At 46.7% G+C, this 58,205-nt stretch overlaps 2 protein-coding genes across 3 annotated transcripts; one reads left to right on the top strand and one right to left on the bottom strand.

Moving 5' to 3' along the window:
• The first annotated feature begins 1,264 nt into the window (after positions 1-1,264).
• On the top strand, positions 1,265-8,348 carry HSPA13 (heat shock protein family A (Hsp70) member 13). Of its 2 annotated transcripts, XM_075263488.1 has the most exons (5): positions 1,265-1,422; positions 3,763-4,103; positions 4,559-4,772; positions 6,162-6,329; positions 7,187-8,348. In XM_075263488.1, exons 1-5 carry the CDS (start codon positions 1,398-1,400, stop codon positions 7,819-7,821), a joined length of 1,383 nt encoding a protein of 460 aa, XP_075119589.1. In that variant the 5' UTR covers positions 1,265-1,397; the 3' UTR covers positions 7,822-8,348. The 2 variants fall into 2 exon arrangements, with proteins under 2 accessions (XP_075119589.1, XP_075119590.1); XM_075263489.1 differs by lacking the exon at positions 6,162-6,329.
• A 9,987-nt stretch (positions 8,349-18,335) lies between these two features.
• LOC142194352 (multidrug resistance-associated protein 1-like) lies at positions 18,336-57,823 on the bottom strand. Its single transcript, XM_075263441.1, has 28 exons — positions 57,689-57,823; positions 55,727-55,788; positions 52,537-52,672; positions 51,609-51,736; positions 49,778-49,955; positions 43,593-43,847; positions 41,721-41,786; positions 40,202-40,339; positions 39,724-39,870; positions 38,013-38,097; positions 37,862-37,928; positions 36,578-36,704; positions 35,292-35,468; positions 33,309-33,476; positions 31,662-31,842; positions 31,321-31,396; positions 30,456-30,507; positions 28,580-28,799; positions 27,632-27,786; positions 25,885-26,040; positions 25,122-25,321; positions 23,608-23,734; positions 20,409-20,510; positions 20,174-20,317; positions 19,868-20,026; positions 19,127-19,293; positions 18,646-18,840; positions 18,336-18,532 (listed from the first exon to the last, which is right to left on the bottom strand). Exons 1-28 carry the CDS (start codon positions 57,746-57,748, stop codon positions 18,415-18,417), a joined length of 3,846 nt encoding a protein of 1,281 aa, XP_075119542.1. The 5' UTR covers positions 57,749-57,823; the 3' UTR covers positions 18,336-18,414.
• Positions 57,824-58,205: the final 382 nt, after the last annotated feature.

The following is a 58,205-nucleotide window of genomic DNA, read 5'->3' as shown; positions in this document are numbered from 1 at the left end:
TATTATGCCCCATAGTGGCCCCTGCACACACTATTATGCCCCATAGTGGCCCCTGCACACAGTATTATCCCCCATAGTGGCCCCTGCACACAGTATTATCCCCCATAGTGGCCCCTGCACACAGTATTACCCCCATAGTGGCCCCTGCACACAGTATTATCCCCCATAGTGGCCCCTGCACACAGTATTATGCCCCATAGTGGCCCCTGCACACAGTATTATGCCCCATAGTCTGCTCGGATTGTGGAGAGGTAAGTAACCAGTGTTTTTTATGTTTCTTACCTCTCCCGGGCCACCAATCATTATACTCGGGGGTCCGAAAAGACCCCGAGTATAATGATAGCAGCGGTAGCAGCTGTTACTGGGCCCCTAATGTCCCGGGCCCTGTGGCAGCTGCCTCTGCTGCTATGGCGGTAGTTACGTCACTGAATGGGACATCTGGGACGTCACCAAGCAGGGCCGAAGCCTTCCGTAGTGTAGGAGAGGTATGTAACAGTGTTTTTTATGTTCCCTCACCTCTCCTAGCCCTCTGATCATTATATTTCCCCCCTCCCCGGTATAATGATAGCGGTGTTTGTGGGGTTCGCGGGTCCACGCCTTACTTATTGATCCTGGCTTCTGCTCACAGTCGCCTCCGCAGAAGGGGAAGCGCCGGCAGCCATGAGCAGGAGCCAGGACTGGTAAGTAAATACTGGCCCCCTAATGTCCCGGGCCTTGTGGCAGCCGCTGCCGCTGTTACACCCCTGATAGTAATCCTTCTGGCTGAACTCACATGGAATAGAAGAGGTTTTCCAGTTTCAAACAAATTTAGAAAGACAAATATTATGGTTTGTATAATAAAAAGTTGTACAATTTTCCAATCTACTTTCTGTACCAAATCCTCACAATTTTCTGCTCTCAGCTTGTTGTCATTGATTGTTTACACCCAGTCCATGGTCATGTGATGGACACACAGTTGCCACCTTGTTATAGTCACATCTCAGCAATACATTTGTGTAAGACTACAACAAAATGGCTACCGACATGTACAGGTGCAGACACCGAAGTCCTGCGTACTTTCATTCACTTTTCCCCCTAGCAAATATTTAAAGCTTCCAATTGCATGGGTTTCCATGGCGACAAGACGCAAGCCTGCAGCATTAGGTAGTCGGCCCCTCCTAGTGGGCGGAGTCTTCCCCTATAACCACGCCCTCCCGGAGACATAGTTACCTTCTCACCGCGTACAGTGTGGACTGCGCATGCGCTTTCCGTACATCATGGACGCGCCGTCCTGCAGTGATCCCGGCATGCACTGCGGCCAGCGGCTATGTAATAAGGTACAGTCATCACTGAGCAATAACGCAGGAAGCGGCTCGTCTTGTAGGAAGTGAACGCTCATATCTGCGTACACCGGGACCATGTCCGGGGAGATGACCATACTGGGTGAGTTACTGACAAGTAGAACTACAAGTCCCAGCGGCAAGGAAGGCGATACGGTATGATGGAACATACCACAGACTGTGACCACAGAGGGGAGGCTTATAAGTTTATATCAACCAATCACTTAGCTGCTTTCATTTTTCAAAGGGTCTCTGAAAGATAAGAGCTGGAATCTGATTGGTTGCCGTGGGCAATTCCACTGCTCGCCCTGATTTGGGGGATTTTGGTCACTTGATGTTATCCCATCGTGTTGGGGATGGATTTTATGTGTCATAGGAAAGTCAAATAAACTCACCAGACATATGGAGGAGACTTTATGTGGGCTCAACATCCAGCTGCTCTCCAGCTGTTGTGGAACTACAAGTTGCTGCATGCCATGACAGACAGTGAGTTCAGGGCATGCTGGGAGTTGTAGTCTGCATTGCCTTCTAATCTAGCCCAGACAGTCTGTGACCGTCTAATGTTGTATTACTACAAATCCCAGCATGGCCTGTCAGCTATAGACTGTTAGGGCATGCTGGGAGTTGTAGTTCTGTCACCGCTGGTTGCTGTATTGACCTTCTAATGTAGCCCAGACATAAGCTGTGTAACTGGCAGGGCATGCTGGGAGTTGTAGTCTTACTACAGCTGGAGTGACTCTGGTTCTTGCATTATAATCTAGTCCTGACAGCTGCTGACGTTCCATATGTTGTAAGCTACAGCTCTCGGTCAGCCCTGCCTGTCCTATTGTCATTGTTGGCGTAGTCACGGGGCGGATTGTTAGGAGCACAATCACATATTTTAGTATGAAACAATGTAACAAACTGGACGGACTGGTTACAGTCAGGATGTTATTTCTGTGTCCACATAGAAAATCTTCAGGGTTTAGGGCAGGGGTAGGGAACGTACGGCTCTCCAGCTGTTGCAAAACTACAACTCCCAGCATGCTCCATTCACTTCCATGGGAGTTCCCAGAACAGCAGAGCCAGTATGCATGCTGGGAGTTGTAGTTTTGCAACAGCTGGAGAGCCAAAGGTTCCCTACCCCTGGTTTAGGGGATAAGTGTCTGATCGCTGCGGCTCTGACCTGTAATACAGGGTCCCTGAGAGCCCTATAGGAATGGAGTGACGCTACCTACCTGTGGCAACCGCTCCAATCACTTCTGTGGTCCCATGGAAGTGACTAGAGCCGTGGTCAAGTGTGCACAGTTATTCTCTATACCATGGGTAGGGAACCTTTGGCTCTCCAGCTGCTGTGAAACTACAACTCCCGACATGCTCCATTCACTTTCATGGGAGTTCCAAGAACAGAAGAGCAAGTATGCATGCTGGGAGTTGTAGTTTTGCAACAGCTGGAGAGCCGTACGTTCCCTACCCCTGCTCTATACACATGGGACATTTGCAGACCCCAGTTCTTCAGATCACCCTCAGTGATCAGATTTCTCCCCTCCGTTTTCTGACCCATTTAAGGCTCAGTCCCCATGTGACGTCCCACCGCACTTTGCACACTGTGCTTCAGTTCTACCTATGGGGAAAGCGCTGGCGTTTAGGTATCATCAACACGTTGCGATATCCAAAACCGCGATGATTCTGAAACTCTCTGTGTCCCCAGTGTGTATTTTACCCCAAATTGGGGATTGGATTCTCTAGAATCGCTTCTACTTTGCTGTGACTGTAAAACACCGCGTCTTTCTCCGCCACGGGCAAACTACGGCATTTACACCACGTGCAGTCCCAGCTTAAAGGGATATTTTGGTCACCATATGTTTCCTCTTGTCCTGCCTTATTGTGTTTGGAATGCCCCTTTAATTCTCAGCAGTGGAGACTTGTCTGAATATTTCTGCCACTTCCCCATTTATGTTTTCCTTGATGATGGCCGCCGGTCTGAAGTGAGTGGGGGGTGTCCAGACTGCACAGCCCCTTCCTATTACTGCAGTAAACAGGTTCTTTCTCTGAGATTGCATCATAAATGACTGTATTAGTCAGGCTGGACGCCGGTCAAGACACACGTCAGACTATTGATCTTGTGAGGAAGTCGACGTAATGGATGCGCATAAAGCTGTCAGGTCACAGACTCTGGTGTCATCTCTAATCCCCAGGACGGGGAACCTTGTAACATAAGCTCTAGAAAAGCTGCGTAGACACTACCGTGCAAGGTATAGCTGTCTATTAGAGCCACAGGGTCGTAGGAAAGCTGGGTGACAAGTCGTATCAGCCCGTTATCTAATAAATCAATAAAGTTTTTAATAGTTTGATGGCTGAAAGCGCCCCCTTATATACCTGGGCTGTATGTTCTATATACTGCGTGATACAGACGCCTCCCCACCTGTCTTATACCTGACCATTTCCGTTCCTTCCCCCGCAGGTTCTGCTATTCTGACTCTCCTCTTGGCGGGTTACCTGGCACAGCAGTATCTACCTATGCCGACTCCCAAGGTGATTGGCATAGATCTTGGCACCACGTACTGCTCCGTTGGCGTATTTCATCCTGGCACAGGAGACGTGAAAGTCATCGCAGATCAGAGCGGACATCAGAGTATACCGAGCACGGTGTCCTTTACTAAAGACGACGTGTACGCGGGGTACGAAGGCCTGGAGCTCGCCGACGCCAATCCGCAGAACACCATATATGACGCCAAGAGGTTTATTGGGAAAATCTTTACCCCTGAGGAGTTGGAGAGGGAAAGTGAGAGGTATCCGTTTAAGGTGAGTGTAGTGTCCTGGAGATTAAAGGGGGACTCTACATCCGTGTATCTCTTTATCAGGCCCTGTTCACATTGGGCAGCAATAATGTGATATGGAACTGCATGAAATACATTGTGGTTTTTTTTTTTAGAATAAATCTACATAATGTGCTGTATTATATACTAAATCTGAGTTACATCCTGGATTATACTCAAGAGCTGCACTCATTCTTCTGATAGTTAAAGGGGTTGTCCAGGATCTGACCTTTTTTGATACCGATGACCTATTCTGTGGATGGATCATTACTATCAAAAAGCTTCAGGTCCTAGAAAACCTCTTTTAACGTAAATGTTACAACCGTGCAGACAGACCCAGTGTGCCGTGGCCTTGACGCAGGGCTCTGTGGTTGCCTGGTTGGCATGTCTCTGTGGTTGTCAGATCCTCCGTGAATAACTCTGCCATGTCTTCCATTCCAGGTTCTCTACAAGGACGGTGAGGCCGTGTATTCTATCAAAACCAATGAGACGATCACGGTCAGCCCGGAGTACATCGGCTCTCAGCTGCTTCTGAAACTGAAGAAGATGGCGGAGGAGTATCTGGGCATTCCTGTCTCTAAGGCCGTCATCTCCGTGCCGGCAGAGTTTGATGAAAGACAACGCAACTACACTGTTCGGGCGGCTAATCTAGCGGGTACGTGCCCTAATACTGCGCTATTACATTCTGCAGGGTGCCGTCCTAGAACACATCCATAATGGCGGCAATAATCACCTATGGGGTTCTAGATCTTACTATGCGGCACTTTGCGGACACGTCTGGGTGCTCCAGTGATGTATTAGCCTGTAGAGGGATTGTCCAGATCAATGACTGTATAGCCAGACCATGACCTATGTGGCCCAATGATCAGGCCCTGGCCTTAGGATAGACCAGAATTATATGATTGATTGGTCCAGGGGCAGACACCCGGCCCCCGTACCAATCAGCTGTGTGGAGCCGTGTCTGTACGGCCGTCCTTCAGCTTCCACTGACTTCACGTGAGGCTCTCGGTCACTGGTAAAGGTTGTGCTAGTGATGTCTTGTCCATTTCTTTGTGTATCCCAATCATTTGATCACATGGCAGTGTCACGTATAATATTATATATTACTAGCTATACCCTCGACTTCGTCCGCGCCCCCCTGACCTTTGCGCGAACCACCTGCAGCGCAGGCCGTGGTCCCCCACGCCCCTTTCCTTGCGCCCAGTGCGGGCCCCTCCCACACCAGCGGGAGCCCCGACTGCTGGCCCCCCTCTTACCCCACTCCTGTGGACTCGGCCAGCTCCCTCTCCAACTCCCCAGCTCCATCTCCATCCACCCCAGCTCCTTCTCAGACACCCTCCCTCCCCCCCCCCCCCCCAGCTCCGTCTACACTTACCATGCCGAGGCTGTGGAGGTGTGCAGCCAACACATTAGCCGGCATGTGTGCGGATTGTTGTGTGTGCTTCCGTCCGCACAGTAGCTGGGTACGTGCGGCTGCCCGGCTTAGGGCTGCCGGCTCTGCTGCTTCATACGCCGGCCAGAGGAGATGTGCGTGCGGCCGCCTTCTTCTGCGCCGCTCGTCACATACGGGCAGGCGCCCTCAGCTCCAGAGTGTGCCGACGCTGCTGCTTGCTGCGTCGGCATGAGTAAATGTGAGGCCGACCGGCTTGTCAGCGGCGGTCGCCACATGCCGGCAGCCGCCATCTTATGCAGACTGTGCGCGGACGCAGGCCACACCCACATCGCACCGCAAGCCTATGGGGCCGCGGTGCTGGCTCTCTATACCGCCCACACACTGGCATGGACCAATTGGAGTGTCGTGTAAGTTACTGCACTGACGTCATGGCAGGGCCGAGAGCAGAGCTGGGGACAACTTTGGACGTGTGCGGTGGCGATTTGGGGTGAGTGACCCACTTTTAAAGTAGCCTATGTATCCTTCCTGGCCAATATGTAGCGGTGGGTGAAATTTCAGAAATAAAACGTCCAGCCGTTTTAGCGTGATTGAGGAACAAACATTAGTAAGGATTATTACTATTCTATTTTATATTGTGTCTCTGGATTACAGGTCTAGATATTCTGAGAATTATCAATGAGCCCACAGCAGCAGCCATGGCCTACGGGTTACACAAGGCTGACGTCTTCTACGTCCTGGTGGTGGATTTGGGAGGAGGAACGTTGGATGTGTCCCTTCTGAATAAGCAAGGAGGAATGTTCCTAACAAGAGCCATGGCAGGTAATGACAGGCTGTGATGTAGCGTTATCCTATTATCAGCTCCTCCCTATTGACCCTATAGGGATCACACAGAATACAGCATTCTTTATGTATTAATGCTCATCATGTGATCACTCTGGGCCAATCAGAAGAGAGAGATCGGCTGTTTCGCATACATTATGTGTATTTTGAGAGCTCCCAAATGCTCTCCAGTGGGTGCTAAGGGAACATTCAACTAGGGCTTAAAGGGTTTTTCGGGAGCTATAGATTGATGACCTATTATTAGGATGGATGATCAGTGGGGGGGTTCGACACCCGGACCCCGACTAATCCTCTAATTAGGCTTAGGGTCTGTACTTGCTATTGCAGCTCAGCCCCATTCACTTTCATGGGACTGAGCTGCTGCTATACCAAGTCCCTGATGAATATGACATCATCGGGACAGCGAAGACAGCATTGTTTGATCTGAATGCTGTGGATCTCCCTACCATTCATTATAAATCAGAATGATCAATGTTTGTTATTTTACTTATAGTATGGCGCCACCTGGTGTTGAATGTGTAAGTACACGTCCATGAATGAACTGATTGCTGGTGGTTGCACATGCCCAGTCACTATTTCCACAGCCAGGCCTCAGCTTGGAGACCCTTGTGCTAGAAATGGCATTCTGCCCTGCTGAGTGTAGGAGCAGAACCTCTGCACTAGGTGGCAGTATATCTGTGAAGTCTCCTTCTGCTGGGACAGTATTGTCAGCTGCCAGAGGGGAAGGAGATTGATTCTGCAGCAGCAGTCAGGGGAGGCTAATGGTATAATTCGCAGGTTAACCCTTTAATATTCATTTTCCCACCGGTTTTACTCCTAATTTGTCTCTTTTTCAGGTAACAATAAACTTGGCGGACAGGACTTCAACCAGAGACTCTTACAGTATTTGTACAACAGCATTTACAGCACCTACGGGTCACTGCCACCCCTCAAAGAAGAAATCCACAGGCTCCGGCAGTCTGTGGAGGCCGTCAAGTTGAACCTCACCTTGTACGATTCCTCCTGGGTCCGTATGCCATTGACCTTGCCCAGGCGACAACCAAGCAAAGCAGAAGAGCAGAGTCAAACGGCGCATCCGAAAGAGGAAGCCACACGACACAGAGAGGAGGACCACCCCAAAATGGAAAAGATCCATTTCCAAGCTGAAATTTCACGCAAGCTCTTTGAGCACCTGAATAAAGATCTTTTCGAGAAGATTCTGGTGCCCATTGAACAAGTGTTAAAGGAGGGACACCTAGCCAAAGACGAAGTGGATGAAATCGTCCTGGTCGGCGGTTCCACCCGAATACCCCGCATACGCCAAGTGATCAGGGACTACTTTAACAAAGAACCGAACACCTCTGTAGACCCGGATTTGGCGGTGGTAACGGGGGTGGCGATACAGGCGGGCATTGTAGGGGGGTCCTGGCCGCTTCAAGTCAGTGCCATAGAAATACCCAACAGACATTTACGGAAAACTAACTTTAACTAACGCCATTTTGTACCGGATCCACTATGTATTTAAGAAGACATCAGAGTCGACACTTAATCTTATTTTCATTCCTGCCCAAAAAAAAGAAAAAAAATTATTTATTTTTATAAAAGATGAGAGACAAGTATGGAGTCCGCCGCCACTTTATTATATGTGGGCGGGGGAGGGGCTCGCTCTGTATATTTATTACACTCTGGTATCTGGGGTGCGGACTTTGTATACAACGAGTCTAAGGCTGTGTTCACATGACAAGGATTTTGGCTGAAATCTGCACCCAGTCCACTTCCCATTGATTAGAATGGGAATCTGCTGTTTATCCGGCGTGGATCCCATGGTGGGATCGTACGGGTGCAGATCTGCGGCCTTGTACAAATCCTAGGGTCGGACTGGGACGTCGTTTTGGACTTTTCTGTCTGAATAACCTCTTGTGTGAACACGGGCTTACGTGAATGTAGTTGTGGCATTCCTTATTTTTACGTTTTGAGCAATGTATAGAAGTCTATGCAGTAATATTATTTAACGTGTACGGAAAGTCTGCGCTCTGACAAATTTAAAGGGAATTAAACTTTTCTGTTTTCTGTATTTTCTTTGTTCTTCTACGGTTGAAATGAGAGGAACGTTAAAGGGGTTGTGCCGTCGTGGACACTTCTCCGCCATCCATAGGACAGGGGAGGTGTCCAAATACCGGGGGGCTCGATGGCCGACTTCACCAACCATAGAATCCAGTTCACACAAAGTTCACACTGAGTTTTTTTGGTCAGGGTTTTGAGGCCGTATTCACCTCAACACCCTGACCGAAAAGATGGCTCCCATTGAAATCAATGGGCGCCGCTCAGGTCTTTTTTTTTCAGGAGCCATTTCTTCCTGGAAGAAGGAAGCGAGATGCTCATTCTTCAGGTCAGGTCACCTCGCAATTCGGCCTGAAGACACTCCCTCCTCCAGACTAGGCTCATTCATTGGGCATAATCCGGGGCAGGGTGCGCAGCTGGATGGCGGTGCAGTGCACCAGCTTTCAGTCGCGGCTACCAGGTTTTTGGACCGGAACCTGAGGTGGCCCCAGGCTCCGATCCAAAAGACCCCATGTGAACTTACCCTAAGTGTCCTTAATGGCGCAACCCCTTGAAGGGGTTGTCCCATGACAAGGATCCTATCTATACTGCTAGTTTAAATACATTGCTTTATCAAAACCGCTTTGTTTGGCCGCTGTCTTAATTTATTCACTTCATTGTTTACACTGCATTTCTATGACCATGCACAGGCTTATCTGCTCAGTCCCGGGGTAACCTTGCTGCCTGCTCTCGGGAGGGGCTGAGTGCTGGGAGCAGCTCTGAGCTGTGTATGTCTCTGCCACAGACAAGTAACTTGAGCTCCTCAAATAGGGGAGGGGGGAGTTGAGAGCTCGATGATTTCTGAGCTCTTATCTCCTGCTCTTCCACTTATCAGTCGGTTTAATTGAATTTGGCTGATAAGGGCTGAGATAGGGTGTCCTGTATGTATTACAAACTGACTCAAATCCAGCTCTGCTACATCAGCTTCATACTGTGGTAATGCATTTACAACCAATCCCTCATTATTGACTGCAAACATAGCAGATAGCAGAGCAAGTGAAACCCCGCCCACCAATGTGCCGAGAAAACCAGGAAGTGAAGAGAGCACAGAGCCCTGCAGGCTGCAGAACAAGAGTTATGGGAATACCCCTTTAAAGGCTCTGTTCACACTGGTGTTATGGTATAAACAGGGATGCATTTTTAGGCACTTTGGTATATTTGGCACATTTTGTCAGATCTTTGAGTCATACCTGATTCTTGCTAACCGTGCCGCATTGTCAAGCAAGGTACAAAAAGTATTAAGAACCTCATCCAATGAATGTGGTGCAAGGCATGAATGGCTGTGTTTTTTTTTTTTTTGTTTGTTTTTTTGTCAAACCCCTCCCCCGTGTGTGCTAGACAAGGGTGGCCTTGTACTAACGTGCTAAAACAAAAAAAATATATAAAATGAAAAGTCATGACTCCTGGAATATGGCAATATAAAAACTCAATGTCTCTTTAAAAAAATCTTTTTATTGCTCGAAAGAAGTAAGGCTTTGTCATTAAGGGGTTAATCAAACTGTAAAATGAAATCCATATTGTTGTGCGCCCTCCTCATTCTAAGAGCTGAACGGTTGTTCTCCCCTATAACTACACAGTGTACTGAGCCTTGGCTTCTAACTTTACAGCACATGATAACAAAAAGTCTGATAAATCAACAAATAGGAAAAGACGTAGATAATATATACCCGGCGCTCCTAAAAGTGACAATCAATGTCCTGCACTAGGCTTGGTGGGTACACACCGGCTGCTGCATCTGCATCAGAATGTTCCACAAAGCACCATTAGCATGGCAATGTATTATTGACTACTAGCCTCTGCCTGCGACTTCGTCTGCGGGTTGTTGGCGTCGACGATTCGCCTATATTCAGCAAATTGCTGCCGTCGATGGTTTGCCTGCTCCGGCATTTCGGCAGCTGCTGCTGAACTTGTTCCTCACGCCGTGCATGTAATTGTTCCGGCATCTCAGCAGCTCGCTGACGTCGATTATCCCCCTCATCTGCGCTTGAGGAGAACTCTGTGACATCTGGCTCCTTCATAGCTGTCGTGGTTTGCGACAAATTAGAGTTTCTTTTTCCAGGCATGTTGAAAATTGGCAAACTGCCAATTTGGATTAAAGGTGTTTTCCCATGTCAGTTTGTCAGCACTGGAGCAGATCAGATAATATGCAAATGTGTGTACACACTGAGGGTTAGCGTGTGTTTACACAGAGAGATAACAGCCCTGGCTGAGATAAGATGCTGCTAAGAGCAGTGTAATCTAGTATGTGAACATAAATTCATAACAGTCGTGAAGCCATGTCATTTACCAGGATAAAAAGTCTATGTTTTAATTGAGGTTACAATCTATCAATGTGCCAAATTTCATTCAAATCTGTTCAGCCGTTTTTGCGTGATTGAGGAACAAACATCCAACTTTCATGTTTATAAATAAAAAAAATAATGATAAAATTGTTTATAATATAAAATAGCATAGCATTTCAGTAAGTAGGACGGGGAATCTGTTGTTCTGCCTCGGATGGGGGAGGGGGGGAGAACTGTTATACATTTCAGCAACATCCGTTCAGCCGTGTCTAACACACAAGCTGCTCAGACACTCTCACACAATACAAGCCTGTATTCTAAATCAGCAGATGTAGCAGAGCTGAGGCAGTGCACCAGCAGTGTGTGTGTATAACACAGGGGCATGTGGTCTTTGGACTGTGCTGAGGGGAGGGGCAAACTGTGTCTAATTTCACCAGCAGCCATTCAGCCGTGTCTAACACAGAATTGCCTGATGTAGCTGAGCTGAGGCAGCGCGGTAGCACAGCTTGCTCTGCTCTCCATACGGATGTGCATACAGCTGGGGCTGCTGCGCATATGCACAGATGTAGCAGAGCCGACACGCGGATGCAGGTGGATCACCGCCAACGAAGGATTATGTAGATAATCTTGTTTCCCTTAGTCCTAACAGCGGCACAATGTGGGGTATTTCGTGCCCCTGTGTGCTGGTAGGACAGGCGGAATTTTAATTAGCCATGTATTAATTTCACATGGCTTGTTCCCTTTAAGAGGGCACAGATACCTCCCCCCTGTGCGTAAATAACAAGTAATAATACATACATTCCAAAATAAACAACAATAGGGGGGGAATCCTTGTGCCGCTGTTAGGACTAAGGGAAACAAGATTATCTACATAATCCTTCGTTCCCTGTCGTCCTTACCAGCGGCACAATGTGGGGAAATAGCAAGTAATCCCCATAAGGGTGGGAGATTAAACACAAGCCGAATGTAATACAGTGCGCCCGAAGGCAGTAGCTTCTGAGCCATACCGATCAAGTCGGTAGTGCTTCACAAAGGTCAACTCTGAAGACCAGGATGCTGCCGCACAAATTTGGTCCAAGGTGAGAGCCTTGACTTCTGCCCAAGAGGTCGAGACTGCCCGCGTCGAGTGGGCCTTTAGGACGGTCGGCGGAGGTAAGTTCTGACTCACAAACGCCAACTTGATTGCTTCCTTTACCCAGCGAGAGATGGTGGCCTTAGAAGCCTTGCGGCCTCTATGGCCACCTACATAATTTATTAACAAGTTCTCAGATCTCCTGAAAGCGCGTGTGCGCTGAAGATAAATCTGCAGGTTCCGGACTAAATCTAGGGTATGCCACTTCTCCTCCTCAGGGGAAGTGGGCATGGGAAAAAAGGTTGGCAAGCAAATGAGCTGACTCACGTTCGCCCTATAAGAAACTTTCGGCCTGAATCCTGGCAGAAATCTCAACTGAACACGGTCCTCAAAGAAGGCAATGTAAGGAGCTTCAGATGAGAGTGCTTGAAGCTCCCCTACTCTTTTTGCCGAGGTGATAGCGAGGAGAAAAGATACCTTATAGGTCAGCCACTTTAGATCCACCTCCTCCAGGGGTTCGAATGGAGCAACACAAAGTGCCGTTAGGACCTTGTTGAGGTCCCATTGGTGGACAGGAGCAGAAACTGCTGGTCTCAGCCTAGTTGCCCCTTTGATAAAGGTGCTCACTAAAGGATCCTGAGACAACCGCCTCCCCAGATAGGCGGACAAAGCGGCTACATGTACCTTCAGGGTAGAAGCTGCAAGCCCTCTGTCTAGGCCGTCCTGAAGGAAAACCAGGATCGCCCTCACAGGGGGATCGGAGGAGTCCACTTCGTGATCCGTGCACCAGGCCTGGAAAATATTACCGATTCTACGGTAATTCTTATTGGTCGAGGTGGCTCTGGCGCTGGCTAAGGTCCTTAGGACGCCTTGAGACAGTCCTCTATTCCTTAATAGGGACTGGTCAACCTCCAGGCTGTCAGATTGAATCTCCTCAGATCGTGGTGTCTCAGCTCTCCTTGTGTCACCAGATCTGGGAGGGGGGGAAGCCTCCAATACCTGCCTTGACTCATCCACATGAGCTGGGCAAACCAAGTCCTTTTCGGCCAGAACGGGATTATGGCAATTCCCGAGACTTGGTCCTGTCTGATTTTCATCAATACCTTGGGTATGATGGAAACTGGAGGGAAAATGTATATCAGCCTGAACCTCCATGGGATGGACAGGGCATCCACTGCCAAGGCATTGTCCTCCTGGTACAGAGAGCAGAAGGTTTCCACCTTGGCGTTGAGTCGGGTTGCCATGAGGTCGACATCCGGAAGGCCCCATGTTTGGACAATCTGATGGAATATGTCTTGATTGAGAGACCATTCTCCTGATACAGGGATACCCCAACTCAACTGATCCGCTACTATGTTCAGGGAGCCCTTGATGTGAACAGCGGATAGGTGGGTCAGATTCTTCTCTGCCCACGTAAAGATCAAGTTCGCCTCTCTCAGTAGGGCTGGGACCTTGGTGCCGCCTTGTTTGTTCAAGTATATTACCGTCGTCATATTGTCTGACCGGACCTTGACTGCCTTCCCTTCGAGAAAAGGGGCGAAGTACTTCAGTGCCAGATAAACTGCTTTTAGCTCCTTCAGGTTGGAGGTTCCTACCTCTGGATTCCTCCACAGACCCTGGACAGTCCTGCCGTCCAGGTGGGCTCCCCATCCCGAATGGGACGCATCTGTTGTCAACAGGGTCCAACGAGGTTGAACCGAGGACCTTCCGTCTTTCAGGTGTCTCCACCATCTGAGGGAAAGACGGGTACCGGGAGAAAGGCAGATCTTCCTGTGCAGTCCCCGTGGAGATCCGTTCCAGGCTCTCAACACTTCCATCTGAAGGGGACGCAAGTGCCATAAAGCCCAAGGGACCGCCTTGGCTGAAGAAGACATCAGGCCTAGGACCCGCATGGCGGTGCGAATGGTGATCCATCGGGACCTGAGAAGGCCCCGAACCGAAGCTTCTATTTTTGCTCGCCTTGGACGAGATAGGACAATCTGCATGCTCTGGGAATCCAGAACAAACCCTAGGAATTTCCTCCGGGTGGATGGCACTATTTCTGACTTCTCCCAATTGATCAGCCAACCTAACTCCTGGAGGAAGGTGATGGCTATCTAGAGGTGGTGATGGAGAATTGAAGTAGACTGAGCTTTTATAAGCCAGTCGTCGAGGTAGGGAACCACGAAGAGGCCTTGAAGTCTGAGAGCGGCGGCAACTGGTGCGACCATCTTGGTGAATACATACGGAGCTGACGATATGCCGAATGGCAGAGCAGTGAATTGTAGGTGCTCTCCGTGACCAGCCATAAGAACGGCTATACGTAGATATTTCCTGTGTGGCGGGAAGATGGGGATATGTAAGTAGGCATCCTTCAGGTCCAGGGTGACCATGACCTCGTCGCGCAATAGGAAACTGGTTACTGAGTCTATGGACTCCATCCTGAAAGGTTTTTTCTTTATGAAGAGGTTGAGGAACCGAAGATCTATAATCATCCGCCACCCTCCTGTGGACCTTGGAACCAAGAACACGGGTGAATAAACTCCTTGTCCCACTTCTGAAGGAGGGACCCTTTCCAGGGCCCCCTTTGAGAGATATTCTGCGACGGAAGCCTCCAGGCAGTCTTGTTGTAGGGCTGGTAAAACCCGCGTAGTGATGAAACGATCCACAGGAGGATGGGAGAACTCTATTGCGTATCTCGCTGAACAACTTGAAGGACCCATGGGTCCAGAATGTGAAGATGCCATGCCACAAGGAAATTTGAAAGGCGCCCTCCTACGGGAGAGCTGGTCACAGAGAGCGGCGTCTCCTCAAAACCCCTTCTTCTTAGGGTCCTCCTTGGGGATCCCCCGACCCGCCCCCTTCGGACGGTATCTGGGGCGTCTCTGGTTACCCTGTTGAGGCCTGTATTGAGACGTGGAGCCTCGACCCCTAGAAGGGGGAGGCCTTCTACCTCTGGTCGCTTGTGGTAGTGATCTGCCTCTACCATCAGCCAGTCCCTCCATCAGGTCGTCCAGCCCCTGGCCGAAAACCTTCCCAGGTTGAAAGGGGAGGGAACACAAAGAAAACTTGGAGGCGACATCAGCCCGCCAAGGTTTGAGCCACAAGGGCCTCCTGGCGGCGGTATTCAGGGCCATGGCCTTGGAAGCCAGCTTCACCTGCTGTCTTGCTGACTCTCTCAGGTAATCCGTAGCGAGACGGATCTCCCCCATGGATGCCAGGATGTCATCCCTGTTGACCCCGGAGTCGATATCCCGTTCCAGGCGGTCCAGCCGGGCTTGAAGCTTATCAGCTACTTCCGTTGAGGCGATGCCCACCGTCACCTGGGCTGAAGCAGACGAATACGCCTTCTTGAGCGTTGAATCCACTCTTCTATCAAGCAAATCCTGAAGGTTTGACCCGTCATCGATGGGCACGACAGTGCGACGGGAAAGCTTAGAGATGGCTAAATCCACCTTGGGTGGCGGACCCCAGCGATCCAGCTGGGAGGGATCAATCGGATACACTGCTTTGAAAGCTCTGGTGGTGACGTAAGCCTTCTCCGGCTGCTTCCACTCTTGTTCCATTAGGCTGGCCATGGAGGCGTCCACTTGGAAAACCCTCCGCTTCCCAGAGGTGGACGCAGAGGCTTCCCCCTCGCCAACCTGGTCCCACGACCGGATGGCCTTCAGCAGCCTATTAGTCTTCTCCCGATGGAAAATTGGTCTGCTGGTACAGGAGGACTGATCGTCTGATGATATGGACACCTCCTCCACCTGGAGGCGCTCCAGGGAGGGCAGTGAAGCAGACCGCCCAGAACCAGCTAGGGATTAAACTAGCAGGCAATGAGGGAAGCAACCTGCCCCCTTTTACAGCCCATACCCGGAAGGGGCGTGGCCTTAGTCAGAAAAAACGAGCTCCGTTCCTTTTGCCCTAATAACACTCTTGCCCTTCAAGGCACGCTCCCCCCCTGAGCCAACTACTTTTGGCACCTACCTTAAGGTTCCTGAGGACCTCTAGCGTCTAACGCTGCTGTTCGCGTGGTCCCGGAGCGGCAAATGCCGAAAACCGGAAGTTGCCGGTGTCACACTACTGAACGACCGGCCGGAACCCTCCTACAGCAGAGGAAAGGTTCCGCGAAACCGGAAGTTCCCCTCATGGAGCCGCGCGTGCACGCCGGGTGGCTGCGCGCGGCTCCCGAAGCCCAGCAGGACTGGATGCCGGAGAACAGGAGGTAGGATTGCGGGAGGGAGGTGGGTAAATAGGTAACCTTAATCTTACCCATTCTCTTTGCAGGACCGACGCAGAGGGTTCCCCCTCACCGAAGTCCAAGGGGCAGAGTGCATCATTGAAGATACTTGAACAGGTAAGTACCTGAAACTTCTTCCTTACTCTTTCTCTTTAGGAGGACACAGAGTCCTCCCCACCTGTCCGATCCTTTACACAGGACAGAAAAAAACGCACAGGGGGGAGGTATCTGTGCCCTCTTAAAGGGAACAAGCCATGTGAAATTAATACATGGCTAATTAAAATTCCGCCTGTCCTACCAGCACACAGGGGCACGAAATACCCCACATTGTGCCGCTGGTAAGGACGACAGGGAACCACATTTGGCTAATTATTAGCGGCTCATCGGCAACAACAACCCGCAGACGAAGTTGCGGGCAGAAGCTAGTTTGTAATAATTGATCCCTGAGACCACAAACATACAGTCAGGATAATAGAAAAATATCACACATTGATCTAAAATAATACGATTTACAATAATAACATACGATTCAGATCAGAATCATGACTATATATATATATATATATATATATATATATATATATATATATATATATATATAGTAACGGAACAATCGTCTTCCACTGATCACGTGACTAGATGGTGTTGCCATATCTGTCCCTGTGCACATTATATACGATCTTTGTGACATAAATACCACTAGGAAGATAAAAAAAACTTACATTATTAAGGCTCTGTTCACACTGTGTGTGCAGCAGCATTTTTACGTTATTTGCTGTTGGATCGAAGGATCCTTTCTGCTAGCACCGCGCTATATATTACCCCTGAGTGTGCGGCACCATTGCTTTCTACACACCTGCATCAGAGACTATTACACTGTCCGTCTCTGTGGACGGATGAAAAAGTTAAAGAAAAACAATGTATCCCCGTCAGACCCCATTATCGCCACTATTTTAACGATATGTTTGTCCATTGCTCTGGTCCTCTGATGGACCAGAACAACCGACACCTTGAAGCAGGTGTGAACATTGGTCTAAGCGAACGCCGTCTATAACAGAAATATTCGGAGCTCCTCCATGTGGGGTATAACATTTCTAATCCAAAATAGAATCTAAAAATGTATAAAAAACAGCTAAAATATTTGTTTCCATGAATAGGGTTGAGCGATCGGGAAAGTTCGGATTCCGATTGGCGATCGAGTAAATGTCACAATCGCGATCGGAATTCCGATCCCGATCTTTTTAGGTGGGATCAAGGACGGAGGTTATTTCCCACAATGCTTTGCTACTGGCCAAGCAATGTTAGCCAGGTCCCATAGGAATGAATGGATGCAGCCGGCACACAGCCTGTGCTGGCGTCCGGCCACTTAATCCCCTGCTCGCCGGCTGCGTCCATTCATTCTAATGGCAGACTAGCTAACAACTCTAGTAGCTTAAAGCTTGGTTCACATATGCTGATGTGTTCCGTTCGCATGAGGAGCCCTACGGACGAAACACAAGTGCAATTGAAAGCGCTGTGCAGTTCAACTTGTGTTCCGTCCGTAGAGGTCCTCATGCGAACTCTTACGGACGGAACACTTACCTGCACAGAAGTGCTGCTGCTGGACTAGTCCCCCTGTTCTCGCTCCTCTTCTCGCCTTGCTGCCTCCACCTTCCAGGTTAGTGTTACAGACCTAGGAAGAAGGCAGGGCTTGTGGCTTAGGAGAATGTGGGGGGTACTGGGAGGGGAGCACTCACGCCTTCTTCCTAGGTCTGTAACACTAACCTGGGAGGCGGGGGCAGTGAGGCGAGAACAGCGGGGACTGGACCAGCGGCAGCGCTTCTGTGCAGGTAAGTGGACACCAGGGGGGGGACTAAGTAGCCAGAGGATTTTTTTTTTAATCACTACACAGCGTGGAGGCTTCAATTTTTAGACTCCATGCTCTGCAGTGAATAGGATCGTTTTTAAAATCTGATCTTCGATTATTAAAAAAAATCCCATTGACTTGCATTGGGATCGGATTCGAATGATAAATGATCGGAAATCGGATTTTAAAAACGATCCTGAAATCTCAAGATCGTCTCGACCCTATACATGAATAATATTGAGATCGGAGGTATTTATAGTAATGTGGTGTTACGAGGTAGCGGTATATGTGATACTGTCTGGCCATAGACATCTAAAGGTGTGATAATACATCTGAGCTGCATATTATTTAAAGGGGTATTACAGGAGTAATGGCGTCAAATCTCAGTCCTGAGCTGAAGGATCTAAACAGTAGTCGAGCAGCAAGATCTAGAACAAATAAATAGCAAACGCTCATCCCCTATAGAGACTGACACCTATATAACTTGTGAGGTCATGACTGGACAGTCGCTTTATCGGTGTCCTAATATAGAACAATCTCCGGTAACCAGTACCGGATCGCTGCCGGATCCCGATGGGTCACTCCGTCCGCTGTATCCCAGACTCTGACACCATCTTTGCGAAGACTCCGTTCTTCTGTATCAGCCTCTGCGGTTCATCAAACTCTACGACCCTGCCAGCCTCAAGAACAAGCACCCTACGTAAAAGAAGACATGGTCAGCCTCCTCCAAGATGACACGGGCACAAGTCCTCAGGAACATGCAGAAAATCCTGCAGGTTGGGACACTAGGTATAATGCAATGTCTGTACCTTTCAGAGTCCAGGACTGTATGTAGCCTGTGAGCAATGGTCAGCACGGTGCAGTCACTGAACGCCTTGCGTATCGTGCTCTGGACAAGGGTGTCGGTCTCCATGTCAATGGAGGCCGTTGCTTCATCCAGAACAAGGATTTTGGTTTTTCGTAGTAAGGCTCGAGCAAGGCAGATGAGTTGTCTCTGCCCAACACTACAGGGAGGCGAAAAATATTCAGAGCGTAAATACAGTGTCAACCTCATGGACCCCAATAAGAGCTGCGGCGCACCCTGCAGGCCGTCTGCTGCAGCACAACACCAGTGTATTAGCAGAAGCAATGCCCTCTTATATTCACTGATGGGGATCCCAATGGTCAGACTGTCACTAAACATCAAGTAATGGCATATTCACATTATAAGGAATATGACAATTTGGATACATTTCTCATTTTCACTGAATATTGACCCATAACTAGTACATGTAGGGCGACGTCACCCACCTTAGGTTCTCTCCTCCTTCTGAAATCTCATGGTAGAGCTTCTTGGGAAGAGTCTGCACAAAGTTCTTTAGATGACACATGTCCAGAGCCTCCCATAGATCAGCATCAGAATGCTTCTCTAAGGGATCCAGATTCATCCGAAGTGTCCCCGAAAATAAAACAGGGTCCTAGAAAAAAAAAAAAAAAAAGACTCACTAGTGCTAAAAGGAAAGGAGATGACATTGTGGCCTGCAGTGGGTGCTGGGTGCAAAACATAGTGTTACTGTACATACTGGCCAATGGCCACCAGGGTTAACTTTCCAGAAGGAGGTGTCCATTGTGGCTCAATATAAGCGGATCTTGAACAAGAAAACTGACTCCACCCTGCCAAGGAGTCGCCCCTTCAACTATTAAAGAGGACCTTTCACGTCCTCATAAAAGTGCACGGTCAGCGTTCCCGGTTTTTATCAGTCTTCAGGACATATCTATGGTCAACGTACAAACTTTCCAATGGGCTGTGACTGGTATAGCAGCTCAGCTTCATTCATCTAAATAAGACTGAACTGCAATACCATAAACAACCTTTGGACAGGAGAGGCGCTGTTTTCTAAGGGAAAAAAAACAAACCTTTTTGTGATTGCTGTGGAATTGCGCCACAGTCTGTATTTTATCACTTTCTTAAACACCAGCTAATCCCCCTAGCACTTTGTCAGCAAGGCCTAATCCCAATCCCAGATAGTCCAATAGTCAGGATGACCTCACCTGTGGAATAATATTCAGTTTACTTCTTAGGTCGTGCACTCCGATGGTTGCTATATCAATCCCATCAATCACGATCCTTCCTCCCGCTCTCTCCACTATGCGGAACAAGCAATTGGTGAGCGTGGATTTACCAGCTCCGGTTCTGCCGACGATCCCGAGCTGTACATATATTTATGGAGAGATTAGATTTGGTTACTGGTGCCGGAACATTCTGTGCCATAGACATCTTACAAGATCCCACAAAACAGGACTGGATCCTGATCACATACTAGGACATAGATAAACTGCCTATAATTTACAATTCACCTTCTCTCTTTCACGTAGTTTGAAAGCGACGTCCCGTAGCGCCAGGTCGTGGTCCTCCCGATAGCGGGCCTGGTAGTTTGTGAATTCAATAACCCCCCGATCCGGCCACTCCGCCGCTGGTCTTCTTGGCAGGATCCAAGGGGCCTGGTAATATGGGTGTACGCGTTTGGTTACAGCACTGTACTGAGATAAGGGGTTAATACATGGGGTATCATTTGGGGAAAGGTGACTCTACCTCTTTCTCCATATCTTCATATTCACAGACCCTTTCTATGGCCACTCCATTCGTCTCGATCTCACAAGCTTTTCGCACCCAAAAATTTAACGTCTGTGTGATCTGGGGAGAAGCGTATAGGGATTAGGATTGGGGTTCATGACGGATAAGAATAACACAGTGGAAACAAAGTATCTAAAACCGTGAATGGAATTCTATAGGATTGCAGTGGTAACATGTCTTAAATAAAATTAAAGGGGTTTTCTAGATGTTAAATACTGAAAACCTGTCTTTAGAATTGGTAATCAATATCTGAACCCCCACAGATCAGCTGCTCCATGGTCATTTGTCGCATGGTCTGTTTGGAGCTCAGTCCTATTCAAGTGAATGGTATGGGTGCTGCACTTGCTAATCAAGAAGAGGCTGCAGTGCTCACCGAGAGCAATGCTCTCTTTAACAGCTGATCTGTGACGGTCCCGGGTATTAAGGATAGGTCATTGATATCAAGAATCCTGAAAAACCCTTTAACCTGGCCCTCAAAAACGCAATGTAACCACGTGTAAGACAGTCAAAACAATCAACAATATCATCTTAGCCACTTCCGGACCGCCCATAGACTGTATACGTCTGGGAAGTGGTTGCCTTGTTCTGACAGGACGTGCCGGTACGAGTTCGTGCAATTGCTGAAACTGGGAGGCGGCTCTAAGTTCAGCCGGAGCTCCCAGAGAGAAGGCAGGGAAGGTTTATTCCCATCCCTGCCTTCTCAATCGCTGTGTATACAAAGTGCAATGAGCTCTGTATACACCGCTATGGGCGTCGCAATGATGTGCCCGCCCTCTGACCCAGCGGTCACGTGATCAGCCAGGATCAGTGTCTTGCATGAGCTGCTGGGTCCTACAGGACCCAGCTCTGTATACTGTGTTAGCCTCCCTAACAAAGAAAAAAAAGTGATCAGATGTCCCCAAAGGTCTCTTATCACCTTATGGGGACACCATCTGAAAAAAAAAAAAATTATATATATATATATATATATATATATATATATATATATATATATATATATATATACAGTCCTATGAAAAAGTTTGGGCACCCCTATTAATCTTAATCATTTTTAGTTCTAAATATTTTGGTATTTGCAACAGCCATTTCAGTTTGATATATCTAATAACTGATGGACACAGTAATATTTCAGGATTGAAATGAGGTTTATTGTACTAACAGAAAATGTGCAATATGCATTAAACCAAAATTTGACCGGTGCAAAAGTATGGGCACCTCAACAGAAAAGTGACATTAATATTTAGTACATCCTCCTTTTGCAAAGATAACAGCCTCTAGTCGCTTCCTGTAGCTTTTAATCAGTTCCTGGATCCTGGATAAAGGTATTTTGGACAAACAATTCAAGTTCAGTTAAGTTAGATGGTCGCCGAGCATGGACAGCCCGCTTCAAATCATCCCACAGATGTTCAATGATATTCAGGTCTGGGGACTGGGATGGCCATTCCAGAACATTGTAATTGTTCCTCTGCATGAATGCCTGAGGATTTGGAGCGGTGTTTTGGATCATTGTCTTGCTGAAATATCTATCCCCGGCGTAACTTCAACTTCGTCACTGATTCTTGAACATTATTCTCAAGAATCTGCTGATACTGAGTGGAATCCATGCGACCCTCAACTTTAACAAGATTCCCGATGCCGGCATTGGCCACACAGCCCCAAAGCATGATGGAACCTCCACCAAATTTTACAGTGGGTAGCATGTGTTTTTCTTGGAATGCTGTTTCTTTTTGGACGCCATGCATAACGCCTTTTTTTATAACCAAACAACTCAATTTTTGTTTCCAAAATGAAGCTGCCTTGTCCAAATGTGCTTTTTCATACCTCAGGCAACTCTATTTGTGGCGTACGTGCAGAAACGGCTTCTTTCTCATCACTCTCCCATACAGCTTCTATTTGTGCAAAGTGCGCTGTATAGTTGACCGATGCACAGTGACACCATCTGCAGCAAGATGATGCTGCAGCTCTTTGGAGGTGGTCTGTGGATTGTCCTTGACTGTTCTCACCATTCTTCTTCTCTGCCTTTCTGATATTTTTCTTGGCCTGCCACTTCTGGGCTTAACAAGAACTGTCCCTGTGCTCTTCCATTTCCTTACTATGTTCCTCACAGTGGAAACTGACAGGTTAAATCTCTGAGACAACTTTTTGTATCCTTCCCCTGAACAACTATGTTGAACAATCTTTGTTTTCAGATCATTTGAGAGCGGGCTGTCCATGCTCGGCGACCATCAAACTGAACTGAACTTGAATTGTTTTGTAGAAAGAAATGGTCCAAAATCCCTTCATCCAGGATCCAGGAACTGATTAAAAGCTACAGGAAGCGACTAGAGGCTGTTATCTCTGCAAAAGGAGGATGTACTAAATATTAATGTCACTTTTCTGTTGAGGTGTCCATATTTTTGCACCGGTCAAATTTTGGTTTAATGCATATTGCGCATTTTCTGTTAGTACAATAAACCTCATTTCAATCCTGAAATATTACTGTGTCCATCAGTTATTAGATAGATCAAACTGAAATGGCTGCTGCAAACACCAAAATATTTAGAACTAAAAATGATTAAGATTAATAGGGGTGCCCAAACTTTTTCATAGGACTGTATATATATATATATATATATATATAAATTAATAAAAAAGGTTTTTTTTTTAAATTTAAATAAAATAATTAAAAAAAAATAAGTAAAATAATACACCAATAAAACGCCGTTATTAAAGGTTATAGCCCCACCCTCGACGACACCATATAAAATAAAAATTACCGTAACGGAGAGGAAAAACTATTTTATAAAGTTTTTCAGTAGCAGACACCAGACACAATTTTCCTCCTATTATGTTTATATTTTCCCGGATATAAAAAAAATAGCGCCACTGTTGTCTACAGGCAGTCTTTGGTATTGCAGCTCACACTCATACAAATAAATGGAGCTAAGGTGCAATACCAGTCACAGCCTGTAGACAAGAGTGGTGCTGTTTCTGAAAAACTGCAGACTATTTTTCTTATTAATATTGCTTCTTGTCCCCGACATCAAGGAAGAGTCAGGTTTCCCCATAAACATTAGATTGCTGGCAGGTTCTGCCAACCTAAATAAGAGTGCAGGGGAGAGCCCCAAATTCCTGGAGCATGGGTCATGTACTGATATTCTGTAGCTCACGTACTTACATTCAATGCATAGGTAATTGATAATCCCACTGTTCCGGAGGTCATCGTGTCACGTGCCTGGACAGCCAGTACTGCAGCAAATAAAACCATCAAATTTCCCAAAAACTCCAGTCTCACTGCCAGCCACCTATAGTAAGATATAATACAGACGGTAAGTCGTGCTCTGGATAACACTACATTGTCTTATGTCGCTTGGCTCCAGGGCTGTGGAGTTGTAGTCGTAGTCATGGGGGTGGAGTCGTCAAAATTGAATGATTATTTTTAATGATAGGATACAATTATTGATATTGTATAATTAATTCGATGAATAGTTTGTTAAATATTTACATTTAGAAGAATTCAATCACCGTTTGTTTTTTTTTAACCGGACACAAAGTTGGACATGCAGGACTTTGTGTCCAGTTAAAAAAAAAACAAAAAAAAAACGGTTTCGCCGCGGAGAGCACAAAACGCTCCCCGGCGCTCACGGCCGGACACTGTCTGTCGGGTTTCCGTTTTCTGTCTGCAGAAGACAGAAACCCGACAGACGGAGATCGGGCGCAGATGTGAACGAGCCCTTAGCTGCATTGTCTATTGGGACTCTAAGGTAGTCTGAAATCTGGCTTCATTCTCATCACTGGTTCAGGTTTCCCTATGCTTAAAGGGATCTTATCACTCAGACATGATTTTTTCTAAGTATCACGTCGGAATAGCCTTAAGAAAGGCTATTCGTCTCCTACCTTTCGTCGTCTTCTCCGCGCCGCAGTTCGCCTACAATCCTGGTTCTTGTCAGTATGCTAATGAGCTCTCTCGCAGCATTTGGGGCGGGCCCCAGTGCTCAGACAGCACTGGGGGCGTCCCCAATGCTACGAGAGAACTCTCTGCGGCACCGCCTCCATCTTCGTCAGCAACGTCCTCTTCAGCCTCTTCTTCCGGCAGTGACTTGTAACTTCTAAGGCCTCAGGCCTTGGGCAGAGCAAACTGCACATGCCCACATGCCACGAGAAAATAGCCGCTTCCAATACTGTGCAAGTGGCCATTTTCTTGTGGCCTGTGGGCATGTGCCGTTTGCTCTGCCCAAGACCCGAGGCTTTAGAAGTTAAAAGCCACCGCCGGAAGAAGAGGCTGAAGATAACGCTGCTGAAGAAGAGGAGGCGGTGCTGGAGAGAGTTCTCTAGCAACATTGGGGCCACCCCCAGTGCTGTCTGAGCACTGGGGCCCGCCCCCAATGCTGCGAGAGAGCTCATTAGCATACCGACAAGAACCGGGATTGTAGGCGAACGGTGGCGCGGAGAAGACGACGAAAGGTAGGAGACGAATAGCCTTTCTTAAGGCTATTCCGACGTGGTACTTAGAAAAAAAATCACGTTTGAGTGATAGGATCTCTTTAAAAAATTATGTTGCTAATAAACACAAGCTGTGGAGGGTCGGGAGACCCCCATACATGATATAGACTGGCCTTTATTGGTGCCTAGCCAAATACTATGAGAAGCTGCCCAGGATAGGGATTCTTCACAGACATATCTCTGCGTTACCTGTTAGAGATGACATTATTGTAGTAACACACTAAATTCTCGTTCATCACATCCTTGTTCTGGCCAATGAACCTCTCTTGATGTCCGTAGGCTCTGATGGTAGATGCTCCATGCAAGGTCTCGCTGAAGTGAGAGATGACCGGAGATCGCGACGCCCCATCCAGCCTCCGGATTTGACGTGAGCTGGCGATATAATATCTCTGTACCAAGGGGAACATCACATTACACATATATGAACTGTATATATGGCTAACACTCTATTCACATCTCCACCAGGTGTCTGTTGTTCTGGTCCGATGAAGGAACCAAACAATGGACACATGGACCAGTAAAATAGCGGACACCATGCTGTTTCTGCAGCTCCCATAGAACTTAACAGAAAGCGTGTACTTGCAGTGCCACGTAGTTCTACTGGCGATATATCAGAATAACAGGGCCTGCTCGGGTCAAGCTAAAGCCTGATACTATGCCATAACAGTCTAAGATGATAAGCAAGGGTTAACAATCACTATAGTATTCACTTGAACTTTTTTATTGACTGTCACTCCCCAGATTAATGTCCAGGAACATAAAACCATCTAGGACTAGCCACACCCCTGAGGAGCAAAGGGGAGGGGCCAGTTATAAGAAGCTGAAATATCTTGGGATTTTGCATAGATCCCAGGGAAAAAGTCCTAACCATAACCATAACTATGATATAGTAAGGAATAATAGGGCACCAGTAGGACAACCTGTATAATAAAGACAGTATATGGCCACTTACCTGGATCAGCAAGTATAAAAATCCAATTGGAACAATAGCTACTAAGAACAGCGGAGTGGCAACCACAATGACCAGAACGGTCCCCAGCACGTCCAGCAGACAGTTCAGCCAGGTGCGCAGGTAGTAATGGAAACGCTCGTCTATGACATAGATGTCCTATGAGAAAACAGGAAAACAGATGGAAATATATATATATATATATATATATATATATATATATATATATATATATATATATACACATATTATAAACACACACTGTTAAATATATTTTATATATATATATATATATATATATATATATATATATATATATTTATTTTTTTTTACTTCTCATAGGAGGTAAATTTAAAGGGAACCTATTTAATGATAAATCTGCAGACTGCAGGTTATAGAGCAGGAGGAGCTGAGCAGATTGATGTATAGCTTTCCAGGAAAAGATTCACTATAACCTGTCATTTATTCTCTGAAATCTCTGCTCATTCTATGGAAGGAGGCGGAGCCGTCAGTGATTGACCGCCTCCCCTCTGTAGCTCCACCTCCTGGAATTTTCAGTAAAGACAGAGAAGAGATTTCACTGAATAAATGGCAAGTTATAATTAGAGATGAGCGAGTAGTGAAATATTCGAGGTCCGATATTCATTTCGAGTAGAGCCTCAATATTCCACTACTCGATCGAATATCGAATCCCATTATAGTCTATGGGAAAAATGCTCGTTTCAGGGGAAACCACTATTCGACTAAAGGAGTCACCAAGTCCACGAGTAGCAGGAGGAGAGTGTTTAGGAGGAGCGCTGTGCAGTTAAAGCGCACGGACCCCATAGACTATAACAGGTCCGTGTGCTTGCAGAACACTGCCCGCACTAATGATTCGCAGCAAGCACACAGACCCCATTATATTCTATGGGGTCCGTGCGCTTTAACTGCACAGCGCTTGCAGTTGCGCTGATATTCCATTCGGGGGGGTCCTCCTGCGGACTCCTTCTGGACGGAAGGCAAGCGCTAATGTGAACCGGCCCTTACTCGTCCTGCAGAACCAGCATTGATTGGCCAAATGCTATACACTGTAAAGCATTCGGCCAATCAACGCTGGTTCTGCAGCAGGCTCGTCCTTGCTAGTCGGGAGAGCTGGCAGCTTGCGGTTATGCGGGAGCTGACTTTTTCTCATAGGAATGCATTGACCAGCGTTGATTGGCCGGATGCTATACAGTGTACAGTATTCGGCCAATCAACGCTGGTTCTGCCGGAGGCTCGTCTGTGAGGAGGTGGAGTCTAAGATCGGACCACAGCAGTCTCCATTGTAATCAACGCTGGTCAATGCATTCCTATGAGAAAAAGTCAGCTCCCGCATAACCGCAAGCTGCCAGCTCTCCCGACTAGCAAAGAAGAGCCTGCTGCAGAACCAGCGTTGATTGGCCGAATGCTGTACACTGTATAGCATTCGCCCAAACAACGCTGGTTCTGAATCGAATTTTTACTGCGAACAGCGATAGAATTCGAATGAGTACATGTATTTCGAATACCATAGTATTCTATTGAATACCTACTCCATCGAATACTACTCGCTCATCTCTAGTTATAATGAATCTTTTCCCATAACACTTTCTATCACTCTGCTCAGCAGTTTCTGCTCTATATCACGCTTTCTGCAGATTATATTGTATTTCCATTTGACTTACATGCACTGTAACTTCTGTATGACATACCCTCGTGTATGAGGCAAACCTAGTATCATACGATGTCTTACCTTAGTAAATCGATTCAGAATTTGGCCCATTGGAGTCGTTTCAAAAAACTGCAGAGGGAGGTGCAATATATTGTCCAGCATCTGGTTGTGTAGTAACCGGGAGGAGCATATGGTACCTCTAGTGATCACATAGGCCCCATAGCAGACGAAAAGGCCTAGAACAGTAGAAAGGACCTTGTATAGTCCATACAGACCGAACATGACTCCTATTGTACACATCGATACAGTACGTGGATACTTATGCGGTGGAAACGTTGCAGTGTATGTGGTCTTATACTAATATATTTGGATATAAACTAATATGATATTTGCTCCTCATTAAAATATAACTCCCTTTTTTTTTCTGTTGTGTCAAGGGAGGAGTTTGGTGACCATTTTTTGTAATATATTTTATTAACCTATCTAACTTCCTTTTTATTATAAAACAGGCAGTGACATTTTCACTAGCTATCTTCTAACTGAGCTGTTGCAAGGGAAAGTCTGTACATAGTTATAGTGTAAAATGTAGAGATGAAGAATTTACCAAAGGGGGATGGTGACGTCAAAGGGCTGTATCTCTGGTTTTATACCACCTAGAAAAATGGTTCAAGCCATAAAAGAATAAGAGATATCACTCGTTAAATACAAAGCCGGGAATTCAATTTACCTGTAGCATGAATGGCAGCCTATGCGTTTTTGACTAGAGGTATCTCAGGTTCTCTTATAGTTAGTACTTACATCTAGCAGTATAAGATGCCAAAACCATTTTTCGAGGTTTTATAAAACTAGAGATACAGCCATGTACATAGGTTCCAATTGTACAGGAAGAATTTTTGCAGTGGATTCTGCCACAAAATACGTTGCTAGTGAACCTACCCTTAAAAGCATGACAGTATTGTAAATCTGTCAACTAACATATCACCTATATAACACAGGGATACAACTAGAGCTATATACGCAATGGATTACCTTGCACGAATCCCAACACTCCATACACTCCCAGTTTATTGTCCCTCATCTGTGTCCACTCTGTTTGGTCTTTCACATTTTTGGCCTCAGTAGTCCACTCGCTGAGCCACACGTTTTGTCCGATGGCCATTGCGTTTTGTCCCACATAGGCCATGATGGTTAAGAAGACCCAAGACCATCTGAAAGCCTGGAGGTACTTCTTCACCACTGACATCTTCATCTGGAAATCAGAAACAAGATTCATTTCATTAAACAATATTAAAAATGTAATGGGGGCCCCCAACACACTACACCCCACATCTCCCCCCCGACTACACCGTGCATCTCACATCTCTCCTCCACTACACCATCCACCCTACATCTCTCCCCCCACTACACCATGCACCCCACATCTCTCCCCCCACTACACCATGCACCCCACATCTCTCCCCCCACTACACCATGCACCCACATCTCTCCCCCCACTACACCATGCACCCCACATCTTTCCCCCCACACACACTACACCCTGCACCCCACATCTCTCCCCCCACTACACCATGCACCCCACATCTTTCCCCACACACACACACTACACCCTACACCTCACATCTCTCCCCCACTACACCCTGAACCCCACATCTCTCCCCCCACTACACCCTGCATCTCTCCCCCCACTACACCCTGCACCCCACATCTCTCCCCCCACTACACCCTGCACCCCACATCTCTCCCCCCACTACACCATGCACCCTACATCTCTCCCCCCACTACACACTACACCCAACATCTCTCCCCCCACTACACCATGCACCCTACATCTCTCCCCCACTACACCCTGCACCCCACATCTCTCCCCCCACTACACCCTGCACCCCACATCTCTCCCCCCACTACACCCTGCACCCCACATCTCTCCCCCCACTACACCCTGCACCCCACATCTCTCCCCCCACTACACCCTGCACCCCACAACTCTCCCCCCACTACACCCTGCACCCCACATCTCTCCCCCCCACTACACCCTGCACCCCACATCTCTCCCCCCACTACACCATGCACCCCACATCTTTCCCCACACACACACACACTACACCCTACACCCCACATCTCTCCCCCCACTACACCCTGCACCCCACATCTCTCCCCCCACTACACCCTGCACCTCTCCCCCCACTACACCCTGCACCCCACATCTCTCCCCCCACTACACCCTGCACCCCACATCTCTCCCCCCACTACACCATGCACCCTACATCTCTCCCCCCACTACACACTACACCCAACATCTCTCCCCCCACTACACCATGCACCCTACATCTCTCCCCCACTACACCCTGCACCCCACATCTCTCCCCCCACTACACCCTGCACCCCACATCTCTCCCCCCACTACACCCTGCACCCCACATCTCTCCCCCCACTACACCCTGCACCCCACATCTCTCCCCCCACTACACCCTGCACCCCACAACTCTCCCCCCACTATACCCTGCACCCCACATCTCTCCCCCCCACTACACCCTGCACCCCACATCTCTCCCCCCACTATACCCTGCACCCCACATCTCTCCCCCCCACTACACCCTGCACCCCACAAATAAAACAAAGTCGGCAATTTTAGTGGTGGTGTAACATGGAGCACTCAGAGGATCGACAATCCCATTCCTTATCACATGGAGCTTGTTTTTTTGCGGGACAGGTTGCATTTTCTAATGGCAATCCAAGAAGTTTCTATAGCAGGGGATCCTTTTGGAGAAAAACTGGCCACGTACATTAAATAAAAGTCTGATGCATGGGGATCGGCCAAGAATCTCGACTATACCCCCACAGCAGATTATGGAAAAAGCATGTTGGACAGTGACTTGTTTCCCTATATTTTTTACTCCACACTTACATTTCCTGTGGCTACTTTCTCTTTATTAATCCGGGGAGCGCTGAATGGTTTCCTGGAGAAGATATGAACCAGAGAATATCAGATATAACCCAGAGAATATCAGATATAACAGACCTTTACATTTATGGATCTAGTGCCCATCCTGTCTTATAGTAAGGGCTCAAGCACAGTCATAATTTGGCACCCACAAGAACCTCTGGGCCCATACTGTCTGCCTTATGCCAACTGTAGCAGGATAAATTATTATACTGCCCCCTAGGTCTCTCCTACAGGTAGTACAGAGGTATTACATGTCATCGAACACCTGTGTCTCTGCACTGTGTGCAGGGCTGTATTATGTATAGGGCAAATGGTGCATATGCACCAGGTCCAATGTTATGGGGGCAATGGGATAGTCCTGCATTTAGATTGCTGTTCCGGGCCACCCCAGTATGTCCTGACTCCAAATGAGTTGACTACAATAGTGAAGTAGGTTATTGTCTGAGGGGCCACGGGGGTGTACAGTTTAATACGTGAGTGGCCACTGGGAGTAGAGGTTAATGTGTGAGGGACCACTAGGGGGTGACATATTGTATGAGGCCATTATGGCGGCATTATACTGAGAGGGTATTATGATTGGTGTGCGTCAGGTATGTGTAAGTGGTGGTGATGGGGAAAAGGGGCATTTATGGGCCTTTGCACTGAGCCCACCTAAGTGTTAAAACGGCCCCGGCCATATACTACTTTATAGCTTCTCCATACATGGTTTTGTCAAATGCATTAGGTCTAAAAAGCTACAAATAAGACGTTCTGACATGTTCTGCCATCTGCCACACATTCGAATATGTAAGATGAGATATACATTACGGTATCATATGGGTCATACCTTTCTTTCTGCACCTTGGCATCTCCAGGATGTCTCTTCGGACTTCTTACATTTCCTGAGTCTTTCAAGGTACTTGCTGCAAATCAATGTATATATTATTAGTAATCATGTACAGGCCACACAATCCTTGTAACATAATCCAGGGCTGACTTTGCAAAGACAGGGCTCTATCACTATAAGATGTTCAGGTGACCATGCATAGTGTCGTAAATCCTGAGAAATTAGGGAAAAAAATAGGTGAAAAGGTAAATAAAACTGCAAAAAAGCAACTGATTGTGATACGAGAATGAATTTACTGTGACATTTTATGGAACGTATCAAAGAATTGGGCAAATCCTTACAGGTTGTCTCTTCAAAACTTTCTTTCTTTGCTCTGGGTTCCACGACCATGTCGGCTAAGTCTTGTCTCTTCGAGATCAATTCCCCATAAGTTCCTATCTGACCTATTCTCCCATCTTCCATGATGATGATGATGTCCACTAGAGGAAGGACAGTGAGGCTGTGCGTCACCAGGATCCTTGTCTGCAGACAGAAGGGAAAGGCAATGAACCCATAATAGAGTGTTAGTGCAGATCCATGACTGCCGCTCCATTCACTTCTATGGGGCTGACAGAGCACTGTACTCTGCTATCTCTATCAGTCTCATAGAAGTGTATGGAAAGGTGATCAGGTCTGCACAGAACCGCTCAAAAGACAGCAGCAAATACTTGAATAGATGGAGAGGGGGCATAGGCTTACCCAGTCTGCTGTCTTATTACAATGCCTTGCATCATCTTACACATTGGAGTCCTAGAGACCCCAGCGTATCCTGACCCTCCATTGAGTTAGCCTTCAATAGGGAGAGGACCTTCCTTTCTGCAAAACTTATTGACCCTTCCCTTGCAGGCCCCCCAGTACCTTCTCGGAAGACGCACGGTCCTAACTGGCACTGCACCCACCAAAATCTACAGAACGTAGAGAATCACCCATCCCCCTAGAGGTGTTAAAGGGATCTGATCATTAAAAGTCATTTTTTTGTCCCTAACACGTAGGACTAGCCCTTAAGAAAGTCTATTCTTCTCCTACCTTTAGATGTCTTCTCCGCACCGCCGTTCCGGTTTTCGTCGGTATGCAAATTAGTTCTCTCACAGCACTGGGGGCGTCCCCAATGCTGTGAGAGAACTCTACAGCGCCGCCTCCATCTTCTTCAGAAACGGCCTCTTCACGCGTCTTCTTGTGGACACAGCAGGTTATGAAGATGGCTACTGATGACGGACAATGTTATGAAGATGGCTACTGATGACGGCTATCACTCCTAATGCTGCTATTCACTACAGCTACATTACACATCACAGGGACAAGTGACGTGTAATGTAGTTGCCCAAAGTTTGGTAGGCGAGTGCGGGGTGGAGCCAAGCCCCGCTGCATGTGCTGCATAGTACTAGAATCCTGGACATACAGCGGGTCCCGGCTCAACCCCGCACTCTGCTCACCTTATCCCGATGAGCAACAATCAAGCGTCAGTGTTGTGGGTCCTGGCTCAACCCCGGGCACTTGCCGGCTCCAGAGCAGCTGCTGACACGCGTACCGCTGCAACATTCCCCGCGGCCCGGGACTGGTCTGCGGACCGGAGGTTGGGGACCCCTGGCATAGAGAACCCCAGAAATCACTCCAAACACTACTAAAGGGATTTGCTCGGAAACCCCTTATAAAATAAATAAATTAGTTTCTATCCTTTTTTTAATATGAACGACACAAAACCCAATATACCGTACTTGTGATTCAGTCTCAAAAAATGCACAAAAACAGGTCCGTTGTCTTAACATTGAAGTCTATGTAAACGGATCGGCGTCTGTTTGTGTCTGTTTTTTGCATCCATTAAATGGATCAGCTAAATGGATGTAACAATGTTGCCGATTTACTTGTGTATAATCTGTAAAGTACTGAAAAATCTATAAATAATACATATACACACTCAGTATTGTATCACACGTACTATATCCTCATACCTTATTCTTCAGCAGTCCGCCAGGTCCAATGACTTTATCAAATAAATGCTTTCCCACATGGACATCAACAGCAGATAAGGGGTCGTCCAGCAGGTAGACGTCTGCGTCACTATACACGGCCCGCGCCAGGCTCACCCGCTGCTTCTGACCTCCACTCAGGTTTACACCCTGTATACAAAAAGGAAATAGGTGGATGGTGCCCACAGGGATAAAAGATGTAATAGAAGACGTGTCCATCTAAGCTGTATCATGTCAGGTTTAGATCTAAATTTCTGCCATTACTTTATTTATATATCTTTTCTAATGGTTTTTCTAAGAAAGGCAACCAAACACCCTGAATAGAAATAGACCCTATATATCACAGAGCTCAGCTTCTCTCCTCTATCATATAACCCTATATATCACAGAGCTCAGCTTCTCCCCTCTATCATATAACCCTATATATCACAGAGCTCAGCTTCTCTCCTATCATATAACCCTATATATATCAGAGAGCTCAGCTTCTCTCCTCTATCATATAACCCTATATATCACAGAGCTCAGCTTCTCTCCTCTATCATATAACCCTATATATCACAGAGCTCAGCTTCTCTCCTCTATCATATAACCTATATATCACAGAGCTCAGCTTCTCTCCTCTATCATATAACCCTATATATCACAGAGCTCAGCTTCTCTCCTCTATCATATAACCCTATATATCACAGAGCTCAGCTTCTCTCCTCTATCATATGACCCTATATATCACAGAGCTCAGCTTCTCTCCTCTATCCTATAACCCTATATATCACAGAGCTCAGCTTCTCTCCTCTATCATATAACCCTATATATCACAGAGCTCAGCTTCTCTCCTCTATCCTATAACCCTATATATCACAGACCTCAGCTTCTCTCCTCTATCCTATAACCCTATATATCACAGAGCTCAGCTTCTCTTCTCTATCATATAACCCTATATATCACAGAGCTCAGCTTCTCTCCTCTATCCTATAACCCTATATATCACAGAGCTCAGCTCCTCTCCTCTATCCTATAACCCTATATATCACAGAGCTCAGCTTCTCTCCTCTATCATATAACCCTATATATCACAGAGCTCAGCTTCTCTCCTCTATCATATAACCCTATATATCACAGAGCTCAGCTTCTCTCCTCTATCATATAACCCTATATATCACAGAGCTCAGCTTCTCTCCTCTATCATATAACCCTATATATCACAGAGCTCAGCTTCTCTCCTCTATCGTATAACCCTATATATGACACAGCTCAGCTTCTCTCCTCTATCCTATAACCCTATATATCACAGAGCTCAGCTTCTCTCCTCTATCCTATAACCCTATATATCACAGAGCTCAGCTTCTCTCCTCTATCATATAACCCTATATATCACAGAGCTCAGCTTCTCTCCTCTATCATATAACCCTATATATCACAGAGCTCAGCTTCTCTCCTCTATCATATAACCCTATATATCACAGAGCTCAGCTTCTCTCCTCTATCATATAATCCTATATATCACAGAGCTTAGCTTCTCTCCTCTATCCTATAACCCTATATATCACAGAGCTCAGCTTCTCTCCTCTATCCTATAACCCTATATATCACAGAGCTCAGCTTCTCTCCTCTATCACATAACCCTATATATCACAGAGCTCAGCTTCTCTCCTCTATCCTATAACCCTATATATCACAGAGCTCAGCTTCTCTCCTCTATCCTATAACCCTATATATCACAGAGCTCAGCTTCTCTCCTCTATCCTATACCCTATATATCACACAGCTCAGCTTCTCTCCTCTATCCTATAAACCATGGTAGGACAATTAAAGCATTATCTTATTTTACCTTAAACCTATACATCACACCTATATATCCTATGCTATATAATTAGAATATTATAATAATGAATTTTATTTATATAGTGCCAACATATTCCGCAGCACTGTACAATCTGTGGCCATAGAATTAGATCCTTCTCTCACCCTTTCACCAATCTCGGTTTGGTCGCCATGTGGTAGGAGCTCCAGGTCTGGCAGTAGGGCACACGCATCTAGAACCCTCTCATAAAATGGCTTATTAAGGAGCTGACCAAAGAGAATGTTGTCTTGGAATAATGCGTTCTGGATCCACGCCTGCTGCGACACGTAAGCGACTGAGCCCTGTTTATATGGTAAAAGAAGATTGAGATTAGTACATGTGAAGGTCGCAACGTCCTGGACACACAGACCTCACATCCAGTGTGAGAAAAGACCAAAACTAAGGTAAAAGAGAAACATTTTGCAATCTGCAACTTTTTAGGTTACATAAAAATCTATTTCTGGACTTTTAGATGCCAGATTAACAGATTCTTGGTACAATATTTGTCAAAAATTGATAAAACTCCAGCATCACAAAAAATATGTAAAATATAACTTTTAATCCATACTCTAAAAAACAAAGAATCCTATCAGTCAGATACAATTATTTGTAGGTACCACATCGGAATAGCCTAAGAAAGGCTATTCGTCTCCTACCTTTCGTCGTCTTCTCCACGCCACCGTTCGCCTACAATCCCGGTTCTTGTTGGTATGCTAATGAGCTCTCTTGCAGCACTGGGGGAGGGCCCCAGCGCTCAGACAGCACTGGGGGTGTCCTCAATGCTGCGAGAGAACTCTCTCCAGCGCCGCCTCTTTTTCTTTAGCAGCGTCATCTTCAGCCTCTTCTTCCGGCAATGGCTTGTAACTTCTAGGCCTCGGGCCTTGGGCAGAGCAGACTGCGCATGCCCACAGGCCACAAGACAATGGCCACTTGCACAATATTGTCAGAAGAAGAGGCTGAAGATGGCGCTACTGAAGAAGGGGAGGCGGCGCTGGAGAGAGCTCTCTCGCAGCATTGGGGCCACCCCTAGTGCTGTCTGAGCGTTGGGGCCCACCCCTAGTGCTGCGAAAGAACTCATTTACATACCAACAAGAACTGGGTTTGTAGGTGAACAGCGGTGCAGAGAAGATAATGAAAGGTAGGAGACGAATAGCTTCTCTTAAGGCTATTCCGACGTGGTATCTACAAAAAATTGACTGATAGGATCCCTTTAAAACATCCATAATATCAAGGATCTAAGAAATAAACGATAAGCCTGCGCGTTTCAGGGTGAAACCATGACTAACCCCTTACTCATAGTTTAACAATATTTGACACATTCAATTTCTATGATAAATTATTTTGTATTCAGGTCATACTACGACTTGTCTCACTCACAATACACAGGGATGTGATGTATCTTAAGTCTTACTTTTCGCTGAACTGTTCCTTCCAGTTTATTCATCTCCCCAAGGATGGCAGATAGTAAGGACGATTTTCCAGATCCAACCTGGCCAACCACAGCGACCAAGGAGCCTTCAGGAATTTTAATGTTTATGCTAAAAAAGTCAGATTCAGTTGTTTTAGCTTTATGAATTTTTAAAGGCATATTACATTTCCAATGAGTAAAGGTGATTCATTGTGTAATGAAAACTGATACAATTTTCCAATATAGTTTCTGTATTGTTTGGTCAGGTGATGGACACACAGGTGCACGGCTTGTTACAGTTACAGTGTGTGTATTAAGAGTCCTGCCTTGTAATGAACAGCTCAGAGCTGAATTCACAGTCCTGCAGCTTCAGTGCTAAACTCTCACAGCGTTCCTAGTTAACTCGACAACTCGTATATTGCTTGGGTTGGTCATTTTTAATCTTGCAATTATAACTTTCTGATAACAGTCAGCAGAATTCTGAATGCAGCTCTGGAGTAGAATATATATTTTTAGGATCTCTATCAGAAAATTGAAGCACAGGCAGTTCTATATACTGCTGGAAAGCCGACAGTGCACTGAATTCAGCGCACTGTCGGCTTTCCTGTTCCGTGCCCTGGGTAAAGAGCTATCGGTCCCGGTACCGTAGCCCTTTACAGTCAGAAGGGCGTTCCTGACAGTCAGTCAGGAACGTCCTTCCCCACAGCAGCGCCTATAGCACTGTACAGCGTGAGCGGGGAGGAACGCCTCCCCTTCCCTCTGCTCACAGTGCTCATCCATAGACAAGTATTATCAGGAGGGGACGGGGCGTTCCTCCCCGTTCCACATTACAGCACGATAGGCGCTGCCGTGAAGAAGGACGTTCCTGACCGACTGGCAGGAACGCCCTTCTGACTGTGAAGAGCTACGGTACCGGGACCGATAGCTCTTCACCCGGGGCACAGATCGGGAAAGCCGGCAGTGCGCTGAATTCAGCGCACTGTCAGCTTTCCAGCAGTATATAGAACTGCCTGTGCCCCAAACCATGAAAGGCTATGTTTAACATAGAAATCTATGGAGAGGGGAAAGGGAAGAGAAGACATACCGCAGCTGCCTATTTCTTTTATACTTATACTTCCCTACTATATCTAGGAAGAATATGCTCTGCTACTGCATAGAATGAAGCAATAAATCAATTACTATCCGACCGCATCCTCCTTCTCCCCCTCCCCTCTCCACAGACTTCTTTGTGTGAGGTTGGATACTGATCAATGTTAGAGGACATGAAAGGTTCTCCTTAAGACTTACTCTTTTAAAATGGAAGATCCCTTTGTTTCCCACTGGAATGACGCACCGAGAAATCCAACTGCGTGATCTATAGACATGATATAACACAGTAAAGTATGTCAGTAAATCCTTATTAAGTAGAAAGCCTCCGTTCTATACAATGTCCACTTACTTCCTTTATAGTTGGTTTCAATATTTTCAGGGGCAAGTTCTTCACCGCAGAGAAAATGCTGTAGTCGATTTAGGGAAACTCTCGTCTAGAAAAGTAACCAGACAACCGGTGGTTTATTCTACTGACTGGTATAAGCGGCTATAACGCCATGTAAAGGGGTTTCTAGTAGAGATGAGCGAGTAGTGAAATATTCGAGATTCGATATTAGTTTCCAGTAGAGCCTCAATATTCGACTACTCGATGGAATATCGAATCCCATTATAGTCTATGGGGAAAAATGCTCGTTTCAGGGGAAACCACTATTCGACTAAAGGAGAGTCACCAAGACCACGAGTAGCAGAGGAGAGTGTTTAGGAGGAGCGCTGTGCAGTTAAAACGTACGGACCCCATTATAGTCTATGGGGTCAGTGCACTTTAACTGCACGGCGCTTGCAGTTGCGCTGATTTTCCATTCGGAGGGGGGTCCTCCTGCGGACTCCTTCCGGACGGGAGTCAAGCACTAATATGAACTGGCCCTTACTCGTCCAATCAGCACTGGTTCTGCAGCAGGCTCATCTTTGCTAGTCGGGAGAGCTGGCAGCTTGCGGTTATGCAGGAGCTGACTTTTTCTCATAGGAATGCATTGACCAGTGTTGATTGGCCGAATGCTATACAGTGTACAGCATTCAGCCAATCATCACTGGTTCTGCCGGAGGCTCTTCTGTGAGGAGGCGGAGTCTAAGATCGGAACACAATGGGGACTGCTGTGGTCCGATCTTAGACTCTGCCTCGTCACAGACGAGCCTCCGGCAGAACCAGCGTTGATTTGTTGAATACGATACACTGTATAACATTCGGCCAATCAACGCTGGTTCTGAATCGAATCCTTACTGTGAATAGCGACTAGTATTCGAACGAGTACGAATATCTCGAATACCGCAGTATTCTATCGAATGCCTACTCGATGGAATACTACTCGCTCATCTCTAGTTTCTAGTTTTATGTAACTCTCTGTATCAATGAAAACTTCTAAGGTTTTAGATAAATGACATTTTTAGAGTAATAAGAGTGAATTGTGCGGTTGCAGAGGGCTCAAGGCTGCGTTTGGGCCTGGCAGTAAGTGATTGCACATTTGTCCCCATTATAATCTGACCCGGTAATCAACTGTATCGGCATCCATGGATGAAGTTGATCACTGTGGTGGGACACAGGAGTCTCCTGGAAGTGAGCATGTGCTGGGTGAACCTCGCGAGATTCGTCCGGCAAGTCCCAACCAACGCTACTATTGTTGTACTCTGGGGTCTGTGCAGTCCTGAGAGCATAATAAGCAATGGCTCAAGGTGAGGAGAGTCAACATAATATCTCCCAACCTCAGTGGGCCTCTTCTAGCCACCCAAATGACATCAAGGACCACTGAGGCCTGTGATTAGGCCACAGCGGTCACATGGGTCGTGACGGCGTAATGACAAAGCATTTTTATGATGGCGTGACACGTGTGACCACTGATACCTAGGCCAGAAGAGGACAAAGACCAGCACCAGAGCCCAGGAGAGGTGAGTAACGTTGGTTGTTATGTGTACGGTTTACTCACCTCCGATTATTGGGCCTCCTATTATTATACTCTGAGGTCTGAAGAGATGACAGACTCCAGATAAAGTAACTTTACATATGTGTCTGAACCCCTTATACAGGTGTATAGTATATATATAATGTATAGTGTAGATATCATTACCTGAACTACTGAGGAGATGACTGTGGGCAGGTCAAACAGTGGAAGACGCAGGATGTTAAATAATGAGATTGTAGTGAAAACCTTGGAAGCCGTCAAGACATTTGTCTCATCAATTAAGAAATAGACTCCAAAGGTAGCAATGGAAACCTTAAAGAAGGAAAGTTATAGAAATGAACAAATAACCTACTAAGGGAATTCTTCGTGAAAAATGAAGGAGCTTTTTGGTTTTCTATGAACGAAAGATGAGACAACAGGTCAGCCTTCTGGTGAGCAGGGCACGTCCTGCATGTCCGGCTAAAGAAAAACGGTTTCCCCCACGGGCAGACACGGGCGGTCACTTTTAGAAACCCATTCAAGTGAATGAACGCTGGGTTTCCGTCCCCTGTCCAGTTTCACCGGGGCTGAAGACAGAAACACACCGGACACCGGGCGCAAGCGTGAACCCCCCAAGTCAGTATTAGTCAGGGCGTCATCTTACCAGGAACGGAATACAGGTTAATGTCAGCATAGAGAACGTGGTCAAGTAACCCGAGGATTTCAGCACTTCCATTTCACTTTCCCGAATATCGACCACTTTCCTCTGATAAGAAGGTTCCCAGGCGTAAAGCTTCAATATCTGCAATAATACACAGATGCGGGTCAGGGAGCTTCATCTGTAACATAACGTGCTTATTTATCTTCTATTTTAGTATCGCTCCACTAGCGATGTCTATATCCTTAGTAGTGTTGAGCAAATAGTATTGGAATCCTAGATTGGAATACCTCTGCTCCCATAGGAATGCATGGGAGCAGCCGATCGCGAAGGGGTTAAGTGCGCCGGCCGGCTTCAATGCATTCCTATGGGAGCGAAGTATTCGAAACTAGGACTCGAATACAATTTGCTCAACACTAATCCTTAACTCTTCAGTGACCGGCCTGGTTTTTGTCATTACATATCAAGCCCTATAACCTTTTTATTTTTCCGTCCATGAGAGATTTTTTTGGCATTATTTTGGGCTAGATACTCCTCATTAATTAACTTGTATTAAAGAGATCCTATCACTCACACACAATTTTTTGTACATACCACGTCGGAATAGCCTTAAGAAAGGCTATTCGTCTCCTACCTTTCGTCGTCTTCTCTGTGCCGCCGTTCGCCTACAATCCCGTTTTTTCTCAGTATGTTAATTAGCTCTCTCGCAGCACTGGAGGCGCTCAAACAGCACTGGGGGCGTCCCCAATGCTGCGAGAGAACTCTCTCCAGCGCCGCCTCCTCTTCTTCAGCAGCATCATCTTCAGCCTCTTCTTCCAGCGGTGGCTTGTAACTTCTAAGGCCTCGGGAAGAGCAGACTGTGCATGTCCACAGGCCACGAGAAAATGGCCACTTACGATACTGTGCAAGCGGCCACTTTCTCATGGCCTGTGGGCATGAACAGTCTGCTCTGCCCAAGGCCGGAAGCCTTAAAAGTGACAAGCCACCGCCGGAAGAAGAGGCTAAAGATGACGCTGCTGAAGAAGAGGAGGCGGCGCTGGAGAGAGCTCTCTCGCAGCATTGGGGACGCCCCCAGTGCTGTCTGAGTGCTGAGGCCCGCCCCCAGTGCTGTGAAAGAGCTAATTGACATACCGAGAAAAAACGATATTGTAGGCGAACGGTGGCGCAGAGAAGACGACGAAAGGTAGGAGAAGAATAGCCTTTCTTAAGGCTATTCCGACGTGGTACCTACAAAAAATTGTGTTTGACTGATAGGATCCCTTTAACTCTCTCTGGGAAGTAAAACAAAAAACAATTTTTCCATTGCCTTTTCATGCTGTAAATTTTGCACCATTCAACGTGTGGTTTAAATATGTTGGTAAATGTATTCAATAGCGGCAGCGGCTCTTCTGTGATAGCGGGACCACCGCTGATACTAGCATTGGTAGTCCCAATATAACCAATTTTTTTATTTATTTATTTTTTACTATCCCTGTGCTGTGACAAGTGATTTGTGGAACACATTGTCCCTATAAATCCTCTATACCTTTATCCCATGTAAGATTTCATTCAGTAACTTGATGCGATGATCTTTACTCTTCAAATGACTTTTCTGTAAAAAGAAGAATACATTATAGTCACTGTTTTATGAACTGATTGGAATAACATAGAGACAGGACGGTCAGATGGATGGATGTTACACATATGATCCATGTTATATGTTATACTACATTCACCATAGATGGAAATATCTCCTGACCAGGGTTGAGCCAATCTTGAAATTTCAGGATCGTTTTTAAAAATCCGATTTCCGATCATTTTCCATCTGAACCCGATCCCAATTCTGATCCTAATGCAAGTCAATGGGATTTTTTTTAATTATCGAAGATCGGATTTTTTTTAAAAAATCCCCCAGCTACTTAGCCCCCCTGGTGTCCACTTACCTGCACAGATCCGCTGCCGCACCCCATTCTTCTCAGTCCGGTCCTCTCTCATTGACATGCCTTCAGAGCGCCGTGTGCACCCCCACCTCCCTAGGCCAGTGTTAGAGATGATAGGAGTAGGCAGGGCTTGTTGTGGCTTAGGAGAGTGTGGGTGGGGAGATGTGAGTGCATCACTCACGCCTCCCCTCCCAGTACCCGCCCACACTCTCCTAAGTCACAAGCCCCGCCTTCTCCCGGTATCTCTAACACTAGTCTAGGGAGGCGGGGGCGCGCAGGGCGCTCTGAAGACACGTCAGTGAGAGAGAAGAGGAGCGAGAAGAACGGGGAGTGGTAGCGGATCTGTGCAGGTAAGTTGAGCGATCGGGATCGCTTCCCAATCTTTTTTTAGGCGGGATCGGAACCCGATCGCAATTGTGAAATTTACTCCATCGCCGATCTGGATAAGATCTTTTCCTATCCCGATCGCTCAACCCTACTCCTGACGTATTTATGACATTGCCCGTTGACTTCCTATGAACGTAAGGAATGAAGGACGCTCTTTCGGCCTATGTTATAAAGTGCCCGCAACGTAGAAATTTGAAACAGATTTTTTTCTGCTTCACAAAAGAGACTCAGATTTTGATGCGCCAGTGGTTATCCCTCCACTGTCAGGGGGCATTGATCCCAGCCCAGCAATGATGCTAGGCTGTAAGGCTCACCCTTCTGACAGTGGAGGGATATCTCTGCCAAAATTAACAGCGCTGATATCTCCGGCACCCGGGCGCATACTGGCAAACCTGACATTGAGTTTACTTGCAGCAGCCATGCGTATGCTAAAACTCAGGTTACACGTTTCCATAAAATGAAAAACAAAAAAGTAGTAAGTGCAACATGCCAGAAAAGAAACTGCACCCATTATCATTGTGTCCATATTCAGCATTAATATCAGCACTTCCCTTCCCATATACTCTGAACATAGTGTTGGAATTTGATGCAAATTTTGATCCAGAATCCACCTCAAATGTCACCTGAAATCTGCCTCCCATTCGTTTCAATGGGAAGCTGTAGTGGATATATCTCTGCTAGCTGATTTTTTTTTTGCAGCGTCCTGCTTTGCTCTTCAGGCAGATTCCACCAGAGAAATCCCACTGAAATTTATGGGAAGCAGAAAATAGATCTTTTCCATCAGGGCAGAATTTGACGCAGAATTTTCCCAAATCCACTTGCAGAATTTGGAATTTGTCCTTGAGTCCTTGACTCCTCACGCCTCTATGATCCCATACTATATACAGTACATGACAGTGGAGCCATGAGGAGGGATGATATCCCACTATGGGATTTGTAGTCTCCGGACCATTTAAGTCTGGGATTGCAGGTAACACATGACCTGGATTTTCTGGACCCTATGTGCCCATAGTCATGGGCCCTATAGCAGCCCCCAAGCCTGCATAATAAATATCTTTATGCAATTTTCGTGAATTTTGCTCATACCATACCTTCAATTGCTTAACTTTGGCAGCGATATAGGCATTTAAAGGTATAACCAAGATAAGTACGGCCACTCCGGCCAGAACCGAAGCTCCAAGCTCCTGCCACAGGAAGACGATAGCCATCAGAATCTGGAATGGCGCAGACCACAGCAGGTTCAGGTTCACGGTCAGGTCCATGAGCTGCTGCGCATCTGATGACATTAGGTTTACCAGTTCACCCGTTGTAAACTTTCTTCGAGTGGAATTGGCCAAATTTAAGGACTAGGAAAAAAAAAAAGTAAATAAATGTATTGTACTTTATCTAATTAAGTAATAGAAGTCATACTATTTTCTGTCTGAAAAACCTCTCTAAAGTGGCTGCCACTAAGTGTCTCCCTTCTAACTAATTTACTATTCACTCCCTGTTACACGGGAAAGTCTGCCCATAGATACCACCAGGCTTAAGACGGGAGCGGAGTGGAGGGGGAGGGTCTGTTCTCTATTTACACGGTGAATGCACACGGGAGGGGCTGTATAGGTCTGCACACTGCTATCACTGCCTGAACAAGGATTTTGGATCTTCTACAATTTAAGGAGACTTTACTACTAGAGTTGAGCGAACACTGTTCGGATCAGCCGTAGAAATGAACGGAAGCACCTGGCACGTACACTTTGCCCGCGGCCGGTCACCGTGCCAGGTGCTTCCATTCATTTCTATGGGAGCGTGCTGTTCGGAACGGCTGATCCGAACAGTGTTCGCTCATCTCTATTTACTACCTCTATATACGTGTGACTAACTTTTTGAGTTATTGCTGATAGGCTGTTAGTCATAGTCAGTAAGCAGCTTTCCTTCTTGTGCTCACATTTCTCTTTTCTTGTGTCGGTTGTCTGTTTAGCTGTATCACCCCTTTATTTGCAGTCCAGTGTTCCTGGATCTCCTATGTTATATTATGCTCACTTTGTCAGCTATTTGTTTACTAATTTACAGTTACTCCTGGCAGAATTACTTGTAGATAGACCAGTAGTAGTAGGAATGGATAGAGGAGGGAGAGACTGCTCATTATTGTACACGCCCCTAGCCTGAGAGCGAAATGTAAAATGTGGTGCAGCCATAATGGGACTATTAATGGCAGAAAAACTCATAAGACATCATGTATGAAGCCAAAAAACAGAGTGCCCAACAAGACCCTGCAGATATTTAAACTTTTGTTAAAAACGTAAGTACAAGAGCAACAACAGAAGTTGGTAGATGAAGTTTCCTTCTGTACTATACTAAAGCAACAGAATATAGAAAACACAAGATACAAGATATTATAAGGAGCAAGGAGAATCATGCAATTCAGTGTAATTAAATGTAGCTTTTTAACATCCCATACACTTGAAGGAATCAGGACTGGACAATCTGGTCTGCACACTGGCCGAATTTCCCACTCGGTCATAGTCCTCTATGATACTAGTAGTCCCTGTCTCACTATACTATATACAGAACAGTATAGCCACAAGGAGGAAGACTCCTAACACAAACGAGATCCAGGCCATGCGGTCTGTATTGTCTGGACTGGATTTGCTTTTGTGCAGGGGGCCTTATATATGGATAGCTGGCATCTCCTAGGCTTTGGACCAATGCCATCCCGCAGGTTCTCAATTACAGACTATTGTAGGAACAAACAAGTATGAATCAGCGGAGTGATGTTAGGGCTTGTGACTGCTTCCTCTCTTTAGGTCTCAGGGTTGTTGGTGAAATCTATCTTGTGGCTATATGATGAAATGCAGAATCAAACAGCAGGGTAACAATAGCGCGGCTCAGCTCCCATTGACTTCAATGCACTATACAGGGCACGGAGCCGCCTGGAGCTGATTCCTGCACCGTGCTATGTATAGTACAGGGTTGGCAGCGGCCCACACTGCTGATCTGTGTGGTGGTTAGCTTTCTGCTGATCTGTAAGTTATAGCCATAAAATATACCTGGACAACCTCTTTAGGCAGAGCCCTCACATTGCCAAAACACAGTACTTTACATGACCTGCAAAGTGAATGGGATTCTGGCTAATTCCATTGCAGAAAAAAAATCTGCAGTGAAAAGCTGTAAAATCGCAGCATGTCAATTATACCTAGAGAAACGCTGGCGGTATCTGTATGGATTTAAAGGGATCCTATCTTTCAAACACATTTTTTTTCTCATTAACACGTTGGAATAGCCTTAAGAAAGTCTATTCTTCTCTTACCTTTCGTTGTCTTCTCTGCGCCGCTGTTTGCCTGAAATCCCGTTTTTTGTCGGTATGCAAATGAGTTCTCTTGCAGCACTGGGGGCGGGCCCTAATGCTCAAACAGCACTGGGGGCATCCCCAATGCTGCCAGAGAACTCTCCAGCGCTGCCTCCATCTTCATCAGCAACGTCCTCTTCAACCAGCGCAGTACTGTAAGCGACCATTTTCTCGTGGCCTGTGGGCATGCGCAGTCTGCTCTAGAAACCAGAAGAAGAGGATGTTGCTGAAGAAGATGGAGGTGGCGCTGGAGAGTTCTCTGGCAGCATTGTGGACGCCCCCAGTGCTGTCTGAGTGCTGGGGCCCGCCCCTCTTTCTGCAAGAGAACTAATTTGCATGCCGACAAAAAACGTGATTTTAGGCGAACAGCGATGCGGAGAAGACAATGAAAGGTAGGAGAATAATAGCCTTTCTTAAGGCTATTCCGAAGTGGTACTCAGAAACAAAAACATTTCTATGATAGGATCCCTTTAATAGGGGCAGAAAGTCTGCAGAGGAAAACTGTGGACTTTCTGTGAAAAGTGATGCAGGAAAAACCGCAATGTATTTCTCCTGCCTCACTAGGTGGAAACTTACAGCTGCTCCGAAATCGAGATATGCAGCTTCAGAAGGATGGATTATTGCACATTACTGAAGGCAGATTTGATGATCAGGATTCTAAAAAAGTTGGGTAAGTTTGTTGGGGTTGTAAGGGTATGTTCACACTAAGGATTTTGGAGCAGATTTTGAAGTGGTCTTTCACCTCAAATATCTGCACTAAAAACACCCCTATGGAACCAACGGGAGAAAGATGAGACTGAGCTTCAGGTTTCTAGAACAGGCAAGTACCGAATCCGTCTCAAAATCCTGACCAAAGAAGACGGCTCCCATTGAAATCAACGGGAGTCGGTCAGTTCTTTTTTTCCGGGAGCCCTTTGTTGCTCCCGGGAAAAAGAAGCGAGATGCTCATTCTTCAGGCGGATTCGCCTCGCACTTCCTCTTCCCGACTAGGCCCATTCATTGGGTCTAATCTGGAGCGGAGTGCAGGACTGGGTGCCAGTGAACTGCCCCGGCATCAAGTTGCAGCTACCCGTTTTTTGGTCTAGAAACTGTGATGGCCTCCATCTCAGTTTCCAGACCAAAAAACCCTGTGTGAACCCGGCCTCAGCCTCACACACTGGGGCAGATCAGTGACACCAGGTGCTGCAGCTTGGTCGTATCCATTGCAACCAATCAAGATAAAAGACTGTCACCACTAAGAAAGTTAGAGAAAATCTTTAAAACTCTGCAGAATTTTTAATTACTTATATTTGCAAAAATGTTTAACTTTTCATTATCTACAAATATATATAGGATTATGTACATGGGAATATCCCTTTAAGGTCCATTCACACGGAGTAAATGCGCGCTCATCTTGGCAAAATACACGTGTAAAAATAAGACTCCCATTGACTTCAATGACATTTTACACGTGTATGTTGACGTGTTTTTTACGTGTTTTTTTAAGGTGCATTCACACGGAGTAATGGGACCTGGCAGGTATACGCCGTGTGAGATTTTGAGCGCCGTATACGCTCCCATTGATTTCAATGGGAGTTAGTCTCATATACGCCGTGGTTTTGCGGCCGCAAAATCACAGCCGCAAAATAAAGCGGCATATACGATCCAGGCTCCCATTGAAATCAATGGGAGAGTATACGGCGCTCAAAATCTCACACGGCGTATACGTGCCAGGTCACGCGGCACATTACTCCGTGTGAATGCACCTTAAAAAAACACGTAAAAAACACGTCAACATACACGTGTAAAATGTCATTGAAGTCAATGGGAGTCTTATTTTTACACGTGTATTTTGCCAAAATGAGCAATGTAAATGGTCCATGTAAATGGACCCTTAGTAGTGATTCGTGATTCTGCTGCAAAAAAACTCATAAAGATTGGGCATGACAGTTCATTGTTCAGCCTGAAAAATAAAAAAAACCAACTCAAAATCTGCTCCTCTGTGTGAACATAACCTTATGATGTCCAATTTGGTTGTTACAATGGATCATGCTGGGGTTTTTTTCTTACTGTATATACTCGAGTATAAGCCGAATTTTTCAGCCCAGCTTTTGTGCCCATCGGCTTATACTCGAGTCAGCAAAAAAAATATTTTTGTTTTTTTGGGTTTTTTTTTGGGGGGGAGGGGGAAGTCTAAGACCAGCCGCAATATCAATGTATAGAATCTCCCATAAAATAGTGGGAAAAAAAGAAGCTTTAAAAAAATTAAAAAAAATAAAAGTTGTAAATCCCTCCTTTCCCTAGAATACATATAAAAGTAGAAAATGACTGTGACACACAAACACATTAGGTATCCCTGTGTCTACTGAATATAGGGGATCTGCAGTGCTCCTGTTCCATCGGGAAGGGGTTAATAGGAGCACTGCAGATCCCCTATATACAGCCAGGCTGACTTCCAAGTGGGGGAAAAAAACCCAGTCCTCAAGCTCAGGGAAGGGGCAGACAGAAAACCAAAACACCCCCTCCCCTTTCCCAGCACCTACTACACCCAAAAACTCCGACCATTTTAATTTTTGATATTTTCCAGCAGCTACTGCATTTCCCCCCCTCGGCTTATACTCCAGTCAATAAGTTTTCCCAGTTTTTTGTGGTAAAATTAGGGGCCTCGGCTTATATTCAGGTCGGCTTATATTCGAGTATATACGGGTATATAGCCAAAGGACATCTAGAACCCCACTGCCTCAGGGTCAGGATGCAACCCAGCTTTCCCAGAAGTGGATATCCCTAAAATCAGCTCAGCAAAGCGGCCTGACAGTAAAGGAGGACTCCGGGAATATTTTTAGGTAACTATTTAATTCTAGGGTTGAATATTTTCTAATCTTTGTAAACGGTAATCACAAATTCCTTGAGCCAAACCCATGGTATTGTGCAAAGCCAAACAATATTAATGATTAATGTGGTCCGTATGAGAGGTGGCGGTGACATCAGCGGGTGTTACGGCTGTACACAGGGTGCACTAGGGTGTGTCACATGGAAACCACAACAGTTCTAGGACACCTGATACAACATCTACCACCAGCATGTCATCTCCTGTTACGGTGGGTTTACAGGGTGCATATCTGCTCTTAAAAAAATGTAAACGTCCATACTGTTTTCTAGAGAAGCCTGCATTTATCTATTTGTGGAGAAAAGCACCATGTACACCCAGCCTAAAACTAAGGCCCCATGTGGCTTGTGTGATTGAGGCCCTAGTCATTTCAGTGGGGCTGCTAGAACTGTAATCTTCCAAAGGCCTCGCAGTCCTACAGAAGTGTATGGAGCGCCAATCACACGAGTGCACTGTTCATTCAGACATTGAAGATGACGCTGCGGACCCAGAAGGAGGCGTTGCTGGAGACACTTCTCTGGCAGCGGTGGGGACGCCCCCATTGCTGTTTGAGCGCTGGGGCCCGCCCCCATCGCTGCGAGAAAACTGATTTGCATACCGGTAAAAACCGGTATTTCTAAGGAACGGCGCAGCGGAAACCACGTCTAAAGGTAAGAGACGAATTACCTTTCTAAAGGCTATTCCGACATCTTATCCATAAAGGTTTTAATGGTAGAATCCCTTTAAGTGGGTTTCGTCCCACACTCCAAAGACATATTGATAGGGAATGTAGATTGTGCGCCTTACTTGGGACGTTGCTGACAATATCTCTATAAAGCGCTGCGGAATACGATGGCGCTATATAAGTAAGCAAAATAAAATACTGGGCAGAACTGCAGGAGAACCCATGAAATAAAAATGGCAATGCATTGTGTAAAACCTGGGAATTTAGCCGAGACATATAAGAGCCTCCTTGTAAAGACACTTTTAGCTTTGGCTCAAAAATTGCAGCAAAATCTGCCATAAAAAATTAATCTCCTCTGCAACATGCAAAGCAAACGGTAAGAAGTGTAACACTCCCCAGACATGTGTCACCTCCTCACCTTCTTATAGATGATGCCATTGATAGCCGTTTTTATCTTGACCGCAGTCAACATGTTGAAACGTTGGTAAAGCTGAAGGAGAATGGTCTGCAGGATGGTGACTAGGAAAAGTGCAAGTGCGAGCAGGTATCCAGAGCCGAGCCCCTCCGAGCGCTCCTCACAGAAGGCTATCATTTTTCTGTGAACAAATAAACACAGATGAGAACCACAGGCTAATATACAGCATATACAAGCAGCGCAGCAGGGTAAAGCACAGTGGAGAGGCAGAGCAGCAGCCTAAACCTCTGATAGGACTTCTAGTACATTTCAGACTCTGTTTAGACAGTGTATCTAAGCTGTAGTCACTAGGGTTGAGTGTTCGTGTTCGGAAAAGATCGGATTCCGATTAGCGATCGAGAAAATTTCACGATCGTGATCGGAATTCCGAACACGATCTTTTTAGGTGGGATCGAGATCGGTGATTATTTCCCACAATGCTTTGCTACTGGTCAAGCATGGTGGGAAAAGCTAACAATGTTAGCCTTCACACTGAGTATACGCTCCTCTCATTCTGAGCGGAGTGTATACTCAGTGTGAAGGCTCCTCTGCGGTTTTTTAGGAATGAATGGAAGCAGCCGGCACACAGCCTTAACCCCTACGCGCCGGCTGCCTCCATTAATTCTAATGGGAGACTAGCTAACATCTCTAGTAGCTACTTACTTGCAGAGATGGCTGGTCCGGTGCCCGGTGTTCTCGTTCTTCTTCACCTCACTGCCCTGCCTCCCAGGTTAGTGTTAAAGAGCTAGGAAGAAGGCGGGGCTTGTAGCTTAGGAGAGTGTGGGCGGGTACAGGGCGGGGAGACGTGACGTCTCCCCTCCCAGTACCCGTCCACACTCTCCTAACCCGCCCACACTCTCCTAACCTGGGAGGCAGGGGGCAGCGAGGCGAAGAAGAACGAGAACACCGGGCACCGGACCAGCCATCTCTGCAGGTAAGTGGACACCAGGGGGGCTAAGTAGCCAGAGGATTAAAAAAAAATCCTCTGGCTACTTAGTGATTAAAAAAATCACTACACAGCGTGGATACTAACAATTAAAGCGTTCAATTGTTAGATTCCATGCTGTATAGTGAATAGGATTGTTTTTAAAATCCGATTTCCGATTAGTAAAAAATTCCCATTGACTTGCATTGGGATCGGAATTGGGATCGAGATCGGGTTCGAATGAAAAATGATCGGAAATCGGATTTCAAAATCAATCCTGAAAAGTCAAGATCGGCTCAACCCTAGTAGCTACTGTTCATAACAATGCTCTAATGGAGAAAACACTCCAGGTTAAAGGGGGTCTCCACTCTAGACCATCCTTAGAAGGATTCCATGACAATAAAAGTATCTCCAGCTCCATGCACACGACCATAAAGTACGGACACATTCGTTCCTATGGGCTTATACGCACAGCCATTTTGCAGGAGTGTGCCTGGGCTGTAATGAAAAGCCGCAAAATCTGGAGCAAGTCCTATACCTGCCTGTATTTGCAGCTCAGTCCATTCATTTCAATGTAGGGGTCAGTGAAAACCATGAATACACATGAATACCAATCCGCGTGTCACCCGTGCCATCCTGTACACTGCACATGGTCATGTCCAGGAGGCCTCCCACTGTCGGGACCCACCATGTTACCTGGCAGTAAGTGTTCATTTTCTCTGCAGTGCCTCCACAGGGCAAATAAAGTATTACACAACAACCAATCAAGTCAATAGATTGTCTGTGTAATGTCGGAGAGCGCAGGTCCTCCAGATCAAGAGGCGTCTGTATAACGGATCTCCACTGCATAGGAGAGAGCTACTCACTCACTTCAGTAGTTGAGGGCTTGTAAATGCCAGGACATCGGCGACTACTTTCATGAGGGCCACTTTGATGAGCGAAGACTTAAACGTGTTCCACAAGGCCCGCACCAAGGATGACCTCTTGGACCCAAAATCCTAGAAAAATAAATAGAGGAAGGTGACGCCTGACACCTGTGATCCCACAATGCACAAAACCCGCCTGCCACGACCGTCGCGGTCACGGCTCAAATGAATGGGCCAACTCTGGAGTTTGCTGCCGCCAAGCGGAAGCCGCCTGAAGAAAGGGCAGGAGAAAGGTCTCCATAGACCACCATTGTATGGAGGCGGATTTTGAGGCGAAATCCACTGTCAAAATCCGCCTCCTTGCCCCTGTGTAAACTAGCCCTTAATCTGTCACATGGCCCTCCTGCAGCTCAGTCCCATTCAGTTCTGTGTCTGCTAAACTATGAGCTTATCAGTAGGGGTGCAGCAAACTCATATTGATGATATAAGCCAAAAAAAGGTCGTTAAAGGTGCTACATTTATGGCCTATTCTAAGGATATCTGATTGGGCAGGTTCTACAGGTGGCCCCTACATGATCCAGCTGTATGGGCCACTTCTGGCCACCCCCATATTGTACATAACACAGGGCTGGAAGCAGCTGGCTCCATTCCCCGAGTAGTGGCCAGAAGAAGGTACTGCAGCTTAGCACCCACTGAAGTCAGCTGATCCATGTGGAGGCCGCTTGTTGGTCCCTTCAACCTATTTCCAATTCCTGGACAACCCCTTTAACGCTAAAACCCCTTTAACTAGGTCTGTACAGAAAAATAATGTTAAATTTGCTAAAATGCTAAATTTGCGATGTTTTATGATTATGGAAAAATAAAACACCATTAAGGATGGACATGACTTTCTCTTCAGCCGTATCCTTCAAGTAACATGACACTTATCTTACCTTTCTACCTTGCTTGGACATTTCCATTCTCCAGTTTTCCTCAAATCCAGGGAGAACACTGTAAGAAGAGTCATCTTCATTCAGCTCAATGAGATCTTCTCTTTCTAATGGTTTCCTATAGCCGAGTGTTATAATTCTGGAAAGAATAAAATAATAAGAGATATGAAGCGTGCCGGTTGTGGAAACAGCGCTGGGGGGTTATATATGTTCAGGAAACTGCTAAAAGCAGGGCTGGAGACAGAACAAGGCCCACTGGAGCACGGAGGGCCCACTGGAGAATGGAGGGCCCACTACAGGAAGGAGGGCCCACTGGAGGAAGGAGGGCCCACTGGAGGAAGGAGGGCCCACCGGAGGACGGAGGGCCCACTGGAGGACGGAGGGCCCACTGGAGAATGGAGGGCCCACTAGAGGAAGGAGGGCCCACTGGAGGACGGAGGGCCCACTGGAGGACAGAGGGCCCACTGGAGGACAGAGGGCCCACTGGAGGACGGAGGGCCCATTGGTGGACAGAGGGCCCACTGGAGGACGGAGGGCCCACTGGAGGACGGAGGGCCCACTGGAGGACGGAGGACCCATTGGTGGACGGAGGGCCCACTGGAGGAGGGAGGGCCCACTGGTGGACGGAGGGCCCACTGGAGGATGGAGGGCCCTCTGACGTAATGTGTGGTTCGTCTGACACAAAACAGCAGAAGAAACTATATAGGACATACTACTGTGCTATGTTCTCCTACACAGAATGTCCTGCTGCTTTGACCTGAGTGTTCAAGGGATAAATAATAATAACTTTATGTAGGACCCAAATATTCTACAACACTTTACAAATCAGAGGACACATGAACAGACAATATGAGACGTTACAATGCGACAAAGGATTAACATATCACACAATAGGAGTGAGGGTCATGCCCTTGAGAGCTTATCATGTATGAGGAAATAGGGGGACACGAGAGATCGGGGGCTTGTTTGGTACAACTGGTCCAGCAATCTATTAATAATACTGTCATATCACTGAAGCTGTACGAGCCGTCACCAGTTGGTATCTGTGACTATACAGATATTATGTTTCTGGAGTGCAGGGTCACCACTAGATGGAGGGGTCAGGTCTGAGGAATAGACTAGAAAGCCCTGAGGTGTCTCCTTGTTTCCAAAGGTTATTGGGTTTGAAACCTCTTACTGACAATATGATTGTCAATCAGATACTGAAGGTTATTACACAGATAATCACTTACCAACCGCTCCATGGCCGGAGTCTCCTAAATTCTAATGAAACTAAATTTGTTCCAATGAGTCGGAAGCTTTTTATTTTTTGGTTGCATTTTGGCGTATCATCCGGTTCGTGATTTTTGCAATCATGTTTTTTCTTTAAAAATCATAAATGGAATGTGGGGAATGTGTTGGGTAAGGTGTTGGGTGCCCTTGTGGCCATGTAAGCGTTCAGATATGTAAGTGCCAGGCCCAAGGGTGTTTTCATTTTTTAATTCACCGTTGACTCAGTTCCAATGTAGGTCTGTACGGGCCAAATGTTTAAAGTGGACCTTTTACTCCACCAATTCAACCTCTTATCTGTTAATAGGTACCGCTGCACTGATCCCAACACAGTTGGAATTTTCTCTCTAATCCCCACCATTCCTGAGTAACAAGCAGAATTAGATTTGGTGCCTGATATGCTCTTTAATTAGGCTTGAACCGATCTTGACTTTTCAGGATTGATTTTAAAATCCGATTTCCGATCATTTTTCATTCGAACACGATCTCGATCCCAATTCCGATCCCAATGCAAGTCAATGGGATTTTTTAATTAATCGGAGATTGGATTTTAAAAGCAATCCTATTCACTATACAGCATGGAATCTAACAATTGTTAGAATCCACGCTGTGTAGTGAATCACTAAGTAGCCAAAGGATTTTTTTTTAATCCTCTGGCTACTTAGTCCCCCCTGGTGTCCGCCTGCCTCCAGAGATGGCTGCTCCGGTGCCTGGTCCTTCTTTCTTCTTTGCTTCACTACCACTCCACGCTGCTCCCTGCCCCCTCCCTGCCAGGTTAGGAGAGTGTGGGTGGGTTAGGAGAGTGTGGGCGGGTACTGGGAGGGGAGACGTCACGTCTCCCAGCCCCATACCCGCCCACATTCTCCTAAGCCACAAGCCCCGCCTTCCTAGCTCTTTAAACACTAAGGAGGCGGGGCAGCGAGAAGACCAGCGTGCAGCGGCAGCAAGAGGCAGAAGGAGAACACACCGGGCACCGGAGCAGCCATCTCTGGAGGTAAGTAGCTACTACAGATGTTTAGTTTAGTCTCCCATTAGAATGAATGGAGGCAGCCGGCATGCAGGGGGTTAAGGCTGTGTGTCGGCTGCTTCCATTCATTCCTATGGAACCGCAGCGGAGCCTTCACACTGAGTATACAGCATATACTCAGTGTGAAGGCTAAGCAAAGCATTGTGGGAAAAGACCACCGATCTCGATCCCACCTAAAAAGATCGTGTTCGGAATTCGGAACGATCGCTCAACCCTATCTGTAATGTCAGGTGGGCGATGTCAGGCAGGGGGCGTAATTCAGAGCTCCAATCAGAGGCAGCCAGGGTCAGAGTTCAGAATCACACCCCCTTGTCTGCTCCTGCCTGACACCGCCCTCCTGACAGTACAGAGACTAAATAGCATATCAGGCACCAAAACTAACAGCATTAATTGCTCAGGAATGGTGGGGGCTAGGGAAAAAAAATCCAACTGTTCCAGAATCAGTGGAGCTGTGCGTATTATATGATCTAGAGCTGGACTTGTTGGAGGTGGCGAAAGGTCCTCTTTAGCAATGATCCTCTCCAAACTGGCTAATAGAGAGTTGTTCCAAATAACAGACCCCCTAGGACTTCATATGGGACACTTCATCAGATAAACCCTTTAATAGTTATAAAGCCACCACCTCCCCTCCCGCGGCAGCCCCTGCAGCCACCACCAGGCCCCCCTCCCGTGGCAACCCCCGTCCCCCCTCGGCCTCAACACCCACCTCCGACTTCCACCCTCTCGTGTGGCACCCCCCTCCCTACCCTGCCTCCTTTCCCGCGGCGGCGCACATACCTACCTCAGGGACCCCCCGCGTTGATCCCCGTTCCCAACCCTCCTGCTCACGTGGCCCCCACTCCCCCGGCCTCCTCTCCTATTAATAGGATTAGTAGGATATATTTCTATCTACCATACCTGCTATACCAGGAATAGGTCAGCTTACTGAAGAAGGACACCCTGGATTCTGGATTCTCATTCTGTAAATATAGGATAATAAGTGTTACCAAAATGTGATTGATTTTAAGAATTACAACAATCAAATACATTTAATAAGAGTCAAAAACAAAACAACCCCCTGACTGCAGCATGTGCACACCCACAGGACACAATCTAGGCTGTCCTTCACCATACACTTCCATTGTGTACAATCGTCCTTAGGCGTCAGTGACAAATACATCTGGACTATACAATGGCAGGAACATTCCCTTATGCTATGCCGCCATCCTCCAACCTGCCCGGCCACTACATTCCTCTTAACCAGCTTTCGGTAGTTTATGCCTGTGACGGCTGACAACAGACTTCTTAGATCTGACACCGAGCACAGCCTTGTCCTAAAACATGTTGTCAATTAACACTCTGAGCTGCATTTTGGAACCAGTTTTAGTGACAGAACCGGCCGGGATTACATAACACTGCATGTTTTCCAGTGCAAAGGTAAAAATAAGATGCAAAAAAAAAAAGGAAATATACATTATATACTGTATACATATATATTTAGCTATGAATCCAGATTTTGTCTGGGATCCGATCGGTCAGGGTTGAATATGGAGGCAACATGGGTCCAACACCTGACACCGATCTGTGCTCAGCAGCTGATACACATAGAATGGCGCAGGAAGCAGACAGCGCCGTTCTCTGTATAGTGGTCAGATGAGGTACTGCCTATCCACTCCCATTCTTTGGAAAGGAAGCTAAGCTGTAATGACTCAGTTCTACCACTACACAGAGAACAGCGCTGTCTGCTTCCTGCTCCATTTACTGTGTATCAGCTACTGAGAACAGCTAATAGGTGTGGCGGGTGTCAGGCTCCCATTGTAGTGTATATTTAGGATAGGTCATCAATATTTTAAGCCCTGAAAACCCCCTTTAAGGTTAGAAGACAATCCTAGTTTGCAGCTTCAATGCACAGCAATGTTAATGTGTCAGCAGCAGTAAATAGCTCAGAGGCATAAACCACAGACAACAGGTCAAGATACAAAGCAAGTGACTGCGCTGCAGCCGGGACACTCCACAATAAATCACCATATACAGTACTATTAACTACTACACTCATCATCCCGCATCATCATAATAATGCCCCATTTAATTATTAGATAAACTGATATACAGCCACATAAATATACAGATATACAAGCATACCCTATAGAAATATATAGACACAAGCACACACATATATACGCAAACAGTGTTCAGTCCCAATGGGGAGTGTAGAATTGGAGGATTATATTCTGTGGGGACATGCGCTATTCTTCTATCTTCTGATATCTGTATCGGGGTAAGGTCTGGGCTCTTCCATAGACGTCAGATAGTCGGCCAACCCCGCTAACCTTCCTCTAACCTCTGTGTATGGGCACAGAGAAAAGAATACAGAGGAGGATATATATATATATATATATAGAGAGAGAGAGAGAGAGAGAGAGAGACCGTGCACAAGACGTGACAGGGGAGCACTGAGGGGTTCCACTATAATCCACAATGTTACTATTAGATACAATGTTACTAGATTATATTATTACACATGACAGTCGGGGGCGCTGTTACAGATATTACAGAAATGACAGGTGACGTTCCTGCACAAGATCTCCATGAGACAATGGCCGCTACTATGTGCATCAGGGATGGCGGGGCCAATCTTGGAGGCTCTGGCACCGGTGTTACCCAGTATCACCCAGCTTTCCCAAACCCCGGATAGACTTATACGGCCAGGCCATTGCAATGCAAGAAAAGTGAGTGTACAGCAAGGAGCTGAGAGCTGGAAGGAGTCAGGTCAGAGAGGTCACCCAACTTTCCCAGGATCAGATAGAAATGATCTCCAGATTTACAGAAGAGAAGATGTGGAAGCCTTTGCTCTCCATGCAGTCACCCGGGGCTTGTTACCTTGCCAGTGTCAGGCATCCTCTGATAGGCATGGCCGCTCCCGGTCACTGTCCTCAGCATGGTGGAGATGTCAGCAGCGCAGCACCATGGATCTGCTGTATCTGACAAGTATCTAAGCAGCAATGACTTCCTTATAGCCCATCACACGGCAGCCTCTGACTACTGCTGCACTACAGGCAGCGCCCCCTGCTGGTCACCGCGCGGCTCTTCCGCCTGCTCCCATTCACAATCTACAGATCGTGTAGTCACCGAACAATAACATGCCAGTAACCAATCAGAGGGCTACGTGATGACAGCCAGCCAATCACGTAAGGGGAACGTAATCACGCCCAGAACTCAATGACCCTGACACGCAACCAATTACAATAGACGGCGGTGAGTAAGAGCCAATCAAAGACTGAGTTAGTAATATAGGTCCAATCACAATCTGAGCTATATATTGGGGGCGTTCCTTTGTAGAAAGTGGGTTGGCGCCACGTGACTGCATTCGCTAGGCCAACCTATGTACGTCTATGGC

Source organism: Leptodactylus fuscus, chromosome 2 (genome assembly GCF_031893055.1).
Source record: "Leptodactylus fuscus isolate aLepFus1 chromosome 2, aLepFus1.hap2, whole genome shotgun sequence".
Classification (NCBI taxonomy): Eukaryota; Metazoa; Chordata; class Amphibia; order Anura; family Leptodactylidae; genus Leptodactylus; species Leptodactylus fuscus.
Note: the sequence above shows the minus strand (reverse complement) of the source record. Positions and strands in the feature narration are given on the sequence as shown.

Bases quoted from the DNA above. Each gene is read 5' to 3' on its own strand.
- HSPA13 (XM_075263488.1), top strand. From the start codon at position 1,398: ATGTCCGGGGAGATGACCATACTGG. The intron at 4,104-4,558 runs GTGAGTGTAGTG...CTTCCATTCCAG, and splicing joins GTGAGAGGTATCCGTTTAAG to GTTCTCTACAAGGACGGTGA. The intron at 6,330-7,186 runs GTAATGACAGGC...TCTCTTTTTCAG, and splicing joins CCTAACAAGAGCCATGGCAG to GTAACAATAAACTTGGCGGA.
- LOC142194352 (XM_075263441.1), bottom strand. From the start codon at position 57,748: ATGCTGAGGACAGTGACCGGGAGCGGCCATGCCTATCAGAGGATGCCT. The intron at 31,397-31,661 runs GTAAGGATTTGC...ATTGATTTGCAG, and splicing joins AAGTTTTGAAGAGACAACCT to CAAGTACCTTGAAAGACTCA. The intron at 19,294-19,867 runs GTGAGGTCATCC...TTTTTTTTCTAG, and splicing joins AACTGAATATTATTCCACAG to GACCCTGTTTTATTTTCGGG.